Source organism: Aythya marila, assembly GCF_965140915.1.
Source record: "Aythya marila genome assembly, contig: HAP1_HAP1_SCAFFOLD_424, whole genome shotgun sequence".
Taxonomy (NCBI): Eukaryota; Metazoa; Chordata; class Aves; order Anseriformes; family Anatidae; genus Aythya; species Aythya marila.
Genome location: NW_028137262.1, coordinates 8,574 through 80,494, shown reverse-complemented (window position 1 = coordinate 80,494; position 71,921 = coordinate 8,574). Strand labels below are relative to the sequence as shown.

Sequence of the window (71,921 nt, the reverse complement as noted above, 5' to 3'; positions counted from 1 at the left end):
GAAAGTCACTTGCTTGACTCAGAAAAAACCTTAAGCAGATGCTTTCACAGTATTCTTTTTCTCTAAGCAAATTTTAAGTGATTTGTTAGGGTGCCTGAGTAATAACAGCATGCATTTAAGAAAGCACAGCATTTTGATGCTGAAAGCATTCATAAATTACAAGACACTGAAGAAATAGTAAGGAAAGTATTGACAAATACCTCTTCTGGGAGATCTGAGTGACGTACATCAGACGGAGCAAGCAGCAAAACTGGCAAAAATGCTGGAATGTTACGTAGTAGAGTTAGAAAAGTAAGTTTCAAGGCAGGTCCAGCGTTGTCCCACCATAAATTGATATCTGGGACATAAATTGTGCTTGGTGCTGTCTTCTGAGCATTTCGGATCAGCTAGTGAAAAGGAAAGCTTGGGTAAGAAAACTAAAACACGTACAAGAACCTCTTAATTCATAGCTACATAGCCATCTGACTGCCCCATGAAATGAAACTACGTGAACAGAGTGGCAAGCATCCTTTCACATAAGGAATTTCTCTGTGCACCCTTTCAGATTATCAGTATTCGGAGAACTCTAGTCAGAAGATGGGAAGGATATATTCAGGCAGTGGCTAGACACCGTAGCTATATGGCCACAACCACAATCATCGCATAACAAAGAAAGGAAATGTCCCTCTTAAGGGACACATCAGTATTCAGTCGTGAAACATGTCTGTCCTTACTTGTATGGCTCTCAAACGTTTCCACTAAAGGTAAAAATATTTTAAGGTAGTGATGCCAAACAAGAAAATGGATTTCCTGCCTAAAAGTAAAAACACCAAATCTGTTCATTTTTTCTAGTTAAAACCACATCACCGTGCAAATGAAGTGTTTTCTGAATGTTAATGCTTTTATTGCACATACTGCAACAGCACAAGTTGTGTATGTCCGTGCGAAAACAAAATAAACAGAAGCCCCAAACCTTGGTTGCCTTACTAATATAATTTAGAAGAAGGCTACAAAAAGTAGCCGACATGCAGTCTGATACAGAGCCATCTACTGGGAGCACAAAGTCCTAGGAGGCAATGAGAACTACTTTCTGGATCCCAGTGACATGAGCAGCATTTCTTTCCACAAAGAGATGTTTATTAGCAACACCGCCCAGCTTCCTGAGCTGCTAGCAACAGCCTCACTGTAAAATTGGGTATGGAAAATGTGGACATGTACAACATCCAGATTGTTCGTGGTGCTGTCTAAAAGAAAAGGGAATTTTCAGACAGAAGCAAGCATCCCAGCACATTAAAACAAGGCCACCTCCATTACCAATGAATTTTGCTCACTTTATTTGCAACTCCATTGATCCTTTACATACAGTCAGTGAATCTGATGAGAAGAAAAAGAAAAAAAGGTACCTGTCCGCAGATTTCTTCTGGCGATGCAACGTTTGTAAGCAGAACAGAAAGGTCCAGGGTGTGAACGGGAAACTTCTCCAAAGCGTGCAACACCGCGGGTGCCACGTAAGAAACCTGGCCGTACCCTTCTTTTCCTACTATTAGCAGACGGGGCTGGCATGATGTTGGTTCGCAGAAAGCACTCCTAGAACAAGAGTTAAGAAAACAAGCTTATAAATGAGGTGCTGAATAGACACACAGATGTTCCAAGTAATTTTCCTATAGACTTTCTTTTCCCTCCCCAAATAATCCAAATGGCAGCGGTACATTAAATACATGTAAGATTTCCAGTTAAGTTATTCACTCATTCCAATTGGATGAATCCAATCATCTTCTTCCCTTGTGTTTCCTATTCTTTACTAAACCAAGACTGCAAATTAATATCCCTGCAATCTTGCTTTACTACTAGGAAATAAATTGGTGAGGAGCATTTGTTTCCCCACTACAATCAGGCTGTACCTCTGCTGGCTTAAATCAAAGATGCTAGAGACTTAGCCTTGCTCTACAGGACAGAAAATCTTCTGGACAGCACAGCAATAGAAACTGAGAAAAATAACTGATCCAGCTGTGACAACATGATCTAACTTTCCAACTGTGGGCTTGCATGACTTCCATACTAAAATATCACAAGATTAACACAACTTGGTGGCTTAACAAATAAAGACACCATTCACATTTTTCTCAAGGTGTTTTAACAAGCCATTTCTCAGTTTTCTTTCTGCTACATAATTCACTACTGGTTTAACAATCCTGGAAAACAGAAGGGCAAAAGGTGGCAACACAAACCCACAAAGTTGGGGTATTTTTAGCTAAAAGGACAGACAGCACATTTATGTGGTCTTGAGTCTTTCAAAGAATGCCATGGATTAAGTCAACCTGTTCTGGTAGTCTACGGATCACTTTGGCTTACGAAGAGAAGCCTGGGCTTTTCAATTTGGTCATTCAGAGCAACTTCATTACAACTTTAGTCCCTCCACCCTTTCTTCTTGTGAATACCAAGCACCCCTTCAACACACAAACTTGATGTTGCCCCTTCGTCTACCACCCCTCGCACTTTTAACAGCTGGAATTGTTTACAAAGACTCAGCAGACCTGAGAATTTAAACATAACAGGGATCTATCTTTCTTTACCTGCTGAAACAGAGGCATTTTTTCTCTGGTCCGTTAGGCATTCCATCTTTTAATTCATCTCCAGAAACCAAGGATGCATCGTCATCACTGTCAAACATATCATCTTGTAAAATAGGATTGAAATGCTCTGAAAGGCAAAAGAGGTTTGTTAACTTTCCTGAATAGCCTTTGTCTCTTTCTCTTCCGTTAATACAGCTTCTAAATCAGTGCCAAAACCCTTTCTTCATTTGAGAGCACACACTGAAAGCTATTTCCTAGAGTTCAGCCCACCACAGATCTAAGGAGATGGCACAAGGCCCTACAAAGCTCTACTAAGTCCCACTGATGTGTATGTATAAGGTATGCTACTCTTGGTGATTTTTTTCTCCCCCTTAGAATAAAGGAGATTACGAACAATTTCTGCAGTTGCTAAATACCTAAAAAAAAAAAAAAAAAACAAACAAACAAGACCATTTCTTTCTGGGGGAGGTTCCCACAATGAAAGCACGGGGATAAAGGATGTGATGGCCACAGAATTCCATTCATCTAGTAAGTATCAATGCTAATTGATCTCACGTGTATAGTACGATCCACAAACATTTAAATTAGGAGACTGGTTAAAAATGATGATAGCTAAAACAATATTTAGCTTAGACCAGTTATACTTGTATCCTGGTCCTGACATTCTTCAGAAAGGAATTAGAAACATTGACCTAGAAATGCTTCCCCTCCAAAGATCTGAGTTTTGATTTTTTAAAGAAAAATAGGTGCCCTATACTTCAAACCTCAAATCAACCTCTACAAATGCTAATTATCTTAGCTGCCATCAGAAGCAGGATGCTTCAGCAGAGAACACATCGTCCTTTACTGTGTATTGAATCATTCAGAGCTTCCATTTGGCATTTCAGTTTCAAATCCACAATAAAACCTATGCGTTGTATTCCAGACTTACCCAAAAAAAAGACATGCACATGCAAATAATAAAATTCTACCACCATTATGTCTGAAAGGTATAAGTTGATTGCACAAACCACAAGTTTTTGCTTTAGCAGAATTATAAAGAAGTGGATACTGTGGTTATACCTTGCTGTCGGTCCTCCTTTAGTGCAAGCTGTGCATGCGGGAAGATCTTCTGCACAACTTGTAAAATATTCTCTACTGATCTTTGAAAAAGTGGCTTGAAAATGGGTGATAGTGCTTGTACAGGTGAAGCCTTGATCCGGTTTGAAGCTGGAACAACCTTCTTCATAGCCATGAAAAAGTCCTTTGCTTTTATTTTAATAGAATTAACGTCTAGTAGCAACTTCTCCCTACTTGCATAAATCTGAGGATAGCATCGGCGTAGAGAGCACAGCGCAGCTTCAGTACATAAAGATTTGATATCTGCACCACAGTCTCCTAACAAACAAAAATCAAACGTTACATCAGTCAAGGCCCAGGTTTACAACATGCAACATTTAAAGAATTTGTAATGCCAAAACCAAACAGCATAACAGGGAATTCAAAGTGCTACCGCTCTGCAAGGATGTTTCATGTTGCTCACTGCCTGATATCCTGCACTTACGCAGCTGAAGCAGACTCCTCATCAAAAACTATACTCTTGAGGAAGATGCCCCAGAACCATTTAATGTTCTCAGACAACAAGAGGAACGACAACAAAGAGTAAATAGATGAAAGGATCTCACACAGATTGCTATGAAGGCGTGCCAGCTGCCTCGTTGACTAGTTGTGCAACAAGGCACAAGAGCATGGGTACTGCCTGGTACAAGCTAAGGTTCTTTACAACTTGGTCACAAGCAAGAATCCGTTTCTGTTTCAGTCTTACCAATGCATTTCTCAGCTAGTTCATCAAGCAACATGTCCGGTGGCTGAGGGGTCCAGTCACGAGTATGAATCTTGACAATTTCTTTTCTAGCCTGGAAGCAAAATCATTGCATTTTAGCTTGTCCCAAGTTTTCCTTAAAAATACCAACAAGAAACAAACAAACCAAAAGGCAAACAAACAAACAACAAAAAACAAAACAGTCCTCCCTCAAAACCCCTCATCTACTAATACACTTTTCTTACTTGCTCAACTTTCAAGTATTTTACAGTTATTTAATATACACTCTGCATTGTCAACCAGGAAATTGAATATTTCTTATTTGTTATACTGAACTTTTTCTAGGAACCTACAGTGAAAGAAAAGGCATTTATAGCTTCAATAACAAGTTTCCAAACTACGAGACCTAAGGATCCAGAGGAAAATACTGTAATGAAAAATTTATCCAGAAACATTTCTTTGCTGTCCAAAAAACTTCTCTAAAACTTAGCAAGCTTTCATTGGGACAGTCTCATTACTTCATCACATTTGCTTTCCAGTCAGTAAATTCACAGAAAGCACTTCTGGCACAATGCTTCCAATTGCTACAATTACTATAAAGAAGAAAAGAATTATGACTCAAACTACTACCACCGAGCAGGGGCACAATCAAATGCAAACACGTCCCCTATTCATTCATAAGTGAAGGATTGAGACCAAAAACACAACTTCATGATGAAAACACCCAAGTGGACTAAATAATTAAGCAAACAGGTACAACTTTGGGAATGAAAGGTTTGATTATAGAACTAACTACTTGGTGGTATCATCCTGACCATATATATCCAGTACCAGATTTGCCCTCCATGGAACAACGCAGTGTCTCCACGTATCACTCTTTTGTTCAAGTTGTCAATTTTTTTTTTTCCTATAAAGTTGGACTTTGCCATGGTAGCACTAACGTTGAATTTAAGTTCTCACCTCTTTATCTGGCAAGTTGAAGAGGAAGTGTCTGCCAAAGCGTCCTGGTCTTCGTAAAGCAGGATCTATAGAATCCAGTCTGTTAGTAGCTCCGATTACCACGATCTCCCCTCTGTTATCTATGCCGTCCAGAAGGGTCAGAAGAGTTGAAACAATGGAACAAATAGAAAAATATAAGTTTTACTTACTGGTTCAGTAAATTTTGTTACATTCCACATGACTTTCTTGATGCCGGAATAACCTTCTTCCTAGTGGTCATTCAAAACTGGGAAAAAAATAGTCTACCAAGTCCGGGTTTTTTTGATTTGATAATAAATCTGCAGACTGTTAAGTCATCAAGCACTTCAAGACTGTTTGAAATAATCTCTACGTTAATATAAAAGGAGTACCGCACACTTCTGCTCAGGAAGAAAATCACGGAAAATGTCAACTTTGATTTTAGATGTTGAATTTGTTGCAGTGAGATCTTCCTCATCGCACGATTCTATTTGGATTTAAACCATATTATCTATGGAGAGACCAAGATTAGGACAAGAACAGCACAGAGTTCAGCATGAAGCCAATCAGGAGCTCAAGTTTGTATTCTTTGTATTCCACTTTATCCTTCTCTTGCTGGAAGGACCTGCTTTTTGACTCTCCTTCTCTTCACTAGGAGCATGTTCCCTCTTGCTTTGGTAATGCTCTTTCTCAGTGGTTTTAGTCTTGTCCTTTGTATCTTGGCATCTCTCTGTAACAGCTGAGGAGGAAAGGTTTTTAGAGCTACATTCAGTGTCAGACTCGAGAGAGGAAGTATGCCGCAATTTCTCACCAGGCTCACAAGACTCTTTGCCGTACAAAACGGTTTCTTTTGAAATGAGGTCACGTTCTTTTGATCTTCTTGCTTTCTCCTTGTCTCCACCGTCATCACATTGGTACTGGGCGAGGTATTCATCGTTCCCAGGAGATTTCGGAGGGTCCACGACACTGCACAAAATAAAATCACATTTCTCACTTCTGCTGAAGGACGTGAATATTAAGAGTAAAACCTTCCAACGTCAAACAAACAAACAAAAACCTCCGGACTACAGGAACCCTCACAAAGATATGACATTTAGAAACCTCTCCTGTGATTAGGACACCTTCTTCAGCTCCCAGAGAAAGTGCTTTTTCCCCTCTTGCTTCTGAAGCCATTGCACTAAAAAAGCAAACGCATCTGTCTCCCTCCACATGCTGCTCTGATTAAGAGCCAGAATATTCAAAGCCACTCTATTTGTTCTCCCCACATAGCCGAAAAAACACCAGTTGAAAGAGTTTTCTACCTCTCTCCACGAATTTACATTCACATATCCTATGACTGCAAAAATAGAAGGTGGGGCTCAGGAGGAACAGCCAGTGCTGGAAATGAAAAAAAGCAGCCTGTTTCTTCAGAGTCTTAAGCCTATGCTACTAGGAACAAAACAAAACAAAACAAGAGGAGAGGAGAACAACAGCGGGAAATTTACCTATTCTCCAGGTGTTCAATTGCAAAGCCTCCTCTGGAGGATCAACAGTTGTGAATTCAGTGTGCTTAGGAGAAATCAGATCTACATCTGAACCACAACTATTTCAGTAGTATCACGAACTTCTGTTACTCTGAAGAAGCAGTCAGCACCGTTTCTATGTTAGGAAAGAGCTGAACAGAGTCTGTTATTCACATCAAGTAGGCAGGTTTCTTTAGGAAGGCTGGGTTTCACTAGAACATTACTAGCCTGTAAGCCTCATGGCATCACCTTCCATCTTGACTGCTGAACCTCCTTGCTCCCTACTATCTTCTTTGCCAAGATACAGCTGTCCACATTTACTTTTCCTACTTGGCTGGACTGAATTTAAGAAGATCTTGCATCTAAGAAAGGGAACAAAAGCTGCTGCCCAGCAGCGTCTGGCTCAGGGAGGAGTGAGAAAGCTCTGTGCAGCCCCCAAGGTCCGTGCAGCAGGAGGCTGGAGGTGCTCCAGGCTCACAGCAGCAGTTCCCCTGCGGCCTGTGCAGGGAGAGGCCCCTGGTGGAGCAGGCTGTCCCCCTGCAGCCCATGGGTCCCCCGTGGAGCAGATCTCCACGCTGCAGCCCCCCTGCGGGTGGAGGAGCCCCCGGTGGAGCAGGTGGCTGTGGCCTGGAGGAGGCCGCGGCCTGTGGAGAGCCCCCGCAGGAGCAGGCCCCGGGCTGGACTGGAACAGGCTGTGCTGAGCCTGCTTTGCCCGTGACGCTCCTTGTGGAGTGATCTCCCTGTCCTTCTGGCAGCCCTTGAGCCCTTGCCAGCCTCTTTTCTCCCCTTGGCGTTGGAGGAGGGGCAGGGAGAGAGCGCTTGTGCTGGAGCTCAGCTGCCCAGCTGAGGAAAACCACCACAGCTCTGTCTTGCCGCTGCTGCAGCACGCTGGTAGCAGCCAGCACCGTCTGTTCTTCGAGCCTCAGCAAGCCCACAGCATCTTCCCAGAAGGGATCCCTTTCCTTCACGCCTGACAGGCGCCGCCTCCAGAGGCTGAGGGCTTGTGCCCTGTTTGCAAGCTCTTTCTCAGTGCCCCCTTCCCCAGAGAAGGATCCCAGCTGCTTGGCTTCCCTGCCCTCTGCTGCCAGGCTCCCGCAGCTATCCCAGCAGCGCAGCAGCCAGCTGACAATGTGCTCGCCTGGAGGACAGCTGCAATCTTGTCCCATGGCTCGCAGCTCGCCCAGGGATGGGGATCACCTGCTTCCTGCTGCTTTTCTCTCTGCTCTCCTTTCCAACAGCCTCCTGTGCCCTGGGATGGCCTTACCTTGGGGTAGGCTGCCTCGCCTTCCTCTTGCTCCTTCCTCTTCTTGGGAGGACTTTCTGCCCTTCCGAAATGAGATGACTTCTGCATGCATTCCTTCCCCTTGTGTGTATTGGTGCCTGAGACAGCAACGGGGTCGTCCCCGGAGCCAGCTGTAGGGCCTGTGCCAGGCTTGGAGGGGCTGCAGGGAACATGCCAGGGGCTGGAGGGGCTGCAGGGAACATGCCAGGGGCTCGAGGGGCTGCAGGGTGTGTGACAAGGCTTTGAGGGGCCTCAGGTCCTGCCGCAGTGGTTGAAGTCGATGCAGGGAACATCAGAGTTGTTGGAGGGGCTGCAGGTAAAATGCCAGGGCTTGCAGCAGCTGCAGGCTGCGTCACAGCTTTGCATCAGGTCAAGACACATTTTCCTAGAACCATACATTTCCTCCTGAAGGGGCTGAAGAGCATGGAATGGTCTTCAAAATGCACAGAGCAGACCCCAGCAAATGTAGAGCTGCTGCTAGCAAGTAGGTAACTTTATTGTTCCTGTTGTTAATTTTGTTTCACAACAACAGATGCAAAGATGTATCTTGAATGAGGGCAAAGGTGACCTTGGATCTGAAGCACACAGGCGTTCGCTAGTGTCCCCCCATCCGGAGTGAATCCAGAATGACTCGGAAGGAAAAATAAAGTCCAAACCAGTGCGTTGTGATAAAGAGAGTTTAATAGGGTAGAAAAGGAATAAAACCCAACAAAATAATAAATAATGATACTTATAGTTTATAAGATATTAATATATAAAAATATTTAATACTATTAAATACTTATAATTTTATAATAATAAAACAATGCCATACTGTACAACACAGTCAATAAAGTGGATTTAATTAAATAAATAAGAAAACCAATAAATTAAATGAAAATTAAAAAATTTAAATTTAATACAAATAAAACCCATTTTTCCCATTCCAATGAATTGCTATCCCCATCATCACTTCCCATCCCACTGATCATTTGCTATCCCAAAGACCTCCCAGTTCTTATCCCCTTGGCATGCCAGTGCAAGAAGAGCTGCAGGCAGAGGCCTTGCTGAGTGACCACCTAAGGAGAGGAATTTGATCCAGAAGGCAGGAAAGAAGAGCAATGCCCCGAAAGAAGAAGCAAGTCTTGTCTCTCAGCCCTTTGGTGTCCCAAGTAGCAGTTGCCATGGCCAAGCTTTCCCAGCCCAGCTGCTGCCAGCATCTCCCCAGCTTGCCATTGCCACCTTCCTGGGTGAGGCGCGCGCGCATTTGCCATTGGCGCTGTTGCCATCCCTGTGAGTGGCAAGCCCATCCCCTAGCTCCAGCACGAGAGAGGGGAGAGGGCAAGCGAGAGGGGCAAGGGCTGAGGAGCGTGGCTGAAGCTGGAGCAGGTGCCTGCAGAGGTCTCTGTGCCTGCCTGGGTGCTGCGGGGGCCGTCAAGGAGAAGCCCGAGGTCGGTCACGGGTAGCCGTAATAGTAGGCTATGGCGTGGTCCTTCTGCCGCTGCACGAAGAATTGCATGGGGCCGATCTTGGTCTGGTGGGCCGCCCGCTGCCGCTCCTCCTGGGCCAGCTTCTTCAGGCGCTCCCGCTCGGGACGCTGCTGCGGCGTGATGGGCACCGACTCCTCCTGCTCCTCCAGCGGCGTGGGCGCTGCGTCGCGGCCCGCCCAGGGCCCCACGCAGGGCACGTAGTCCACGCGGGGCTGCGCCGGACGCTGCAGCGTGCGCGGCTGCGTGGGCAGAGCCGGACGCTGCGCTTGGCCCCCCGCGGCGGACAGGCCCAGCGCTCTGGGCGCCGGCTCTATGGCAGCGTCCCCTGTTCATGCTGTGCTGCCTGGTGGTGCTGGCACCTCCTTTTCCTTGCCGTCAGCTGGGGGCCGGGGGGCAGCGGGCACAGCGCTGGAGCCTGGCACTGTCGGCGGGGCACTGGGCATGCTGCTGGGGCTGCTGGAGGTGGGCTGCGGCTGCACACAGGCCAGCTGGCACGCTGGCCCCAGCGCCTTGGCCCTGGCCCCCAGTGGCTGCAAAGTCTCGCTGGGGGTCTTTGTCCCCAGCTGCTGGCGCTGCAGCGTCCTGGCCCCGCTGGCCTGGGGACAGAGCCTGTCCTGGGGCCGCACGGCACGGGGCTCCCCACTCGGAGTCTCCGGCAGCAGCCGCGCTCTGCGGGGAGGTGGCGCCGCTGCTCCTTGCCCCCCTGCAGCCCCCGGGCTTTGCGCTCTCTTGCTGGGTGCCGTGGTGCTGTTGATCGCCAGCTGCTGCCCGCTGCTGCCTGCTTCCCTGCTGCTGCCAGCCACCGTGCTGCTGCCAGCCGTCTTCCCCTGGCACGGTCTCTTGCGGCCTTGGCCAGCCTGGCCCAGCAGCATCTTCCTCTCCTTGCCGGGGGGGTTCTCTGTCGTCGGCCTCCTGTGCTGGCAGCTCTGCGCTGTCCCGGGGGTGCTGCTGGGCGCAGGGCGCTTGGCCCCCCGCTTGGTGCCGGTGGACGCAGGGGCAGGCGGGGGGCTCTTGAGGGGACCCAGGGGGCGTTTGGGCAGGGGTCTCCTATGGTCAATGCGGCCCTTGGGGTTGGGGCATTTCTTGGGGGAACTCGGGGGGGATTTGGGCTGGGGTCTACTAAGGGCACTGCGGCCCTTGGGGTTGGGGCGGGTCTTGAGGGAACGCTGGGGGGGTTGGGGCAGGGGTCTACTAAGGGCACTGAGGAGCTGGGTGTCAGGGAGGCTCCTGGGGGGACTCAAGGGTGGACTGGGTAGGGGGCTCCTAAGCGCACTGGGCAGGGGACTGGCTGCAGGGCTGAGCGGGGCGCTCACTGCTGGCACGACGGGGGACTGCAGCGACAGCCCACCCTCAAGCTTCTCGGGGCGCAGCCCAGGGGCTGAGGGGACCTCACCGAGGGCTCCTGTGGCTTCCAGTCCCTGCGTGCTCGGCTCCTCGATGTCCTCGCAGAGGTCGGGCAGCTGCGAGAGGAAGCGGCTGAGGGCAGGACTGCTGGGCAAATCGGGGAAGGCGTCCTGGGGCTCCACGGCATCGAGCCAGCTGAGCAGCTCCTCCATGCCGGGGATGGGGATGTCCAGGTCGGCCAGGAGCTCGTCCTGCATGTGCTGCAGCTGCTGGCTGTCCCCTGACAGCTCTGGAAAGGCCTCGGCAAAGGCATCAGGGCCCAGCTCGGGCAGCTGCGGGGGCTCCTCAGGCACCTGCAGGGCTGTCGCCGCTGAGGACGAAGCAAGAAAATCCCCCAAGACGGGCGATGTCAGCTTTCCCATGGCCCCTGGGTGTGGGGCGCCCAGCGGCCGGCTGTGCCAGCCCCAAACTCACCGTCAGGCGTCGCCGTCTGGGTGCTGGCGGTCCTTGGAGCCTGGGCAGGCTTGGGGGCAGTGGGGCCGGGCAGCGGGGGCCCCTGGTCCTCGCTGAGCCCCACGGCGTGCAAGCAGGGCTCCGGCAGCTGCCCCCGGCTGCTGCTCAGGGTGCGGGGCGTGGGGAGCGCCTGCCCCCGCAGCGGAGGTCCCGGGACGAGGGGTGGCGGGGGGTTGCGCTGGGCGGGGGCCTGCAACAGGCAGGTGCCTGCGGGGTGCAGGAGCTCCCCATGGAGCACGGCCCTGGGCCCCAGCCCCAGCGCATGGTGGGGTACCAGTGTCCCCGTCACCATGGGCTGTCCCCACTGATGGACAGGGGCACAGGGAGGAGCGGTGTGGGGGAGCTGCCCCCCGGCGGGGAGCTGCACCAGCTGCAGCTGGTGCCCCATGGTTGGGAGCTGCACCAGCTGCAGGTTTTGCTCCACAGCGGGGAGCTGCACCAGCTGCAGGTTTTGCCCCACAGCGGGGAGCTGCACCAGCTGCAGCTGGTGCCCCACGGCGGGGAGCTGCCCCACAGCAGGGAGCTGCCCCCCGGCGGGGAGCTGCCCAAGCTGCAGGTGGTGCCCCTGGGCTGGGAGGTGCCCCCCAGGTGGCAGCTGCACCCCGGCGGGGAGCTGCAGCACCTGCCCCTGGACCCCCGGCACCACGTGCCAGACGGTGGCCTGGGGCAGCGCGGAGGGGAGGGTGGGTACCTGCGGGGGCTGCAAGGGCAGCGCCGTCGCTCCAGGGAGGGAGGGCAGCAGCCAGGCAGCCACCGTTGGCGGCACGGCTGGGACGACGAAGGGGGAGTTTTGCGTCTGCGCAAGCCGCGGAAGCCGTCTGGGGAAACCCTCTGTGGGAAAAAGGGCGCTGGGCTGAGCTCTGGGGCGCTGGGCTCGCCAGCAGGGCCGCAGCCCCGGGAGGAGCGGGAGCCGGCTGCTGGACCTGCCATGGTGGCTGGAGAGTGGGGCGGTTGCTTGGGGAACCCGGGCAACGGGGGTTCCGTCCCAACGGCTCACCAGCCCCTCGCCGACATCTTGGGGAGGACTGCAGGCTTTGGACCCAAGCAGGCTGCCCAGCGCAAGACTTGGCCATGTTCATTAGAACATTACTAGCCTCTAAGCCTCATGGCATCACCTTCCATCTTGACTGCTAAACCTCCTTGCTCCCTACTATCTTCTTTGCCAAGATACAGCTGTCCACATTTACTTTTCCTACTTGGCTGGACTGAATTTAAGAAGGGAGCTTGCAACTCTTCCTCTTGTTTGCCACTTCATCATCAAACCAAATGAAAACCATTTGCCTTTAACCTCTTTATTTCAGGCCTTCTTTCCTAGTGGCCATTCAAAACTGGGAAAAAAATAGTCTACCAAGTGGGGTTTTTTTTTGATTTGATAATAAATCTGCAGACTGTTAAGTCATCAAGCACTTCAAGACTGTTTGAAATAATCTCGAGATTAATATAAAAGGAATTCCTCACACACGCTGCGGCCGCTTACCTTTAGTATAGTCGTTGGATGCGATGGAGCAGTATTTCTTGCTTTCGCCTGCACTGGAAGTCTTCCCTTCCTTGTAAGGTTGTTTACTGCTCTCACTTCTGCATTACTCACATGAAGAGCCATCTGGAGGATGGGATTCTTCCTTCTTCTCCCGCGTTATCTTCTGGAAACGAGGATCTAAGTGTTCCAAGGAGCCTTTCGCTTTCCTGGTGTTTCTCCTTTTTCTTCTTTTTCTTCTCCTTTTTCTTCTTTTTCTTACGCTTGCGATTGGCATTGTCAAAGCGGAGCGCACAGAAACACAAATCATGAAGTCTGAAAGAAACATGCAAGTTAAAAAGGGAAAAAAAGATGTGGCACTTGTTGCCTATATGAAACTTGATTTATTTTACCACAGGTGATGATTTGCAGCATGTCAGCTATTTTGTGGTGCTTTGTGCACACGCAACTTACTTTAGATGCAGCAAACTTAAGCCGTCAGATTGAAGGACCATAGGTCCTGGTTTGTACACAGATCATTAACAACGGCTAGCTCTGGAATACGTGCAAGCAGAAAAAATCTTTTAACCTAATCTGGAATGGTGTACGGATGTGATTCGAACTATGTGGTCCAAAGCTAGTGCTCTGACACAATTCGGCAAGAGCTTTCCTGTCTTCACTGATCAACCTAACAACATGATCCCCAGCCAGCTGGTGCTATCTAAATAACTTAGAAACTACCAGAAAAAAAAAAAAAAAGGAAGACATGAGAAGCACCCAGAAAAGAATTAGGATAAAAAATGAGGAGTATGCTGGAATCCTTGCTTACTTGGAATCCTTCTCTCCATCTTTATCCTTAGACTTCTTTTTCTTCCAGAACTTGTGATATTTTTGCATTTTTTTCACCACCTACAAGCTCCTTTTCTATCTTTCTGTCTTTCCTTTCTATTTCACTTTCACTACCTTCTGCACGGGTATATTTTCTTTTTCTGTTTCCTTCTGTTTCATTTTTCTGGCGACAGTTCTCCAAATGAGCTGACACAGGTGGAAGCGCATGTCTTTCACGAGAATGTCTTCCGGAATGTTGCTGAGGTACCGAGCAACGATGCAAGTCTGCTCGGGGTGTGCTAAAGCGACGTACATCTTCCTCTCTCAAGAGGGAACCGTGAGGCCATCTGCTTTTGTAATGATAATGCTTATGTGACCTGCTGTAGTAAGTTGCAGTCGATCTGTCAAAGGCTGAATCGCCGTGAGAGAACTTTCTCTCTCTACTGTCTCCTGTCGCATGAGGTGAATAGTAATCCTTGTAATAGCCACATCTTTCCCATCTCCGTGCTTCGTCTCGATAGTATCTTTCTCTGCTCCAACTTCTTTCCCCTTTGGATCGGTAGTACCTATTGCTACCTTGTTCTGATCTTCCTCCGCTGCCAGATCTGTACTTTGAATATTTGACTGCTCTTCTGCCATTCTCAGGGCTGTTTCTTTCACGAGGGAAAGATCTGTACCTGCTTCCCTCCCAGTACTCCTGCTTGTGACTCTTTTGCTCAACAAATTCCACGCTCTGAGAACACCTCCTCTTGCTGGAAGGACCTGCTTTTTGACTCTCCTTCTCTTCACTAGGAGCATGTTCCCTCTTGCTTCGGTAATGCTCTTTCTCAGTGGTTTTAGTCTTGTCCTTTGTATCTTGGCGTCTATCTGCAATAGCTAAGGAAGAAAGATTGTTAGAGCTACATTCAGTGTCAGACTTGAGAGAGGAAGTTTGCCGCAATTTCTCACCAGGCTCACAAGACTCTTTGCCGGACAAAACGGTTTCTTTTGAAATGAGGTCACGTTCTTTTGATCTTCTTGCTTTCTCCTTGTCTCCACGGTCATCACATTGGTACTGGGCGAGGTATTCATCATTCCCAGGAGATTTCGGAGGTTCCGCAACACTGCATAAAATAAAAACCCATTTCTCACTTCTGCTGAAGGACGTGAATATTAAGAGTAAAACCTTCCAACGTCAAACAAACAAACAAAAACCTCCGGACTACAGGAACCCTCGCAAAGATATGCCATTTAGAAACCTCTCCTGTGATTAGGACACCTTCTTCAGCTCCCAGAGAAAGTGCTTTTTCCCCTCTTGCTTCTGAAGCCATTGCACTAAAAAAGCAAACGCATCTGTCTCCTTCCACCTGCTGCTCTGAGAAAAAAGGCATAGGGGCGAGCGGGGAACAGCCAGTGTTTCTCCAGACAGTGGAGAAAAATGGAAAAACATTCTATAAAGGAACACAAGTTCTCCTTGAGGCACCAACCTGCATCAGAGTGATATGCTCAGTGCTGATCATTAGTTCTGTTCGTGACACTGGACACACAGTATGGAATTGTAGTAATTTAAATCCTTCCATTAAATACTATTAGTAGACAGATAAAACTGTAACGAACTTCCATAAAGTCTTGTCTTAATCAGACTGTGCTCATTTTACCTCATTTCCTCTGACAAGCTGTTCAGCTGGCTGGCTGTGAAGGACTCCGTGATGACTTCTCGATTGACTGAAGGCATAGCTCCAGGCATCTGCAATTAAAACGCACAAGTCAGCAGACAAAAAAATACTATTTGTAGTAGTACTGAGGACTAGTCTTGTCAGAATGTCTCCATTAAATGGTAAGCAAGACCGCTGTGAGTTGTATGCATTATCTACACTTCAAAGATAACCCCAACTCACCCCCCAAAATCTACTTTATGAAACTTAGGAATTTTTATCTCAGCTGAGCTTAAGTTGACAAGTTCTAATGTAAGCTCAGGTCTGCAAATTCTAAGGGGATAATACCACAAAGTCTTACGATCACATGTGTGCTGTGTTTTCTCAGTATTTCACCTGAATTAGGAACACAATAAACACTCCCGAATACATCGTAGGTGAGAAATTCTCGATGGAGCAAATCTATGTTTCAAGCGATCCATTTGTTTTAGAAAAGAACATCTCAGAAGGTTTAACAGGTTCAACTCGGCAAGTGGAATCATCAAGTTTCAGTCCGTTTTCTTTAGATTCAGTAACTAACCTAATAGCACCATTTAGTGAATCTGGTTTTGGCAGCTCATGCTGGGATCTTCCTTTGTCAGCATTCTGACAGGAAGAATTGGAATGCTGCAATGTACGGACTACCTTTCCAACCAAAATTCCATTAGAGGACATTGCATTGCATTTCAAATTCCTTTGAAATAAGCCCTTTGACTCCTCCTCAGATTTTCCTGAAGATTCTGCACCATAAGGGACTGTGTTATCAGAGCTGAGTTTAGGATTTTCATTCACTGTTGGCTCCACAAAAATTTCATCAGAAACTTTTTTGTTTGTTTGCATTTGCTTCATTTGCATTACCAAATTTGTAATTGTGGATGAAGGAACAGCCTGGTAGAGATCTTCATCCTCCACAGCACTGCTAAGAAAGTCAGGCTGTGACACAGTCTGACGAGCAGGCAATTTATTGTGAATACTGATGGTGATCTTCTGTTTTCTTGACGTATCAGTCATTGAAGGCCTGGTAATTGCCTGGTTTTGAACACAGGCCATTGGTGGTGCTGAAGATGGCCTTTTTAGGGTGACACCAGTGGTCTTTGCGTCCTCTTTTATGGATCCATTTCCATTTAAACGGCTTGAATTCTGTATTTAAAAAGAAGAAATTGCAAGATGGATTAACGCAAACATTGCATGTAACATTTTGAAACACAAAACTCTCCTACTGAGTGTTTCTACAAATGGTCTTAACACCTAAAAAGAAAAACACACTGCCCTTTAAGGATAAATGCAAGTCCAATAAGCGTATTCAATTCCTGCTTTTGGTTTACTGCAGATTGGTATCAAATTAACATCATCTTTGAAAACCAGCCAAGCAACTTAACATTACCTGCTGCTATTCCCAAATATATTTATTTTCCCCTTTAAACATACCCTGAAAAGCCTGAAGTAATCGTTCTGGTGCTCAGGAATAAGACATTTAGTTTTCCCTGTCTTAGCTAAAGTGACGAGGATAGGAAAAACAAGTCCTCTTTTAAATGATTTGAGGATTAGTACACTCTGCTTAAATAGTCAAAGAGCGTAGCTCTCTGTGCTTTAGAAAGCTGTCTTGGAGGTATAAAGTAATGGAGTCGCATGGCTGCACAATTTAGCAGTAACCACTGTTTGAATGACTCTGGCTGTAGCATGAGGGCTGTGAAGAAAGCTGCAGCGTGGGAAGGAAAACAAAACTAAGATGCCGAAAACCAAACAAAAAACCCCACACCAAACCCCAAACCCACTAGCAGTTTGGTGCCGTTATCTGCCCTCCCGCTTCCCTGAATTACCTTAATCATATGAGGAAGAAGTCGTGGTCCCATAAATCCAGCCTGCTTACTATTAGCCCCCTGCTGACCAGGAGGGAATGAACAGGGATAAGATGGTGCTGGCAAGTAAAACGCACGTTCTCCAAGTGTCAAATCATAGCGCCTTCAGAAAAGAGCAGTGATCGTAGTTTAGTTTTTCTTTCAGCCTACTCTTGGATTAAATCCCATCCTATCATTTTAGAGGAACAGCTCATACGATATGGAAGCCTTCTCTACAGAAGGCTTCGCCAAGACTACAAACTGAAAAGTAGAGAACAGTCTTCCTACTAAGACTATCACTTGCACAGCAATAATTCATTCTTACACCACAGATGACCTTCATTTCTCTCCTTCTCTAAATTAGCCAGCTACAGATAACACATAGATAGCAATTTACACAAGCGCTGCAGTTTAAGGCCAAGCAACAAAAGATAATAAACGACACAGAGAATTTCAGGTTAGACAGAACTGAATTAGACAAATAATAATCTTCTCCCGGGATAGCAAGAAAAACACTTGCAAAACAGAAAAATATCAATAACAGGAAAGTAAATCTCTTCTGAACACATTTTAAGATTTGTTATTACCTGATATAAAAAAGTATGTAAGCTTGCTGACCAAGAACTCTTTTAATGTCAGTACGCACTACTTTAGCATCATTCATCTGATACCAAAGTCCATTACCAGCCTGCAAATAAAGACAACGATTTCTTTAGGTGAATTGCACGTTTTCCAATTGAAATCACGGATAGGAACAAAATACACACACGTCAAATAAAAATATAATGAAATCTTTTTCCCTAGAAACAGTAGCTGCTAGTCATGCTTTAATTGGTTTGCCAGCACAACCTTTACCCTGTTAGAAATGCTGTTGACTTCTACCTTTACATAGCATATATAGTGTCCTGAGTGACAGCTGACACCGTGATGTACCAGCACCGCGTATAAGGCATAGAGCAGTGGTTCTCCCATTGACTGCGACATGTAGGCTCTCAGGTCCAAATACTCCGGATATTTCACCTCCTAAAGAGACATCAAGAAGATAGAAAAATTATCCCAGAGTACTTCGTGGACTAGCCAGAGAAAAACACTTCCAAAAAACACAGACTAGAATTTATTTCTAGAATATATTTCTCGAATATATTTCTTGATTCACTACAAATAAGTCTTCCCATAAACAACGGTTAAGACTAGAAGTTGCAGAGAACTGTTTCCTGATGAATCAGCCTTCTCAGAGGAAAGCATATGCTTCTTGTCAAGCGGGAACTTTATTGATATTAAGAGAAAGAATAAGCCATAGTCGTTAATCTACAATTATTGTCTGAAAATATTAACAACTTTCAGCTTTGGGGGATGTCCCATTACACAATGATATAGTTGCATTACAGTGGTAAATATACCTTGTTGATCTTTCCACCTGTGAAATCTGCAAATCTTTTCAGTGATATTGTGAGAACCTGGGAAGAACGGTGTATGGTAAATCTCTTGGACGCAGGAACCATCTTTTTACACCTTAAAAACAAGCAGAGATAAGTGTTTGAAGGCATCTTCTTTTTTCGCCCCCAAAACAAACTCCTTTTAATGTCTCACGCATGCCTATGCTATTTGAATGATATTTACTTGCATAATAGGTTGGTCTTTTTTCTTTTCATAAACCCATGCACTGCGTGTCAGGTTTGTTAATACAGAGAAGAAGGTAAATTTTCCCAACAACTCAGAGCATAGTGGGAACAGGAATCTCTCACGAAAGGGTATTACCAGGTTGGATGGCAAGGTACCATTTCTTGGTCTACAAAAGTGGCTATTTGAACTCCAATCCTGGAAACATTCTTTCAGCTTTCAAGGGAAATACAAATACTGAAAGCGGAACGAGAGAGACTTGGTCCCCAGGACTAGAAATTGCAAATAATCTCCGACATAGGTCGACTATCAACATCAAAAATACAACAGAAGCACATGGTCATTCTACAGGAGGGAGACATTTAACAGTAGGAAGTCTTCATGTACTGAGCTTGTCTGGAAAGACACTGAAACCATCTGCCATCCTTTGAAACAAAATAGTTCAGTTTGACACATTGCCCGCTCCAAGGTAGGACCTACGGCGTAAGCAGTGAAAATTAGCCACTAGCCCAGAGAACAACGGAAACTGGGCAGTTTACATCAAGAAAAGTACTGTCGAGAGCTAATAAATAGAAAGAACAAAAGTAGCTCTTTTTGAATTCTGATGGCAAAATACAAGCCAGAGAATTGCAAACCCATAGGGAATGCCTATGAACAAGACTTCCCCCCTCCAAAGAAACAAAAATCCAAGTCTTTTATAAACTTCCACAAAACTTGTAAGTAGATCCAAAGTTTAGAGGTAGTCCAACAGAGTCATGCAACATAGAAAACTGACATCTAGGATTAAGACCTAATCCGTCAAAATCTTACTCGCTACATTTATAGCAATTCTCTCCATCCAGCTCTTCAGGTTTCACAAAGAGTTCCAGAGCTCTGCTAACAGACGAAACCGCCTAGAGCAGCGAGAAAGAAGAGCGTAAAGTCACCGTAATTCAAAATTCCAGAGACATACTAGTAGTTTATAAGAGAATCTTACTAACATACTCAAGCGATCTACTAGGAGCACTGTGAAGAAGGAGGCAGAAAGAGCATGCTCAGCATTGACCTCACCTGGAAGGCATTTGACTTTGGAACAAATACTTTTCCAGTAGCCTAGACAGCATCTATAGTGTGCTTTGTCATCAATACTGGGGACAAATTCATCAGTCTAACAATTAGATGTATATTGAGGTAGAACAACAAAGAAGTATGACAGCATTATCATTTTTGCAGAAAGAGAATTCCTTCCCCTTAAACCCAATGCAAATGTGGAGACTATTTACATGGGTTCCACGGAAGGACAAAGTCCAATCCACTTCCTTAGCACCACCAAGCTCTTATGTTTTAACATTATATGTGGTTTGGTTTTTTAAGTTAAACAAGTTTAATTTAGAAAGTTATGCATGTACTTAAACATCATGAATTATATTTAGAAAACATCTTACCTTTATATCCAAAGTGATATCAAGAAATGCCTCATACGTATCCGAAACTGCTTTGCAATTCAAGCACTTCACTGGAAGCAAAATATAAATGCTTAACATTATGTGAAGGAGACTAACTGTCCAAATTCAAGTTGTTGACAGATACTACTTTAGACAAACTACAGACTGCTTTACTACCGACAAAAGACACAGATCAGTTCTAAGGACAGGAATATTTTTTCAAGTACCTCTCGATCTTAGAAATCCTCCAAATATTTGATGAATGATGGTGGTAGCTTGAGAAGATCTGTCCAATCTGGAAATAAATTATAATCAGACCTCAGAAGATTTAAGGCACAGAGTTAACTCTTCAAAGAGTTTGATGAAAACCAAGGATGATGTAGACTTTCGTTGCTGATAGTAAATAAGGCACTAAAAAGTGCTAGAGATCATTTCTGAGAGTAAATAAAGGACTAGAAGGTGCTAGAGAATGTATGAAAGTGAACTTGTTTATGCTTACTCGGTGCTTCCGTTCAAGCACGCTTCCTGCATAGCATCAACAGTATAGCGCAAGAACTCGTGTGCGTCTTCTTGACTGCCAAAATGGAAATGTTGTCCTATTCCTAAATAAGATGATAGTATTGACCCCATTTAAAAATGAAATCAATCTTGTATTTCTAAAATCTCTCTTCATTTGAGTGTTAAAACCACTTATACACATCAAATAATTATTTGAAGATTACAAGCTATCGAAAAGAAACACATCTGAAGCCACTTACGACTGAGATTACTGATAACATGCGTAGGCTTGATGGCATCAACAGTGCAACGCAGGGCCTGGTTAATGTGAGTCTCCATCGTGCACATCATGCAAAAATCTTGTTCACGACCTCAAGAGTGAAAGAACAAAGCATCCCAGTCCAGCGAAATATCCATAACTACAAACATCTAAGTACAATTTAAACTACAGATACAATATCCACTCTCCTTGCTACATTCTATTCTCCCAAGATGCCAATGTCCCAACAGTCTTGTAACATTTCATTTCACACAACTTGACAGAAGAAAAATATCCACTAAGCCTGTATTCAAATGCATTTTGTGATGAGAAATCTAAAAGACTACTGCAAAGTCGCAGTTGTAAAGGCTGACAGGAATGTGAACTCCACAGGCTGCAAAATGTATTACTCTCCAAAATTACTACTAAATGCATTACTGTCCAATGCACTTCATTATTCCCATGAAGCAATAAATGATCCTTTAATAAACAAACAAACAAACAAACAAACAAATAACTAAATAAATAAAACATGGTGCATTAATTGCACTCCATATGCTATTCGGAGCCCACTGCTAATACGGTGCTCAAAGCCAGCTTCTACAGGTAAAATCAGGCAAATAAGCTTATCTCACAGAATCACTGCTGTTCTTTCACCTTCAGAGCTATCCAACAGATTCAAAATACTGTTCGAAAGTACTCACATGACTGGCTGTGCTCAAGAGAAAGCATGTAATTGGCAAGTGGGGGTGTGTAGGTCAAACACTGTAGAGTAGCATTAAGAAAACATGTGTTGCCAAGATTGTACAGGCCAACTCCAACACTTTGTGTTTCTCGCCAATCCATACAAATCTTCTCAGGTGGAAAAAGAATGCTCTGTGGCGGAGCAATTCCATCATTAACGACTGCAAGAAAGTTAAATTTAAAAAGAGATCTTGTTTGTTTGTTTCTAAGAAAGGTATTTAAAAAAATACTATTCTGCAGGAGCACCTAGAGGAGCTAGCTACAATCCAAACCAGAAAAACTTATTGCAGACAGCTTTAATACCACCAAATTCAAATTGGCTGGTCAACACAATGTTTTGGGGAAAAAAAAACAAACAACTTTAGTCAACCATTTTAATTTTTCTAAGGCAAGGCTAACTGCCATTCTGTTTGTAGCACCTAATGCCAAGTTCCTCTCCATCTATAATCTTTAACCTGATTAACTCAACTACTGTTTTTTTCCTTATTATAACTTAAACCACAAACTTAGACTTGAAATTATACGGTAAACACGTAAAAACTAGGAACTAGGAATGACGGTACCCCTACAGATACCAGATTTTTTCCTGAGCAATGTTATCATTCAAAAAACCTGTGAAGAATGGAAGCTGTGAATAGCAACCATCAAACACTTTTCTTTGCAAAACAGAAATGACATGGAGGAATCTGTGCATTACAAAAAGCTCCCCATATTTCTCTGTTGACTGTAAATATATCAAAATTAATTTCTGTAACATCAGTCACTTCAGTTGCCTTAGGGGATTCGCTTTTCAAGTCTTTGTTCACAGTAGTCCCCTTCTCTATCAGTGCAACAAGTAAGAACTGCATTTTCTACTTTTGCTTTGAAGAAAATGGAGGCAGGATAAAACGCACACTTACTTAGATCTCTTGGGGCAAAAGCCTTAGATTTTTCAGATGATCTACAGTAAATAGCACCTCCACGTCCTTGGGCCACAGAGACTTGGCTTGAATCTTCTGCAGGCACTATCCGGCCCCAGTTTGCGGTGCGTGACATCAGTATTTTAGTACTTGGTTTCTTGGATTTGCCAGACCGCCTTGAAGAGGGCTTTTTAGGCTTTGAAGATTTGGGCTTCTTAGCTACGGTCATTGTTCACATCTGCGACAGAGACAGAAGTTCTGGTTGACGTAAGAATATCAAGAAGCATTCCAAGAAGAAAAGAGTAGCAGAAGTCCTGTCACTTAATCTCAAAGAAACAGCCTTAAGAACTAAATCGCTGGTATGAATGATTTAAAAAGAATCCCCAAACTAAACACACAAAGTGAAAATTTCCATCTAAACTCTATCAGTATTACTTCTAGCTTCTGCAGAACTAGTGGCTGATGCCATTTCTTTCCCTTCCGTAGGATTTTAATCCATTACAACTCTGGAGTCTTTTTAATATAAAAATGTAGAAGACATTCTCTGAGGGGAATCAGTTATTTATTGATTTCCGGAGTTGCGCAATTATCTGTTAATTAGTACCTATGATCTAATAGATAATTGTTGCAATTATCTATTGCTGACATGAGCAACGGAACACTATTACTTCACTGCCTGCGTTTTTCTGTTTCGTCTGCACAAAGGTACCCAGAACTCACTGCTACTTTTCTTCTGTCTTTCCAGGGCTCGCCCTCTACCTCACTGTCTACTGCACTAGTCATGAGGGGTTTGTTGTGATTCTATAATGAGCCTAGCTTTTAAATACACCTTTCATGGGCGTCACTTGGTGATAGCAAGTTAATTTCTGAGGGCTCCTCAGTCTACATCATGTGGTCGCTTTTTCCAGGTGAAAAAGCGGAGCCGTAAGTGGCAGTACACTAAAGCCCTGGCATGCTGAGATCCAAGAGGAGAGATGTTTGGCCCTCCTTTTCACTCCTGGGAACCATATACCTCAAAACCCACAGAGGATGGGCTATATCTCAGAGAAATCTTGGGAAAGGAGAGCATGAAGAGCATGTTTGCAAATTTATTTCTCCCTGGGCTTCTTCTGCTTCTCCAAGAAAGACGAGTTTGAATATAACTTTGGCAGCAGTACTTCTGGTGTTTTACTCCTACCACATTTAAAACTCCTACAACAAACTGAAAAGTTAGACTAAAAAGCAGCTCTTTCCGTTCTACTTTGTAAAGCTGCACGTTTTCCTCATGCAAAACAACGGGGGAATGTAAGCTAGAAACGGAAATGCTGAATGTAAAACAAAACAAAACAAACCTCAGCCCTCCAGGACAAAAGCCAATAACTGCTACAAAGTCCTTTTTAAAATGCTGATTAGGTTTCAAGGTGATACCGCTTTAAATAAGCGTAGTTGTGTGTCCATAGGCAGAAGCTGAATAATGACAGGATGAACTTCTATACTTCATGTTTTGTTACTGTCTTACTGTAGCACACAGGGACTTGTTACCTTTAGGGAAACCACTAACCTCATGGAGGGTTTAAAACATAAGCTAGTTTGTTATACCAAAACGACGGAGAGAACAAAGCATAAAGTGCTTTCAGATTTCTAGCACGCCTTGATTGCTATCCATTAAACTTCAGACACGTTAAACAAAACACAGTAAATAAGAAAACTCCTAGTCCCACAGCTGGCAAATTGTGTGCAGAGGTTGTAATTAGAACTTTTTTTGCCATGACGTTTTACATTTAAAATTGATTTTAAATCCATTCTATACACACTTTCCATTCCTGAAAAAACAATACGCAAACCTGACAAATGCATTTACATGAGAAATGAAGTCGTCCTTGTCCGATTGGAAGACTAAGGTGACAGCGCCTGGGCTCAGGGATAAGCTCTGATCTTCACCAGTGACAGCTCCTTTTTTAGGATTGAAAGGGAAAATGTTTCAGCAACACATTGGAAACATACTTAAGGGACAAGAAACAAAATCAAGACTGCAGTGAGAAGGAGAACAGAAAAACAATACTGGGGGGAAAGGAAAGGAAAGGAAAGGAAAGGAAAGGAAAGGAAAGGAAAGGAAAGGAAAGGAAAGGAAAGGAAAGGAAAGGAAAGGAAAGGAAAGGAAAGGAAAGGAAAGGAAAGGAAAGGAAAGGAAAGGAAAGGAAAGGAAAGGAAAGGAAAGGAAAGGAAAGGAAAGGAGAAAAAAAGGGAAGGGAAGGGAAGGGAAGGGAAGGGAAGGGAAGGGAAGGGAAGGGAAGGGAAGGGAAGGGAAGGGAAGGGAAGGGAAGGGAAGGGAAGGGAAGGGAAGGGAAGGGAAGGGAAGGGAAGGGAAGGGAAGGGAAGGGAAGGGAAGGGAAGGGAAGACCTTGATCTTTATGCTGACCAATGAGATAAGCCTTACACATTTTTAAGTTTATTTTTGACAACTGATTGAGGTGTTACCGGGTATTAAGTACGATTCAAGAGCAAATATTAACACTAGAAAGAAGAAATCCGATCCACCACCACTGTTTCAAAATACATCCATTTCTCATTTGGAGATGACGTCTCTCTGACAAGGTAGTAGAAAAACTGTAAATACCGATAGAGCTTCCTCTCCCGATGTTCCATATGCATACCGATGCTGTTCCTACACCTACGCTCTGAGCATAAATTTATGTTGACATGAGTGACAAGAGAGGGTGTTACTCCTCTCTTTGTTTGCCTTGAGAGACACACCTCTTGTCCATTGAAAAGTAAATTCAAGATTCCAGATCAGTTAAGACAGTTGCTATCCCCCCATTCAGAGTTCTGCAGCAGCACTCTTCAGATGTGTTTAGCAGTCTCTTTAGAAAATGTTATCACTTAGGACCTGCTTCTCAGTAGGTCCACGTTTGGCCTCCGCTTAGCAGAGAGTCAATCCCAGCTTAAGCTTTCGTACAAGAGCCCCTTCACGAAACGGAGTTGAACCCTGACATAACTGAGTTGAACCTTTAACCTTGAAGCTTCCTTAAAGAAGAAAGCAGCACCCAGGCCAGGAAATAGAAATTAATCGTCACTTTACCCTGAAACGCAGTGGGCTATTCTGTGCTGGCAGGATTGCTGCCGGGCTGGCCGACGAGGCGGCGGGCAGCTCCCCGGGGCCACAGGGCCTGGCACAGGGAGCCGCCGGGGGTCTCCAAGGTCCGGGAACAGCGGCAACAGCGGCAACAGCAGGGACAGAGGGGACAGCAGCGACAGCAGCAGCCACCTCAGCCGGGGCCGTCTCCACAACCGCCACAACGGCCTCGGAACGCCGCCGAACTCGGAGCTCCAGCGTGACGCCTTTTGAACCTGGCCGCGCTGCTCATGGCTAAAACCAGAGCGTTTCCTCCGGCGTGTGTTTACTGTCGGTGCCGGATCGGCCCTCACCCCGAGCTCTCCCTGCCGGGAGGGCTTTGGGGTTGGGGTTTCCCTCCCGCCGCCGCCGCGGGCAGGCCCCGCGCGCAAGGGGTCCGCGCTGGGGAGCAGCATCTCACCCACGGCGAGAGACCGAGGGCACGACATGAAAAAGCCCCGACACGAAAAAGCCCCGACACGAAAAAGCCACGACATGCGGCCGAGGCGGCGGGGAGACGGCTCTGAGGGATCTGCCACTTCGCCCCGCCGTCCTCCCCTCCCGGGCCGCCCCGCCGAGCCCCGTGCGCCTCAGGTGCTGCGCTGAGGGGGTGGCTGGCTACTGAGACAGCTGCCCAGGGCACTGCTCATGGCACCGAGCCTGACGGAGGTCAACAAGTGTTGAACAATGCTCTCAGACATCGGGTCTCACTTTGGGGTGGTCCTGTGTGGAGCCACGAGTTGGACTTGGTGATTATTGGGAGTCCTTTCCACCTTGGGATGTTCTCTGATTCTAGGTCAGCAATCCAGTAGCTGATGAGAAGTGTGGAGTCATTCAAAGGGAAGAGAGAACACAACACTTCTCGTTTGCAGAAGCGGCTATTTGGTAACCAAACCGACGATTCCTTTGCTTCTAGAGCAACTAACAGCAGGGATCCGCTTTACAATAGAGGGAAAAGAGTCGTTGGCATGTCATGTGAAGTAAGCTTCAAATCCCAGAGGATGATTTTGTTGGAACTTTATTCAGCTGAAAACACAGAAGCCTTGCTTTTGCTTGTGTTAGTTACAGCTCCAGTTTACTTTGGTTGGGAGGGAAGGCATTCCAGGCTAATGTGCTGTACCTGTTCCTTCAGCTCATTGTCCATAAACGGAGGAGCAAACGAAATCAGTTTAATCTCCATTAAATGCAGCAGACAAAGCGGAGTAGAGGGTGATCTAGCACTTAATTTTTCCTGTAAGCAGGAAACCCAGAACTCAACAACAGTTTTCAAATCTTGTCCTGCAGTAAATGACCAGGTGAGTGAAGCTTGCATTTAGAGGATGTGCTCCTACAGTAGATGGAAATAGCTTTTCCTCTTCACAAGTGCAACTGAGTGGTGGACTGGCAGCTACGTGGTTAACTAGTTGTGCCAAAGGGGTTGTGTTGAATGCACAGAAAAATATGCAGGTCCCAACAGTAAAGGGTTGTCTGTAGGCATGACACTGAGTACAGATGTTGTCCGCAGGTTCGTGCAGAGTGCACCACGCCAATAAGCACCCAGAGTCGGAATGCACACGAAGGTCTTTTAATTATATAATTACTTATAGAACTCTGCAGAGTCAGGTACTTGGCCATCTTTCGCAAAGCAAGCACACCTCTGACTCAAATCGCCGTCATTTATACACAGGAAACTTGTGAAAACTCTCTCTTTGGCTCCTTTGGATTGGTTATTACAGCTCATCTAACTTATCTCGACTGAGCTTGTGCATTACAGAGGAATACCGGGGGGGAGGGGGAACAGGAGAGGGGGGACACACAACGAATCCCACATTAGCATAGATTAGCATTTTGACAGGTGTGATTTTTAATGTGCTAATGACCCTTAATGAGAAAAAGGTTACTATAGGTCAGTCTGGAGCTCGTGTTCTCCTTCCTGTTTTTTCCCTTTTAGCCCTTCTCTTCCTTGCTTCTGCTAGCTCAAGGCTACCTGTCTCTCTCCTTCTTTATTTTCTCAGCTAAAAGACTGCACAAGCTACAGGCCTCCCTATTTGCTTCAACATTTCCTTGTTTTTGTTTTTTTTTTTTTTTCCCAGCTCTGGGACGACACAGGTGTGGTTTGATATTTGCCAGTATAGCTAAAACTCACGCCAGTCTGCTCACGCACAATAAGTAGTAAGATTTAAGGACTGGTTTCATCGGCTTCTTCCATACTAACATCCTTCTTATGTTTTAGATATGCTGTAGTTAAATCAACACGAAGTTACTACTTGTGGAGTAATCGCCTTAAGCGACTAGGCATCATAAGCACACCTCCATCCCAAAAGCTACCCGCCTCCAAGGTGCAACCACCCCTCACTGAGCACGCCCTCGGAATTTCTCAGAGCCTGTACCTTTAAACGCAAGTGAGATCATTTCTACCAAGCACAACCAAGATACGCATGACTAGAGTCACTCAAGCTCCACCTTAAAGATAGAAAATAATATCAATTGCTTTAAGAGAAAGGGGATGTTAGGGAAGATACTATCAGGAAGGATTCCTTCTGACATCACTCGACAGGCTGAGCCTCTCACTCCCCCACCCCCACTCCATTGGGACGCCGTGGGGTAAGATCTGAACGCTTGCTTATACCAGGCGTCTCTGTGGAATCTTAGAAATCTGTAGAGTTTTGATGCTTTTTAATGTCTTAATACCTAGGCTGTGTGCCTGTGCATTTCATGCATGCTAGCTTGCTTTTGCAGACAGTGAATTTATCACTGACAATCCAAAGAACCTGTGTACCTGTCGCCGTAAGAAATTGCACTTAATTGCATTCTTCCTAGCTGTGAGAGTTCTCCTTGAACGCGACTAGAGCGAGGCCGTACTGCGTTGTTGGTGAGTCCGTGACCGTGATAGTTCAGCACCCTGAATCCGACGGGACCCGTGACGGTCAATCGGCTACACCCCTTAACGCGACACTACTAGAGGAAGAAGATGACAGGGCTTGCATGCACTGCATTAGGCTTTGCATGTGAAAACACCCCGAAATAATTTCACGTGCATTTAACGTTTTTAAAGTGAAAAAAACAGGAAGGTGTAGTCTCTCTGTAAGCTACAGCCCTACATAGTTAAGGCATCAGCATTCATTCCTTTGCTTGATAGCAAAGTATGAACATACAGAAGAGTTAAATATTTTCTTTGCATTCTTAAAGGCGATTTTTCAGACTTGGGCTTCAGTTGTTGGAGTTGAAGAGATCAGTAGACATCCTTACTTTTACGTTAAGACCAAAATCTTTATCTAAGATTGTGTTATCTAACGCAACTAAACTCCCACCCCCATATGTTTTTTTTGTAACTTCGGAACGATCTTGCTGCAGTCCTACTCCGATGGTCTTTCAGTAACATGCAGACTGCCGTGGCAGATTCTGTTACAGTGCTTTTCTATTGACAGTGTGCATAACACTCAAGGTAAAGCCCCTTAAGTGTTTCTTTGGACCCTGCTGCTTCTGTTAGTACTCTTTTTTTCACAAACTTGTTGAACCTGAGCCGTGCCTACTGAGCCAACGAATGCTTTGATGACACAGTATTTGTTCAAAGCAGTTTTGCTTCTTGGAGCTACAGAAGCAGCTCTGGCTACGTGATAGGGAATTGTGCTGCATTGGCAAAACCAGACTTAGCTACAGACTTACAACACTTGCTAACTCGATCTATTTCAAATCTCATTTTAACTTTAAAGGTCAATCAGTTTTGTGGCTCCTGTCTTACTAATTTGCCTTGTTTTGCATGGAAGGGCAGCCTGTGAATGTTTTGCTTTATTGCATGCTTCAAAAAAAAAGGCTGAGGAAGAGACTGGAGGAACCTTTTCTATTCTATGGACTTTCCCCCGAGAGGGTGGAATTGCAGGCTACTTGGATGAATGTTCGAATATGAGTAAGGGAGCAGACCTCAGCCAAAGGAGGTGGAATCCTTGCTTAATAGTAAGTATCAGTGTGGGGACATCTTTGCTTAACGGGAGCCATTTAAACTCTTCATAGAAACAAAATAAGCTGGACATCTTATGCTTGGAAAGCAGTATGGTTACACAGCTGCTAACATAATGACTTGAGTCTTCTGCTCTGCAACTTCAGGTTTTGTTTTCAAGCAGTGCATACATCAGTTTAAGCTTTGGACAAGGATATTTGCAATGCAAATAGTGATAAACCAGAATCAGTGGCGCTGACGAGTGTAATGGTGAAATGCAGCAAATCAAGTATTCCTGGAGAAATGTGAGATTACAAAACTAGTAAGCCATGAAGCACTTTTGTTGTTGTTGTTGTTGTTGTTTTTTAAATCAATTCTTATATGCTGAAATAGCACCTTCAAGAAAATCTGTTTATCTAGCCAGGTAACGGTGTCTCCCTGTGAACATGAAGGAAATGCCAGGAGCAGCCATAACTCTTTGCTGTCAAAATAAAGAGCAAGTCGAGGCCAACATCATGCCATAGTGCAAAGGCTTGCGAAGAAAGATCATTCTAAGAGGTCTGCAAGAAAAGATGACTTACTTTGTCATAAGTTTGTCAAATAGAATGGACGAGTTAGTAGTCGAGTACCGACTGTGTCCGACTCTACAGCTGCGGCGCAGCTCCAAGTCCCTGTTTTCTCCGTGGACTCGTCTCACAGTTTTTGCACCAGCTCTACTCCTCAATGTTCTGCTGACTGAAACGCAGAAACAAAGTATTTTGAAACAGTGAAGATGGGATTCTCCTTATTTCACCGTTGCTCTTGTAAAATGTAAACAGACAAACAAAAAAGGCACCCTGAAGTGGATTGATTTTTCTTTACATTTCAGATCAGAAGTTGTTGTCACAACCACTGCATTCCACTTCTTTATCGCTCTGCACGTTTAAACTGTCTACTTAAAACTGGGACCTGTAGGGAAATTTTTAAAGAGACTGAAAGCTAGCCAGACAAAAACAAACGTGCAACTTTTGTTCCATGCAGGAGGGAAATCTACTCCAGTTATTTCTGTCTTGGAAAAGTGAGAACAATCAACACCTTTCTCTAAGGTGTTTTCACTCCATTCATGTCAAACTGTATCTAACAGTGCTCAAAACAAACACTATGACATTGCAAGCCTCTTCCTAAGAGGTGTATGTTTGATTACTCTGTTTATGCATGCAGCACTTCCATTTCCTGCATTATGATCTAACAGCTCAAGGAGGTAAGAATCGTTTCAAGAGAAACACCCAAACACCACATAACTCAAACTCGTGCTTTTTAGAAAAAAGCCTGCCCATTGTTTACCATACAGCACCCTTTGGCACAGGTTTGTTGCTTGCACTGTCATTAAAAGAGACAAGAGGACAAGGGGAAGGGAAGAGCTACACCACTGTGCTGGTAGGATCACAGCTAAGGTTTACTTTTGTGGTTGCCAGCTATAAAACTAAGTTTGAACTTATCAAGTATCGATTTACTTTGCACAATTAGAACAGTTTGCTTTGTGCCTACCAAGCTGCAATTCACACTGCTCCCTCCCCAAGGAATTCATAAAATCTCCTATTTGCACCTACCTCTCTTCACAGAAAAGTCACTGAGGAGTGAATTCAGCTGACTACAGAAGGCTTTGGGGCCAAATGAAAGCGATGGAGTGACCAAGTGCCATCCTCTTCAGTAACCAGCGTAAATAGGTATCCCGGGGACTTACAGCCACTTACCTGTGTTATATTCTTTTTTTCGTTCCAATTTTGGCTTTCTCAACTGCCTACATTAAGAAAGAGGACAGGGCAGAGAAGGGAGAAAAGACTTGTTGTATTAGACCCATCAAGGATGGGAAATTTCACCATGTTTACAAGCCAGTGCTCTATGGTATACAAAGAGAAGCCTGTAGGCCTCACGCAGGATCCAGATCCCAAGTCTGTTGCGTGCCATATACACGCGGTTCTGTATGTACCCACATTTCCTAGCTTGCTCATGTTGAATTCTCAAAATTATGAGCAATAGCACCCAAGTGGAAAAGATACATGTCCTGGTTTCAATTAGGACAGAGTTAGTTCTCCTCCTAGTAGTGGGTAGGTTGCTATGTTTTGGCTTAGAATGTGTGAAAGGATGTTTAGAAGAGTGCTGATACCACCCCGATGTTTCAATTGCTGCAGAGCAGTACTTACAACAAGCCAAGGACCTTTCGGTGTCTCACTGTCCTACTGGCGATCAGAATCGGCGCACAGCAACAGCTGCGAGGGGACAGACTCAGGATGGCCGACCCCAACTGGCCAAAGAATTCTATGCCTTATGGCAACACGCTGCACCATGGATAGGGCGGGGCAGCCGGGCTGCTAGGGGGTACGCTGGGCACTGGTCAGCGGGTAGTGAGCAACTGCATTGTACATCACTTGTTTTGTACACATTACTAGTAGCAGTACTATCATCAGCAGCATCATTATTATTTTCCTGTCTTAATAAACTGTCTTTATCTCAACTCGTGGGCTTCACTTTCCCATTTCTCTCCCCCATTCCAGAGAGGGAGGTGGGAGGGTTGCAGAAGGGCTGTGTGATGTTTAGCTGCCGGCCGGGTTAAACCACAAGAACACCTCAAAGGGGTTGGGAAAAAAAAACAGTTTTTTTTAGAAAAGCGGGAGACTTTCACTGAGAAGAGGGACTCTAGTTTTAAGGTACTGGTACACCATCAGCATGCTCATAGGCCTCTGCTGATTTTAGCCGGAGGTTTATCAGGCCACAACTCACTGCACATGCTTTCTCTCTTGCTTTTCAATCTACAAATCGAACAGAGATTGAACATATAGAAATACAGTACCTTGAAAAGCATCTCCTCTTGACATTTCCCCTCAGTATCGCCATACTTTCTTCAAAGCTGGAGACTGAACACCGCAGGATGCTTTTGCTCATTGATCTTAAACGGTGTCCGTTGAAACATTCAATACTGGGAGAAGAATAATCCTAGGGAAAGAAGGAAACAAGAATATATTTATGTGAACCACGTAGATTCAGATAAAGAAATTCTGCCTCACGCAAGTTTAATTGACCCTCCTGACTTGGTAGTGGGGCAACTAATGGCAGGCAGACACTGAAACGCTGCTGTGCTCAAGAAAAACCTGGAGAGAAAAAAAAAAAAAAAAAAAAGCTTTCAAAACTAAAGCTTCCCTCTCCCCACCATTTTCTTGTGGATAACTTAAGCTTAATATCCTTGGCAAAAAGATATTGCAGCAAAACCTTTCACATAAACTTAGTGTTTCGTGAAAAACAACAACAAAAACTTTAAATTCAATTGGAATTTTTTTCAATAAATTCAATTGGAATTTAAATTCAAAACTTTAAATTCAATTGAATTTAAATTAAAAAAACTAAACTAATTAATTTAAATTAAAAAAAATTAAATTCAATTGACTGTTCAGAGGAACAGTCAAGCTTGACATTATACATCCTAGAATTAAAATCTAGTTTGAGTTTTTCTCCCATCTCCAGACCTTGCTAAAGATGCTTATTAGGAGCTCTGTCAAAAAAAGTGTAAGGCTTGTTATATCAAAGCTTTGAACCCTTCTTACTGCCCTTGACCTTCTTCACATTGCTGCTCCTACAAGGGTGAGTACTATCATTTTTAGTATGGGAGGGAAGCTGTGATATTCTTGAGTGGGGGGTCGTTCTGTTTACAAAATGAAGTTCCAGTAAGAGTACATCAAATGAACCAACTTTCTTTGAACTTTAATTCATCGCTATATTGAATGAATGACCTCTGGATTTCTCTCTCCCATTTGGAAGTCAATTTGAAAACAAACTACCTCTGCCATAAAGAGCCAGGCATCAGAGACACCTGTTGCGCCTCAAGAACAGAGAAGGTATTAACGACAAGAGCAGCTGAATAAAATGCAACTTGCCATTAGAAATGGGTGTACTGGCATCTACAGGTGCCGCTGGCATCTCCTCATTTTCATTACTCTCTTCATCTGGTTTCTCGTCTTCAGTAGCAGGGTTCTGCTGTGGTGACTTGGAGCTGTCGCATGGAGCACACGCTGCAGAGGTGCGACCTTGCAAGAAAGAATAGATACCAAAGATCTTCGTCGTGCATTTTCAGTTACAAATGCAGAGACAAGTCTTCAAATCCTTAGCGTTAAACCACGTACCTCTTTTCTCACGAGATTCTTTAATTTGTTCACAAAGTCGTCCAAACTCTGTATCCGTTTCGTTCCTCACCATTGAATATGCAGTGTCTTGCAAAACATAGGCGCTGTGACGATCTGAAATTTTACAGACTTTAACTGAATGTTGTCTACCAACCAATGAAACTGTTTTGATCACAGAAAAAAATTGCTTTCTTCATAGGTTGGTTCCGAAAGGTTCTCTCAGTGAATATTTTCAGCATAACAACATCGAAGTTAATTAAAACAAAAGCACTAGTTCCTTGGGAACACTTATATCACAATTCCATGCCCAAGTAGCAAAATGATAAAATATTTACAGTCTGGACGTCCAAAATCATCTAATCCATCCGAAGTCTATTGTCCGCACACAGCATTTCTCCATCTATACATTTGACAGATTTTTTAAACTAGGGCTAAAAAGCACATCCTCACCTGTAGATCTTTGATCCGGGTAGTACTCTAAGGCATTGTTACAGATTAGATCGATGTCCTTCAGCTAGTCTCCTGCAGCAAGGTACTGGCACGAGTCAGTTTGAGTCAGAACTGTTGAAAGATCCATCGGCTCTTTAATCCTTGTGGCATAGTCAGGTACCTGCAGATCAAATACAAGCATTCAGAGGTTTTCATAACCTTGCACACTGTCTACCAAAATTATTCTGAAAACTTTAAATAAACGACTTCCTAAAAACCCTGAACATTTGCGATGCATCAGAAGTTGCTGAAATTAATCAGTTTGCTTCTCAAAAATGGAAGGGCTCTTTCATTTTTCATTAGAGCGGCTAGGAGAGGACAACAAGAAGTAGGGAGGTCAGAAGCACATGCATGGTAGAGAAGAAACACTGAGGGTGGGAGATTCATTTCACTTTGCTTCAGAAAATCACAACAGTGAAAGCTGAGCAAGCCATCCGGCATTCTCTTCGTTGTCGACATTGAGGAAAAGGTGCATGAATTGCACCTGTGAAGTACCTATTGCAGGCATCTACTTTAGAATGAGATAACTGGGCCCTGAGGTGCTCATTTCTTCCCTCAGACCAGAAGAGGAGACTAATGACCAGTTCAGATGAGGACATATGTATCTGTCTAGATTTTTCACAGCTCAAGAACCTAGGAGAAAAGGGGAAGAAAAGCCAGTGAATGCCCACAAGAAGAGGACTTTGCTGATCCGCAGGTATATTCAAGTTACATCTGTCTTTGAAATATACGCCCCTAGTTTAGGCTTATCTCATAAATTAAGGAGAAAAAGGCATCTAAGCAGCCAATTGGAGGAAAAAGAAAACACACTGCACTTATGGTTGATTCCTATTGAGGAGTTCCAGATGAAACAGAGAACAGGATCTCAAAACTTATTTTTACAAACTGCTGCTCTTATTCCTGTTCCCACAGGAACTGACAGTCCAATAAAGGGCTTCAGACTTCATTAAAGTAGTCCTGTAAATACTGTTTGTAATTATAAGGAAAGATCTCTGTGCTTTTCAGTGCTGTGACACGCCTACATATCAAAGCCTTTTCACGAGCAAACTGTGTTGGCATTTGGACTGGCTTTTTAGAATGAAACCAGGGCTTTCAGCGAATAATCCCATAAGAGACATTTGAGAGTCAGCAGAAGTAAAAGCACTGCCTCTGCTTCTTGCAAAATCCTTACAGTGCAGCCCTAAAAACAAAGTTGAACCTCACCCAAAACGCTGAGAAATACGAACACTGAGAAGTTACAGACACACACAGATCAGCACTACTTTACCTTCTGTGGGTCAACGGGCTTTGCAAATTCCCTGAAACGTCTGTCAGTGGCAAGTCTGTGAGTAACGTCCCTCAAGAAAATTCTAAGGTCACGCAAGGTATCCTCCTCTTCCTCCTCCAGCATCCCTACTTTTGTGGGGATCACTCTTGTGGCTTCTGAGGCTCAGCTGGTGGTGCTACAGGCACGACTTCCAATGTCCAATCAACTTCAATTCAACAGGAAAAATTAGCCAATTTACAGTACTCAAATACAAGCATATGACAAATTACTGACAGAAAATGACCACCAAAGCAAAGCCCAACGAGCTAGTAACTTCGATAGGAAAGTTTTAGATGTACTTCTCATATCCTCCTCACCTCTTTTCTTTACAGGAGGCTTAGCCACTTCATTTAGAATTAGGTCCTCAAAAAAAGATGCTCTCTCTGCCCTACCAGGCAACTCAATATTGCACACTTCTCCAAATTCCTTATTAAATAATTTTTGGATCTAAAGCAGAAGGACGAGAGACATTTCAGATTTAAGGCCACAAAAAACTCATCTTCTATTCCAAAAAGACGAGTACCTTTTCAAATTAATAATAACCTGAAGAACACAAACTGAAAAAAGTTATCTTCCTGGCCTTAAAAGGCTACATTTTCACAGGCTGGCACAGCAAATTCAAATATCACCTTTAAGAATCACCTATAGAATTAATGCTCGGTGAAGGGATTGTACGCTACACTGGTAAAGTAATGGCTTTCACCACATCCAACAGCGCCTCCTTTGTATTTACTTGCCTTGCTGCAGCCTTTACTTAGAACCTTTATGGCTATAGAGGGAAGAGAAAGGCTTCAGCAGACAAGTGAGGGCTTTTTGCTGAGTTTTTATTTCTCTCCCAAAAGGTGTCTGAAGTAGCTAGTACCTCTACGTCTTCCTCCATTTTCAAGTTCTAGTATTAAAAGGTAGGTAAGGAATTTCACTACTTATTTTAGAAGGAATTTACAGCCTGTACAAAAACTTCTGTGGGAACTCAAGCACTTTCAAAGCAGTTGATAATAAACACGTCTAGGTAAGACCCGTTCTCTTCCCCCAATGACTGAGACCAAATCATCAGAATGACAACAGCGTGGTCCTGTTTTGGGCACCTTCCCTTAATGTAAACTCTCAGAAGTCAATGAAGTTCTGCACGTACTTTTACTACAGTTTATTTAGGAATACAACTAGAATTCGATTCCAAAGTTACTTTAGCAGAAATTGGAACTCAGCTTTCCAGCTTGGAAAGCTTTGGCCTATATGAAGAAAGAAACTGATTCATTTATTTATTTTTTTAATCAAAGTGTTTCAATTCTCTACTAAATTGCATTATTAGCAGTTTACCCAACATAGCATGGAATGGCAGACTGTCAGAAGAAATCTCTTCAGTAAGAACATCCTCTTGTCATTTCAAGCACTTCATATTCTTGACTGAACCACTTTGTAGCCACCAGAATTATTGTATTAATTTATTATTTGCATGTGTGAGAAGGGGGTGAAAGTCACTTGCTTGACTCAGAAAAAACCTGAAGCAGATGCTTTCACAGTATTCTTTTTCTCTAAGCAAATTTTAAGTGATTTGTTAGGGTGCCTGAGTAATAACAGCATGCATTTAAGAAAGCACAGCATTTTGATGCTGAAAGCATATATAAATTACAAGACACTGAAGAAATAGTAAGAAAAGTATTGACAAATACCTCTTCTGGGAGATCTGAGTGACGTACATCAGACGTAGCAAGCAGCAAAACTGGCGAAAATGCTGGAATGTTACGTAGTAGAGTTAGAAAAGTAAGTTTCAAGGCAGGTCCAGCGTTGTCCCACCATAAATGGATATCTGGGACATAAATTGTGCTTGGTGCTGTCTTCTGAGCATTTCGGATCAGCTAGTGAAAAGGAAAGCTTGGGTAAGAAAACTAAAACACATAGAATAACCTGTTAATACATAGCTACATAGCCATCTGACTGCCCCATGAAATGAAACTGCATGAACAGAGTGGCAAGCATCCTTTCACATAAGGAATTTCTCTGTGCACCCTTTCAGATTATCAGTATTCGGAGAACTCTAGTCAGAAGATGGGAAGGATATATTCAGGCAGTGGCTAGACACCGTAGCTATATGGCCACAGCCACAATCATCGCATAACAAAGAAAGGAAATGTCCCTCTTAAGGGACACATCAGTATTCAGTCGTGTAACATGTCTGTCCTTACTTGTATGGCTCTCAAATGTTTCCACTAAAGGTAAAAATATTTTAAGGTAGTGATGCCAAACAAGAAAATGGATTTCCTGCCTAAAAGTAAAAACACCAAATCTGTTCATTTTTTCTAGTTAAAACCACATCACCGTGCAAATGAAGTGTTTTCTGAATGTTAATGCTTTTATTGCACATACTGCAACAGCACAAGTTGTGTACGTCCGTGCGAAAACAAAATAAACAGAAGCCCCAAACCTTGGTTGCCTTACTAATATAATTTAGAAGAAGGCTACAAAAAGTAGCCGACATGCAGTCTGATACAGAGCCATCTACTGGGAGCACACAGTCTTAGGAGGCAATGAGAACTACTTTCTGGATCCCAGTGACATGAGCAGCATTTCTTTCCACAAAGAGATGTTCATTAGCAACACCGCCCAGCTTCCTGAGCTGCTAGCAACAGCCTCACTGTAAAACTGGGTATGGAAAATGTCGACATGTACAACATCCAGATTGTTTGTGGTGCTGTCTAAAACAAAAGGGGATTTTCAGACAGAAGCAAACATCCCAGCACATTAAAACAAGGCCACCTCCATTACCAATGAATTTTGTTCACCTTACTTGCAACTCCATTGATCCTTTACATATAGTCAGTGAATCCGATGAGAAGAAAAAGAAAAAAAGGTACCTGTCCGCAGATTTCTTCTGGCGATGCAACGTTTGTAAGCAGAACAGAAAGGTCCAGGGTGTGAACGGGAAACTTCTCCAAAGCGTGCAACACCGCGGGTGCCACGTAAGAAACCTGGCCGTACCCCTCTTTTCCTACTATTAGCAGACGGGGCTGGCATGATGTTGGTTCACAGAAAGCACTCCTAGAACAGGAGTTAAGAAAACAAGTTTATAAATGAGGTGCTGAATAGACACACAGATGTTCCAAGTAATTTTCCTATAGACTTTCTTTTCCCTCCCCAAATAATCCAAATGGCAGCGGTACATTAAATACATGTAAGATTTCCAGTTAAGTTATTCAGTCATTCCAATTGTTTCACCTTCTTCCCTTGTGTTTCCTATTCTTTACTAAACCAAGACTGCAAATTAATATCCCTGCAATCTTGCTTTACTTTATTATAAATTTATTATTTATTATATATTTATTATTTACTTTATTATAAATTTATTTTTATTTAAAAATAAATTGGTGAGGAGCATTTGTTTCCCCACTACAATCAGGCTGTACCTCTGCTGGCTTAAATCAAAGATGCTAGAGACTTAGCCTTGCTCTAAAGCACAGAAAATCTTCTGGACAGCACAGCAATAGAAACTGAGAAAAATAACTGATCCAGCTGTGACAACATGATCTAACTTTCCAACTGTGGGCTTGCATGACTTCCATACTAAAATATCACAAGATTAACACAACTTGGTGGCTTAACAAATAAAGACACCATTCAATTTTTTCTCAAGGTGTTTTAACAAGCCCTTTCTCGGTTTTCTTTCTGCTACATAATTCACTACTGGTTTAACAATCCTGGAAAACAGAAGGGCAAAAGGTGGCAACACAAACCCATAAAGCTGGGGTATTTTTAGCTAAAAGGACAGACAGCACATTTATGTGGTCTTGAGTCTTTCAAAGAATGCCATGGATTAAGTCAACGTGTTCTGGTAGTCTACGGATCACTTTGGCTTACGAAGAGAAGCCTGGGCTTTTCAATTTGGTCATTCAGAGCAACTTCATTACAACTTTAGTCCCTCCACCCTTTCTTCTTGTGAATACCAAGCACCCCTTCAACACACAAACTTGATGTTGCCCCTTCGTCTACCACCCCTCGCACTTTTAACAGCTGGAACTGTTTACAAAGACTCAGCAGACCTGAGAATTTAAACGTAACAGGGATCTATCTTTCTTTACCTGCTGAAACAGAGGCATTTTTTCTCTGGTCCGTTAGGCATTCCATCTTTTAATTCATCTCCAGAAACCAAGGATGCAACGTCATCACTGCCAAACATATCATCTTGTAAAATAGGATTGAAATGCTCTGAAAGGCAAAAGAGGTTTGTTAACTTTCCTGAATAGCCTTTGTCTCTTTCTCTTCCATTAATACAGCTTCTAAATCAGTGCCAAAACCCTTTCTTCATTTGAGAGCACACACTGAAAGCTATTTCCTAGAGTTCAGCCCACCACAGATCTAAGGAGATGGCACAAGGCCCTACAAAGCTGTACTAAGTCCCACTGATGTGTACGTGTAAGGTACGCTACTCTTGGTGATTTTTTTCTCCCCCTTAGAATAAAGAAGATTACGAACAATTTCTGCAGTTGCTAAATAGCTAAAATAAAACAAAAACAAACAAGACCATTTCTTTCTGGAAGAGGTTCCCACAATGAAAGCACGGGGATAAAGGATGTGATGGCCACAGAATTCCATTCATCTAGTAAATATCAATGCTAATTGATCTCACGTGTATAGTACGATCCACAAACATTTAAATTAGGAGACTGGTTAAAAATGATGGTAGCTAAAACAATATTTAGCTTAGACCAGTTATACTTGTATCCTGGTCCTGACATTCTTCAGAAAGGAATTAGAAACATTGACCTAGAAATGCTTCCCCTCCAAAGATCTGAGTTTTGATTTTTTAAAGAAAAATAGGTGCCTTATACTTCAAACCTCAAGTCAACCTCTACAAATGCTAATTATCTTAGCTGCCGTCAGAAGCAGGATGCTTCAGTAGAGAACGCATCGTCCTTTACTGTGTTTTGAGTCATTCAGAGCTTCCATTTGGCATTTCAGTTTCGAATCCACAATAAAGCCTATGTGTTGTATTCCAGACTTGCCCAAAAAAAAGACATGCACATGCAAATAATAAAATTCTACCACCATTATGTCTGAAAGCTATAAGTTGATTGCACAAACCGCAAGTTTTTGCTTTAGCAGAATTATAAAGAAGTGGATGCTGTGGTTATACCTTGCTGTCGGTCCTCCTTTAGTGCAAGCTGTGCATGCGGGAAGATCTTCTGCACAACTTGTAAAATATTCTCTACTGATCTTTGAAAAAGTGGCTTGAAAATGGGTGATAGTGCTTGTACGGGTGAAGCCTTGATCCGGTTTGAAGCTGGAACAACCTTCTTCATAGCCATGAAAAAGTCCTTTGCTTTTATTTTAATAGAATTAACGTCTAGTAGCAACTTCTCCCTACTTGCATAAATCTGAGGATAGCATCGGCGTAGAGAGCACAGCGCAGCTTCAGTACATAAAGATTTGATATCTGCACCACAGTCTCCTAACAAACAAAAATCAAACGTTACATTGGTCAAGGCCCAGGTTTACAACATGCAACATTTAAAGAATTTGTAATGCCAAAACCAAACAGCTTAACAGGGAATTCAAAGTGCTACCGCTCTGCAGGGAAGTTTCATGTTGCTCACTGCCTGATATCCTGCGCTTATGCAGCTGAAGCAGACTCCTCATCAAAAACTATACTCTTGAGGAAGATGCCCCAGAACCATTTAATGTTCTCAGACAACAAGAGGAACGATAACAAAGAGTAAATAGATGAAAGGATCTCACACAGATTGCTATGAAGGCGTGCCAGCTGCCTCGTTGACTAGTTGTGCAGCAAGGCACAAGAGCATGGGTACTGCCTGGTACAAGCTAAGGTTCTTTACAACTTGGTCACAGGCAAGAATCCGTTTCTGTTTCAGTCTTACCAATGCATTTCTCAGCTAGTTCATCAAGCAACATGTCCGGTGGCTGAGGGGTCCAGTCACAAGTATGAATCCTGAAAATTTCTTTTCCAACCCTGAAGCAAAATCATTGCATTTTAGCTTGTCCCAAGTTTTCCTTAAAAATACCAACAAGAAACAAACAAACCAAAAGGCAAACAAACAGACAAAAGAAACAGTCCTCCCTCAAAACCCCTCATCTATTAATACACTTTTCTTACTTGCTCAACTTTCAAGTATTTTACAGTTATTTAATATACACTCTGCATTGTCAACCAGGAAATTGAATATTTCTTATTTGTTATACTGAACTTTTTCTAGGAACCTACAGTGAAAGAAAAGGCATTTATAGCTTCAATAACAAGTTTCCAAACTACGAGACCTAAGGACCCAGAGGAAAATACTGTAATGAAAAATTTATCCAGAAACATTTCTTTGCTGTCCAAAAAACTTCTCTAAAACTTAGCAAGCTTTCATTGGGACAGTCTCATTACTTCATCACATTTGCTTTCCAGTCAGTAAATTCACAGAAAGCACTTCTGGCACAATGCTTCCAATTGCTACAATTACTATAAAGAAGAAAAGAATTATGACTCAAGCTACTACCACTGATCCGGGGCACAATCAAATGCAAACACGTCCCCTATTCATTCATAAGCGAAGGATTGAGACCAAAAACACAACTTCATGATGAAAACACCCAAGTGGACTAAATAATTAAGCAAACAGGTACAACTTTGGGAATGAAAGGTTTGATTATAGAACTAACTACTTGGTGGTATCATCCTGACCATATATATCCAGTACCAGATTTGCCCTCCATGGAACAACGCAGTGTCTCCACGTGCCACTCTTTTGTTCAAGTTGTCAATTATTTTTTTTTCCTATAAAGTTGGACTTTGCCATGGTAGCACTAACGTTGAATTTAAGTTCTCACCTCTTAATTTGGCAAGTTGAAGAGGAAGTGTCTGCCAAAGCGTCCTGGTCTTCGTAAAGCAGGATCTATAGAATCCAGTCTGTTGGTAGCTCCGATTACCACGATCTCCCCTCTGTTATCTATGCCATCCATAAGCGTCTGAAGAGTTGAAACAATGGAACTAATAGAAAAATATAATTTTTACTTACTGGTTCAGTAAATTTTGATACATTCCACATGACTTTTTTGATGCTGGAATAACCTTCTTCCTAGTGGTCATTCAAAACTGGGAAAAAAATAGTCTACCAAGTCGGGGTTTTTTTGAATCTGCAGACTGTTAAGTCATCAAGCACTTCAAGACTGTTTGAAATAATCTCTACGTTAATATAAAAGGAGTACTGCACACTTCTGCTCAGGAAGAAAATCACGGAAAATGTCAACTTTGATTTTAGATGTTGAATTTGTTGCAGTGAGATCTTCCTCATCGCACGATTCTATTTGGATTTAAACCATATTATCTATGGAGAGACCAAGATTAGGACAAGAACAGCACAGAGTTCAGCATGAAGCCAATCAGGAGCTCAAGTTTGTATTCTTTGTATTCAACTTTACCCTTCTCTTGCTGGAAGGACCTGCTTTTTGACTCTCCTTCTCTTCACTAGGAGCATGCTCCCTCTTGCATTCGTAATGCTCTTTCTCAGTGGTTTTAGTCTTGTCCTTTGTATCTTGGCATCTCTCTGTAACAGCTGAGGAGGAAAGGTTTTTAGAGCTACATTCAGTGTCAGACTTGAGAGAGGAAGTATGCCGCAATTTCTCACCAGGCTCACAAGACTCTTTGCCGTACAAAACGGTTTCTTTTGAAATGAGGTCACGTTCTTTTGATCTTCTTGCTTTCTCCTTGTCTCCACCGTCATCACATTGGTACTGGGCGAGGTATTCATCGTTCCCAGGAGATTTCGGAGGGTCCACGACACTGCACAAAATAAAATCACATTTCTCACTTCTGCTGAAGGACGTGAATATTAAGAGTAAAACCTTCCAACGTCAAACAAACAAACAAAAACCTCCGGACTACAGGAACCCTCGCAAAGATATGCCATTTAGAAACCTCTCCTGTGATTAGGACACCTTCTTCAGCTCCCAGAGAAAGTGCTTTTTCCCCTCTTGCTTCTGAAGCCATTGCACTAAAAAAGCAAACGCATCTGTCTCCCTCCACATGCTGCTCTGATTAAGAGCCAGAATATTCAAAGCCACTCTATTTGTTCTCCCCACATAGCCGAAAAAACACCAGTTGAAAGAGTTTTCTACCTCTCTCCACGAATTTACATTCACATATCCTATGACTGCAAAAATAGAAGGCGGGGCTCAGGAGGAACAGCCAGTGCTGGAAATGAAAAAAAGCAGCCTGTTTCTTCAGAGTCTTAAGCCTATGCTACTAGGAACAAAACAAAACAAAACAAAACAAGAGGAGAGGAGAACAACAGCGGGAAATTTACCTATTCTCCAGGTGTTCAATTGCAAAGCCTCCTCTGGAGGATCAACAGTTGTGAATTCAGTGTGCTTAGGAGAAATCAGATCTACATCTGAACCACAACTATTTCAGTAGTATCACGAACTTCTGTTACTCTGAAGAAGCAGTCAGCACCATTTCTATGTTAGGAAAGAGCTGAACAGAGTCTGTTATTCACATCAAGTAGGCAGGTTTCTTTAGGAAGGCTGGGTTTCACTAGAACATTACTAGCCTGTAAGCCTCATGGCATCACCTTCCATCTTGACTGCTGAACCTCCTTGCTCCCTACTATCTTCTTTGCCAAGATACAGCTGTCCACATTTACTTTTCCTACTTGGCTGGACTGAATTTAAGAAGATCTTGCATCTAAGAAAGGGAACAAAAGCTGCTGCCCAGCAGCGTCTGGCTCAGGGAGGAGTGAGAAAGCTCTGTGCAGCCCCCAAGGTCCGTGCAGCAGGAGGCAGGAGGTGCTCCAAGCTCACAGCAGCAGTTCCCCTGCGGCCTGTGCAGGGAGAGGCCCCTGGTGGAGCAGGCTGTGCCCCTGGTGGAGCAGGCTGTCCCCCTGCAGCCCATGGGTCCCCCGTGGAGCAGATCTCCACGCTGCGGCCCCCCTGCGGGTGGAGGAGCCCCCGGTGGAGCAGGTGGCTGTGGCCTAGAGGAGGCCGCGGCCTGTGGAGAGCCCCCTCAGGAGCAGGCCCCGGGCTGGACTGGAACAGGCTGTGCTGAGCCTGCTTTGCCCGTGACGCTCCTTGTGGAGTGATCTCCCTGTCCTTCTGGCAGCCCTTGAGCCCTTGCCAGCCTCTTTTCTCCCCTTGGCGTTGGAGGAGGGGCAGGGAGAGAGCGCTTGTGCTGGAGCTCAGCTGCCCAGCTGAGGAAAACCACCACGGCTCTGTCTTGCCGCTGCTGCAGCACGCTGGTAGCAGCCAGCACCGTCTGTTCTTCGAGCCTCAGCAAGCCCACAGCATCTTCCCAGAAGGGATCCCTTTCCTTCACGCCTGACAGGCGCCGCCTCCAGAGGCTGAGGGCTTGTGCCCTGTTTGCAAGCTCTTTCTCAGTGCCCCCTTCCCCAGAGAAGGATCCCAGCTGCTTGGCTTCACTGCCCTCTGCTGCCAGGCTCCCGCAGCTGCTATCCCAGCAGCGCAGCGAACATGCGGATAGAAGGCTGCATCATCGTGAGTATCCGCACGTTCCCATGTTACATCTTTCATTTTCCCTCATTCACAATCGTGTTTTTTGGTCAAGAAAAGTTATCACAAGGAAAAAAAGAATTGTACTTCTCTAATAAGTAGTCTTTGTTGTCCGGCCAGTATCAGTAAAAATCCCTGCTCGCCGGTAACTAGAGCCCTACATAGACCAGCGGGGGGCAGGGGAAAGGCCTCCTGCCCGGCCGGGCTCCCCTCTGCTGCCCTGAGGGGGAGCAGGCCGTGTTGCGGGCCCTGTGGGTCGGGGTGCCCTTAGGGGAGGGGGGGGGGTGAAGGGCGCAGGGCCTGGAGGCAGGGCTGGGGGCTGGGGTGTTCCCTCCCCCTGTATCAGCCCCTTCTGGGCCCTGTGAGACGCGGAGCTGCTGCCCGTGGTTAGGCCCAAGGTCTCCTGTCAGGCCCGGGGCCGCCCTTCCCCTCGCCCTGCCCTTCCCTCCCGCTCCTGAACCCTTCGTCAGGCCTTGCTGGGCCCTCTGTCCGGCAGTCTGTCTGTCCGTGCATCTGACCCTCTGGCCATCTGTCCCACCACCCTGCCCCGTCCCTGCCCTCTCCCTAAGGAAGCAAAGAGTCCCCGGGCTGCCTTCATGGGGGGGGTAGGGGGGAGAGGGGAGGTTCTGCTGAGAAAAAAATGAAAGATTTCCCCCTTAACGGGCGCCTTGCAAGTTCTTTCGAGTTCCAACCTTCTGCCTTCCTTCCGTAGCAGTGCCTCTAAGGGGTGCGCTGTAAGGCAGCCCTCATCTGGCGCGTTGCTCCTCCGTTCCCCCAAGGAACTGCCTTCAGGATCTGACTAACTCTGGATGCACCCGGTTGTCGCCTTAATTTCTCCTTTAGCTTGCTGAAAACAAGCTGGTTGGGTGACCTTTTGCGTTTCTCGCTTAAAATTTGGATCGAGGAGGTCTGTGTTTCCTTACGCTGATGTCCACGCTGAAGGTGCAGAAGGGTTCCGTGCTGTTGCTTGGGTCAGCCTTGTTGCCAGGTTTGGAATGTTTAGCCTACCGGTGCTTCGGTGCTGTTGGGCTGCACTCAGAGTGTGAGCTCTGGGCGTTATTTCTCAAATACTGCGTTATTTGAGCGTACAGACCCGAGATATTCTGCGGAGAGGTGATTTAAGGCACATCAGAACCACCGCTGCGGCGTGTGCCAGCGTCGGACGCCCGTTCGAGTGATCGGGCGGAGCAGGTGAGTTGAATTTGGTGCTGGGTGGCGAGGTGGTGTTGGGGGAAGAGCTAGGCTAAGGAGAGCTTCCTCTTGCTCTGCCCCTTCCCATCTCAAATGGCCGCTTCCTGGGGAGATGGGTTCGTTGGGAGGTTAACTACAACGTTACAGCGAGGATGAGGAATCAACTTTAGTCCGTAGGTATTTGCTGCCAGGCCGCAGCGTTGATTTCAGAAATTGTATTTAAAAAAGGGAAAAGAAAGGAAAGATGAATTCTTTAACATACTCTCTTTTCTCGGAGAGTAGATGGAGGAGCTTCAGCAGTGCCCTTCCTCCGGAAACAATTCCCAGTGTCTGCTCAGACACTGAGGAGGAAAATGGAGGAGAGCCACCCGATAGAAATAAAGGAAAGAAGGGGTCATGGATTAAGGGAAAAGCACTACTTAAAAAATTGGTGCTCTCTAAAAACGGGTTAAGGGTTTGGGACCTGCAGGTGCTGCCTACACCTGTGTGCGTTGCAGTCGTGCCTGTTGCCACTGAGCAAAACAGGGAGAGCTGCTTTGTCGAACGCGGCGTGTTCAAGCACGTGCCACTGCCTGGAAGAAAAGCACGGACTTCCCTCGTGTGGGCCTTCTTCCCTAGCGATCTGTGGTTTACCTGATGGTTTCCCATAAGCTGAGAATGTTTAAAAGAAAAAAAAAAAAAAAAAATCAAAAACCAACACCAACGTTGAGAGTGGTGAAGCAGATCCTCACGTGGGGACTCAGAATCAGCGGTGACATCACCATGCGAAGCATTGTGTGTGCTTCGGGTTGGGGCTGCTGCGAGCCTCGCAGCGGGGAGGGAGAGCGGATCCGGGGTGCCTCTGTGTCAGCCCTCTGCCCTGGTGGCTTTGTGAGCACTGAGAGTTTGACTCCTGTGTTCCCAGCTTTCGCTTCCGCACCTGCGGTGTGGCAGAGCCAGCGAGCTGCTTGCTCAGCTGGAGGAGGAAGAGGAGTGACCTCAACATTGCCGAGGTAAAGCACAATTATTGAAAAGATTTGGCAAAGATGTGGGTTGTACCAGCGCGGCTGCTGCAGCTGCAGCAGATCCTGGAGCATTGGAGAAGATAGAGAGGGTTTTCTTCATGAAAAGAATGCTGTTAAAAGTGTTTTCATGCCAGAAATTAGGATAAACGCCTCTGTTGTTTGACATCCTCTATTGAGCTGGCACATTGGCATTACAGCGTACCTGGCACGCTGTTTGTATTAAAAAAAAAAAAGGTATTTTATTCAGGGCAGGCCAGAAACCTGCCTTGGCACTTGCACATCGCAGCAATGCTTACAGACCCTGCATCCTGGCTGCCAGGCCAGGATCTAAATCCGATGGTGCTGTTGGTAAACTGAAGCTCAGGAAGCGCTTCTGGGTTTTTTTGTCCTTCCATGTGAATTTTTACCCTGTGAAGATGGTGTATTAAGCTATTTTCGTAACAACAAATAGGTTTAAAAGCAGTTTCAGTTTAACATCTACACACTTGGGTGTTATTAACAGAGCTTTGTATACTGGGCTGGTGCTTGGTAGGAGAGAAAACATCAATCTTACCTGGGAAACCTGGACCCCCTCAGCTACATACTGCTATGGGGAAACTCAGATGTAAGAACACACTTAAATAACACCTCACCAGAGCTGTTGTGCTCCTGACCACCAAAGGCACCTTTTTCCAACACCGTCGTACTGGAAGTTGATGCAGCTGGTTCCATCCGTAACGTGTGACTGTACAGTGCTGTAAAAGAACTATTTTTTCACAGCTTTGGAGAAAGTGAAGCAGAGAAAACCACGCATAACCACTGATACCTGGACCCCAAACTGCCACAGACTGACGGTGATGCCCACTGGATATCTCCTGATACCCTGCTGCCTTCTGACTGCTCCAGCAGAAGTCCTGTTTTAATTAGCCAGCAGGTCCCTCTGAGGGAGGGACTTTGCTAAAACTCCTGCCGTAGGAAGTATCCTACGGGAGCCAAGTTGCTAAACTGATGTGTGGTTTTCCCTTAACCCCCTCACCCCTGACTTTCCAGCTCCTGACAGCACTGCCAACGTGTGCAGTGTCACCGTGTGCCAACTAGGTGCCAGCTGCCATGGTTTATATATTGTAAAATTAGTGATTTGGGACTCGTGAGCACTGAGGAGAGGCTAGCAATTGCTTAAGAGCTTTCCTTGTGTCGCTCTGGGGCAGGGAGATGGGTGAAACATCTTAGGCTTGAAAGTGATTCCCTGCAGAGTGACGTGCTCAGATCTGCACAACAGATCTGTCGTTTTGGTCACCTTATTAGATCCCTGCTTGAGAGGTTGCTTGCAAGAATCGATTCCTCTTCACCTTGATGTGTCAAGCTAAAGACAAATCTGTGCCGAAGCACTGTTTGATCAGACGAGTGCCTCAGTTCAGGATTGTTCTTTGACAGCTACAGAAACAGCAGGACGATCAGCGCCTTCAGGAACAGATGAATTTGATCTTGAGGCTGTCGTAAAACAGGTCCCTGAAGTCTGAAGACTCTTCAAATAGTTTGGGCCAGCAAGGAGCAGCTGTACATGGCGGCTGCGGTAACTCGGTGCTCCGAGTCTCAGAGAGCGTGTTGACAGGTGACCCCCAGCTGGCTGCTGGAGGAAGCTGAGGCAGCATTCATCTCTAACCTTTGCCTTCTTGGCTGGCATCTTTGCACTCCTGCTGTCAGTGGGTGTTGAGTGTCCTTCCCGGCAGCCTCAGAACGTGTCCTCAGATGTAGGCAGCGTTTAGCAGCTAGAATTCCCTCAAATAGAAAGAGTACAAATGATGCGTTTTCTGCTTTTGCTTTGGAACTCTTAGCTTGAGGTTTTCCTGCAGGCCATGAGGTTTCTTGCAGCAGCAGGGATGAGTTGTGTTAGCAAGAGGCTGTTCTGTGCTTCGACTGTGGGAAGATGAATGGTTACGTGTGCACCGTTAAATATAACTTGACACCTAGCACACCGCACTTGCAGCCTGTGGGGTGCTTTAACAAGCAGGTAAATCAGCAGAGGCTGTTTTGCAGCCGGGGTGATGCTGGGTGATTAAAAAGCAGGGGCAGAACAAGGAGTTTCTAGTGTTTGTTCTTGCTTGTCATCCGACTCTCCACTTCCACTGTTCTTTAAAAAAAAACAAAAACAAACAAACAAACAAACAAACAAACAAAAAAAAAAAACAAGCAAGGGGTAAGCATCTTAATATCTTTATTATAAATGGAAGGCACAAAAGAGGCCAGCAACAGAGACTGTCCAAGAGAAATGCTTTGTGCTTTATAAACAAACAAGGAAGTACCCTTAGGTGGGTGTGATAATCCTCCTCTAATGCGTTTTTGGGGTGCAAAAATAGATTTGTTCCTTTCTTGCTCTTCTCTGCAGGACAAAGGCAGAATAGGCACTGCAAAGTTAGACCAGGGAGGTCAGTTTGTTCCGTACTGAGAAAGACAAGCCTGTAAAACAAACTAGACAGATTTTCTTTGTGCTATTCATCTTCCTTCAGCAAAGGCAAAGCTTATGACACTTGTTGGTGTGTATTTCCAGACCCCCAGCTACTGGCACTGTAGCGCATCTCTAATTCTTTGGTACAAAAGGTTCAAAATCTCTTAATGCAAAAATTTTACCAGCACCCTGGAGCAAAAAAAAAGAAATCTAAAACCCTTACCAACTTCTATTACAGACCTGCTGAGTGCACCAGAGTTACTCATTTTTATTCAGGCTTTCAGGGGCAACTTCAGTTGGTTTAGCGCTTGGATTGCTCTGTTAGCAGATGTCAGTTTAAAAAAAAAAAAGCTTTTGAGGTCCTTTTTAAAATGAGACTGCGTTTTTGGAATTTAATCCTTGGTTTTGCTTTCTTCCCATTCCTTAGACCAGATCCATTCAGATTCTGAACAGCGTTCCCGGTGTGTTCAGGAAAATGGAAGGCAACAAGCAAAATGATGAGCTCCTTGGGCAGTCAAAAGAGCTAAATCTGGAGAGTGTTTTGAGTCAAACTTCCATGCTAAGGAGCACCAGTAATTGTTAGAAGTAGCTGCAGAGGAACCTGCATGGCACTGGGTGTGTTTCTGAAGGTGCTAAAGGTCCGAAGTGACGATTCCTATCCATACTAAAGAAGAGAAGGAAACCTTGCACTTAACTACTGTTTTTATTCCCTTTGTCCAGCAGTCAAAAGCAGTAACTAATATGAGAACCCAACTTTTCCTCTCTTTATTTTAGATTTGGGAAAATTCCCTGCCAAAACAATATTTCCTGGAAAATTCACTAGTGTTTGTGTGAGTAAAAGCTTCCAACCTTTTATTATTAATTTGTAAGAACTATTTCATCCACTTTTGTCCAGAAGAGTCAGAAATAATTTACACAGAAATGTGCAGCGTTTTAATGAAAGGATTCAGAATCACTCTAAGTTGAACTGGTTGCAGGTTTTGTGACATTTGGTGTCTTTAAAAAAAAAAAAAATCAAAATTTCTGACTTCATATCAGAAAAAAAGAAAAAAAAATGCTTGTGGCGAAATAAAATCTGTTGCAGCTCTGCTCATCGAAAACTCATTGGCTGTTAAATTGGACCTAAGTCGTCTTCTCTAACCTTTCATGATCCTGCAGCAATGGATGATGATGGATATATGGATTAGGGAACAGCACGTGATGGCAAACCTGTGGTATTTGCTACTGTACTGGGTCTGGCTGGAATGTTTACTTTCCCTGCAGCAGCCCATACAGTGCCGTACTCTGTACTTGTAGCTGGAACAGCAGTGTTATCACACCAGTGTTGTGTCTACTGCTGAGCAGCAGTGGCACAGCATTGGGCCTTTCTCTAACCCTCCTAGGGGGTGGGCAAAAAGGTGAGGAGAGAAACATCACTAGGGCAGCTGACCTAAACCAATCAAAGGGATATTCCATACCATGTGATGTCCCACTCAGCAATAAAAGGTGGAAACAGGAAGAAGAGGGGAGGGGTGGGCTCTCGTTGGGAAAACGTCGGTCCTCCTCTCGAACACCGGCTGCGTGCGTTGAGGCCTTGCTTCAAGGACGTGGTCAATCATGGCTCATTTGTGGGAAGTAGAGAGTAATTTCTTTCCTCTGCACTTCCATATAGCCTTCATTTATTTTGTTTGTTTGTTTTCCTCCCTTCTTTTTATTTTTCCTTTTCCCCTCCCTTTTCCCCTTTCCCTTTTTATTTCCCCTTAGTTAAATTGTTTAGTTCATGGTAGTCTTTATTTAATTATTATAATTTTTTCCCTTTCATTAAATTATCCTTATCTCAACCCGTGAGTTGTTCTTTGCTTTACTTCTCCCCCTCCTCATCTAAAGGAGGGGGAGTGAGAGAGCGGTTGTGGGGTTTAGCTGCCCAGCACGGTAAAACCACCACAGCTACAGCGCAGAAAGAAAAACCAAATTGCTTCCAAAAAATCAAAGTAATTCAAAATCCTTGGTATCATGCAGCCGTGCCACTGGCAAAGTGAGCATTCCCCTGCCTCTCAAAGCTTGCTGTACCCTTGATCTGCTGTCTTGCTGCTGTTAATTGATTGCAACTCTACATGTCTGATCAGGGCTACGAGTTGTTCTCGATATGGAGATCATACAACATCTACTGTGCACGCTTGTGTGTATAGATATGTTTATCCTGTATGCATGTACATCCGTATGCATATTTGTGTGCTGGCCCCCAGATCCCTCATGTTACAAAGCATCGGCCTCGAAGGCATACTCATCAAAATCTTTTGTAGAGCCTCCATTTTTTTCTAGTTCCCTCAAAATGAGAGAATTTTTACGCGCTCTCTATGTCGAAAAGGCAAAAATTCTGATTTTCACTGTCGCTCTCGCTAACTTTCTCTCACTCCCTCCTCGTGTGTGTATAAACACAGATGTGTGTATGCGTATGCACATCTGTGGATTTAGATGCACTGGTATGTTTTTTGCTGTACAGGTAATAAAGACGGGGAAAGGTTTTTGTGTTTTCTTAATAGGTGAAGAAATCTTGAAGACCAGAGATTGGAACATGCTGAATTTTAAATTAAAAAAAAAAAAAAAAAAAAAAAAAGTTAAATTGTCCGGCTGTGGAAGATGGAGCCTCATTTTTGCAGCCACTTTGAATCACGAGTTCATCTCTAAATGCGCTGGTTTTTTTTGTTTTTGTTTTGTTTTGGTTTTTGTTTTTTATTTTTTTGAAGAGCTAACTAACCGTGGCTGCATCCAGTCTGAGAGAGCATTCAAATGGACTTGCTTCCTCTCTTAGTTATAAGCTGTTTAAAAGCGCATCCTATGTTTGAATTGTGGATGAGAGGTTCCCTTGGCAAAGTGAGGAGGAAAATTCTTCCTACCCCTTTATTATTAATTCACGGATTCAGTCTTGGTTCGGCCTACAGGAGCAGTTAACTGGAAGCCTTTGAAGATCGATAACTTTGCTGAGGTTTTCCAGGTAGGTGAAATCGAAGACCCACAGGGCCTGGAACGTGCTGTTTAATGCGTCCTAACTGTGTTCTAGAGAAGTTATTTGTAGCCATAGTTGATTACTGACTTGCATGTATCATCAGGTGGTTTTTTAAGGAGTGACTCCGTTTTCAGGCTTCCAGATGTGCTCCAGGTCATATTATTGAGGATGTGGAAGAGAACGCTTGCTGACAAAGCTCCTGGCAGCTTTACAGAACTTTAATATTTAGTTAGTTCATGTAACAGCTGATTTCAAGGCTTTGCTCTCTTTGAGAGACTGATAACTTGATTTGATTAACTGAAGAAAGCTGGAAAAATGTTCGTTCCTCATTATTTTTCACTTGTTACTTTCTTTCGGGTTACTTTTAAAAAGAAGATTTCACTGATCACAAGCCAGTAGAAGACTTTCAGCCCAAGCAAGGGTGAAGACAGCTCTCTCCAAGAGCAGAGGAAGTCCCTGTGGAGAGAACCCGAGCTTGTTAGCAGAACTCGTCGGCATGTCTAAACAAGGAGACGATTGCTACTTCTATTTCTATTCTACCTGTAGCAAGGTATGGCTGGCATTCCTTTGCTTTGCTTTTTTTCCCCCTTTTTTTCAGGAAGGAGTAGATTAGGAGGAGGAAGCACACTGGTCTTTGGTTAACTTGAGAACCAGATAGATTGTGAATTCAGTTGTAGCACCATTAGGCAGCAGCATGGCCATTTTTGAGGCTGTACTCTATTTTCCTTGTTGGTTTCCTTTTGGTTCCAGGGAGACAAATGTGCCTACCGCCACTGCAAAGCTGCTCTGGGCAATGAGACGGTCTGCAAGCTGTGGCAGGAGGGTCGTTGTTTCAGGAATGTCTGCCGATTAAGACACATGGAAATTGACGTGAGTGCCTAACAATGTGTTCTCAAAATAAATCCACAAAAGCATTTTTCAGTGCCGTAGGTGTACTGATTGTGCTTTTGCAGGATAGATTTGTTTGCTTCAAAATCATACTGGTTTCTGTTACCAAGAGAGGGGGTGGGAGGAAGCAGAGGGAAATAAAATCAATGCCTTAGGTATGTCTTAGCAAGATATTTGTTTATTTTTTTTTATTAGATGCTGACAGTTTTCTCAAGAGATGCAGAATAGCTGTTAAATAGACTGCTAAAACCTGCTGGAGCAGGGGGGTAATAAACAGGCTGTTCTATCCTCATGGGAGCAGGCTTGATAATGAACTATCAGGTGTCTTCTGACCCACAGTCCTTCAGATAACGCTGTTGTAGCTGCCTGGGGTAGGAAGTGGGGAAAGTTAAAGGTGCAGCAGAACTAAGTCTCCAAGAAGTAGTTCTAGACAGGGTTAACCTAGGCAATTTCAGATGTTCTTTTTCCCTCTGAATAATCCTAGTATAATCCTAGGTGTATTAGTTTAAGCCACCCTCAACTGATGTCTGAGAGTGCCTGTCTTCTCAAACTGAGTGATGACCAAACTAAATGTGCATAGTGGTTACAGCTTATGCAAACTTTGTGAATATGCCCAGAAATACTACACTTAACTGAGAAACTGACCTTTGGAATGATGTTTCAGCACTGTGTTGTGACAGCTGTCACGATCTGGAGCTGTGCATCTCTTTGCAAGCCTCAGGTGCATGTTATCACGAGCTTTTCTTTCTTTCTGTCTTCAGAAAAAGCGCAGTGAGATTCCTTGCTACTGGGAGAACCAGCCGGGAGGCTGTCAGAAAGCCAACTGTGCTTTTCATCATGCAAAGGGACGTTACATCGATGGACAATTCTTACCACCAAGCAAGAGTGAGTTTAGGTCCTTTTTCTTTAAGCGCTGAAGAATTAATTTTGAGTATTACTTAGTGGGTGCCAATCCTGTAGGGGGCGTCAGGTAACTGTTCATTTGTGAGGGCAGGAAAAGGTCTGCAGTCATAGGTGTACTGCACCGAGTGTACTGCTGGTGTTTGTTTTCTGCTTTCGTGCTCAGCTTCTCTTTGCTTTGTGTGATGTTTGCCTTGCAGTTTGCTTCCTGTTGTTTCCTCTTTTGCTGGGTGGTAGGGAGATGTGTTGTTGTTGGAAGGGAAATCATTGTTCACGGTGTAAGCAGTGATGGGATGGGCAAAAGGAGATGCTGAATTCGTTGTCTGTGCGGGTTATCTGCCTTTGCTACCATCTCTTTGCATTGTGGTCAAAGTTTTAAACTGCCATATTACCGATGATCCTCCTCTTCCTCTAGCTACACTGCCAAGTCCGCCTGAGTGCGCGGACGATGATCTGAAAGTGGCTCAGATGTCACTGCAGCAAAACAAACTTTCTGTCCAGTCAAATCCCTCTCCACAGCTAAGGGGGTGACGAAAGTGGAAAACTCTGAAAATGTCCCAAGCCCTACACACCCTCCAGTTGTAATCAATGCTGCAGATGATGATGAAGATGATGATGGTGAGCATGTTTTGGTTCTTGGAAGGAATTTGTGCTGTAAATGAATGTGTAAATCTTTGGTTCTTGGAAGGAATTTGTGCTGTAAATGAATGTGTTAAATCTTTGGTTCTTGAAGGAATTTGTGCTGTAAATGAATGTGTTAAATCTTTGGTTCTTGAAGGAATTTGTGCTGTAAATGAATGTGTTAAATCTTTGGTTCTTGGAAGGAATCTTTGCTGTAAATGAATGTATAAATCACAGATGACCTGAGGTCTGACTAGCGATAGGGCAGGCAGTCTGGCCAGGTCACTGGTGGCTTTGTCTGGCAGTCAGTGGACAGAAGCTGAAACGTTGGAGGAAAGCTTAGAACCACTCCTGGCTTTAGCTGGTCTTTTGTGTAAAGTTCTATGTGAAACTAGGAAGGAAATTTCTTTTTTCTGTCTGAAGAGCAATGTGTTGTGTAGTAGTTAAAGCTGCAAAGAGAATCTAGAGTCCTAGATGTTTTGTCCTAGTGTATTCTACTTAGGAGTTCATCAGGTCAGTGTAGCTGTTTAAAAACAAACAAACAAACAAACAACAAAAAAAAAAACAAAACAGCAACAAAGTTTTTTATATGAACCATGGGCTGAAGTGTCACTGCATGAGCTACGTAATCATGACCAACCTGGTCTATGCATAACTGAATCGATTTTTCCCCTTCAGACCAACTTTCTGAGGAAGGAGAAGAAACTAAAACTCCCGTCCAGCATCCAGCTGCGGAAGGCAAAAATGGATTACGGGTGATTTCCACTCGGAAAGGCAGTTCTATTACTACTAAACAAGGTATGCCAGCACCTTAGTAGGATAAATCAGAAGAACTTGACAGTTAAGTCAAAAGCAGCGTGGTGTAAAAACACAACAAAATGTAGGGGTGCTGAATGGAGTCGGTTATTTCCATGATCTCATTTCTGCCATTAATACCATCATGTGCCCATTGGGTCAGAAAGGTGAACTCCTTTTCTTTACTTTTGGAGAACAAAACAGGGCCACAGCATGGAGTTTAAATGGCTGCACGTGCAGCCTTGCAACCACTGTTGATAAGCCATATCTAACGATAGAGGGATCTAATATCGTGTAAATGGATTAAAATATGGATCTAATATTGTGTAAATGGATTAAAATTAAAACTACATTTTGAACCCTGAAGGATGAAAGGAGGGGCAAAATGCCATTGGTTCTATGGCTCTTTCACTTGTGAGGAGTGTTGACAGGCTTTATTTGAAATACTTCAGAAAGTTCCTGAGCGCTAAGAAGCCTGAGGACCTGTGGTCCTCAGTGAGTGCCTCTAAGCCTGTCTCATGAACTGTTTCCTGTTTTGAGAGGGCAATCTGAATTTTGGAATAAAAACACTTGAGGAAATCAAATGGCAGAAGATGAAGGAAAAAAATAAGAGACACGGTGGTGAGTTAATATTGCCTACTTTCTTATCCTGTTCACGGCAGGTGATGGTGACTGGGAGCTGCTTGAGGGACAGACTTCCATTTTTAGCTGGGGGCATAAAGCAACCTGATTCTCAGCCAGCTGGTATTCTAAATGGGAGTTCAAAGGGCAATCAGAGGCAAATTAGTCACCTCTCTTCTTTACATGCTCTGCCTGCTGTATTTTTGACAGTAACAAATCATTTAAAGTTTTTTGTTCTTTGTGATAGTTTTTTATGTTGGGTAAACTTCCTTACGTTTTGGTTGCTCTGAACAGAAGGTTCTTCAAGATCTTCTCTTCGTCCCGTTGATTCTATGATTTTTCCTGCTCCAGAAGAGGAAAATGTCCGGACAGTGGTGAGAACTGTGACAGTGTCTTCCAAGAAAGGTAATAATGAATGCTTTTGTTTTGATTTCATTACTCCTAAACTGGAGGGTTAAGCAATAATTAAAACAATTCACCCATGTTAGCCTTCTGGTGCTGCCTTCTGTTCAAAACGTGCTTTTATGCTTAAAGTCCCTGGTTGTACTGGAAAGATTTGGTGCTCAGGTTAAGTGCAGTGGCAGGAGAAAAAAAAAAGTGTCAGTATGCCAATAGGGGGGTAACTGAAAAACAGAAGAGTAACGAGAAGAGCGAGCTGTAGGAGCCAGTGCTATATAAGAAGCAATTTCTGAAGCATTAAAGAGGCGTACAGTGGCAGGTGTAGACACAGTATGACAGGAGTTTGTGTATAAATTGTTTAGAGCTGTGCAAATGCCTTTTAAAGGGAAAAAAGTGTGGAAGTACTTTTACTCGTAGACATTCACCTTAGAAAGGAATATTTCTCAGCATTTGCACCTAAGAATATTCTGCTTGCTTATGCAGCTTTGTTCTGCACAAAGTATAGGTGTCAAGCAGACTCAGATTCACTCTCTACTATCTCAGCTGGAATTTGAAGCAAGCACTGAGACTATTAATATTTTTTTTCCATGTTAATTATAGTTAAAATATGAGTTTGTGTGGTTTAGCTGTCAAAACAGTGTCTGACTAGGGTTTTTTGGACATGGGCTAACAGGATAATATTTCTGTTGGCTACTGGTTTCTGTGAAATAGAAAAAAAAATTCCCTTTTGTTTTAGGGGAGGAACCTGTGGTTCGAGTAGATCTTGCTGATAGACAAGGAAAACGGAAAGCCTCCGTGGGTGAGAACTTTTTACGAGCTGTTACATAGGTGCTGCCTTCTATATATGACTGCATTAAAGAGTATTTGTGATGTATGAAAGGAAAATACATTGCAGTGGAGATCTGTGTTGACGGCAGAAACGGAAAAAAAAAAAAAAAATCATTTAGCAGCTGAAAGGCAATTCTATGAAAATATGCTTGAAAAAGAGAAGCTTATTGTTGACTGTTCTCAAACCTTCCTGCAAAGAAAAGTTCTTACAATATTCCTTGTTTTCTCTGAAGATGATGTAGGCAGCCTTCCAGTGAAGCGCAGCCTTGCTGAAAGGCTGGGGAAGAAGGTAGAGGCTCCGGGAAATGCTGACAAAGCACCCAAGAGAGAGACAGGTACTAAACGGGCATCTGGATTGGATTCCTGGGTTTCGTATTTAGTCTTTCTGTTTGTCCTTTTCCAGTGATGTTTCTTTTTGCATGTTGGCTGAGGTCGTAATCACTGGGATTCAAAGTTACCTTTCCTGTCTTGTTTTGAAATGTGAACCTGAAGTTGACATTATGCAGCCTCCCTAATTCGTTCTTTTTCTGTTTTGCAGTTCGAGTTCCCAAGTCTCTGAAGGACAGGCTGGGATTACCTCCTAAACAGACCAGTACTGAGAGAGGTAACAGCTAGATATTAAATATGCTTTCTCCTCCTTCCTTTCCATGAACTTGGACTGCTTTCATACATCCCTACAAACTAATTTAAACGAAAACAAAGAACTGACGCCTCTTGCTTGAGTGCTGAAGCTCTTCTGACAGCCACTATCAGAACTCTGGCTCTAGGTGTGTGTTTATTTTCTACTTGTGCCTTGTCGAGGTTTTTAGCTGCTTCTGTGAACCGTTACGTACAATTAGAATAGAACCACTGCCAGGAGCAGGAATTTGAAATGCAGTCTGAAAAAGTAATAAAGTAAAGCAGCATTTCTGTGTAGCAGTTCTCTCTGGATAGGGCTGGTCTTCAAAATACAAGTGGCTCAGAGGAGGAGGAGAATGTTGTTCTAAGGATATTGTTCTAAGATGCATTATTGGGAACGCTCAAGATGAGTTTTCCTTAGTGCTCTGACAAATTTTGGAGACTTAAAATATTGCTGGACTCTCTTTAAATGTTGGTGCTTCTCCTCATTTCTTGATGATGACAGGGAAGGCTGCCAAGCCGATGGGAGAGATCCATGTGAAAACACTGGAGGAAATCCGTCGTGAGAAAGCTCTTCAGAGATGCGAAACTCAAGCCAAAGCCGAGGCTGAAGGGCACGGTAAAACTGAAGATTCCAGTGCAGGGGCAAGAGCTGCTCGTGCAGGTCGCATCCAAACTTTCTCTGAAGCCTTGTCTGAAAAAAAGAATAATCGCTTGGTAGAAGAGAAGAAAAAAGCAGGAGAATGCCATAGCAAGAGCGAAATTCAGGGTGAGTCCAAGAAGCAGCTCGCTCTGTCCGGGCCCAGCAAAGGGCAGGCGAAGGAGCCGGCAGGAAAAGTCAAGCCAGAAGGAGAAGTGCGTGTTAAAACCTTGGAAGAAATAAAGCGTGAGAAAGCTCTGCGGATGCAGCAGAGTGAAGGAGATGTGCCAGCTCCCTCAGCACAACCCGGACCTGCCCCAGCAGAGCAGAAATCTTTATGGAGCACAAAACTAACAGGTAATAAGATGCTTTAATGCCTGCCCCAGTGAGGTGCTTCCCATATTGAGCAAGTTCAGTTTGCTCAGGATCTGCTTCATGGATAAATGCTGAATGGCTTGCACATTGTAGCCTTTCTCTCTCTCTCTCCCATGGGACACAAGGAAATAAATGCACAAAGGAAACAAGTACCCAGCTTTCTTTATTTCTGCCGTTGACAACACTTTTTTTTGTCTTTTTTTAAAGCACCTGAAAAAGAAGAAAAGAAGGCAGTGGAATTGAACCGGCCTTTTCCTAAACTTTCCTCTGGACCTGATGTACAGGTGAGTCCTCTGTGAAGACACACATACATTCGTACAATTTCTGATAATTCTGACAAGTTTTGTTACTCACCGTGTGCCACCCTCTTGAGTGTGTTCTTACCCTTCAGCAGCTGGTAGGAGCTGCAGTGCAGTCTAAATCCTATCACCAGCAGCATTTCCAGACAACTCTGTAATCCTCAAACTTGGAATCAGTCTGTTTATACCACAGCAACAAAGAAACCCTGTTAGCACCAGCTGAAATCTACACAGTTAACGTGGAGGGAATTCTTTTTGTTCTTACTGACTTGATCTGTCAGACATGAAGGATTTAATACAGAAGGCCAGAGTTCTGTGTTCAAGGAAATCAATCTGTCAGTGGATACTGTATAGGGGAACTTGTATGACTTTCTGCTGCTTAAAAAGAATGTGATAAATAGATGTACAGCAGAACACCCTAGCTGTTTAAAGAAGCTTGCTATAGTGGATATTGCAGATATGTGAGACTGCGTCCATAGTAAAGCATGGCTCTTGTTACAGGCAGAATTTTATGGAAAACAAACAAACAAACAAACAAACAAAAAAAAACAACAGTAACCTGAACGAGATTAATATGCTGTTCCACATCAAGACCATTTTGGAGGGATTGCTGATCAGATTTTCTTAACGAAATCTCCACGGATTTTTTTTTTTTTTTTTTGTCCTATTCATGCACTACTTTTCTTTCCTTCTAGCCCACTCAGCAGAGTGGAACTCGTAAATGTCCAGAGAAGAGCTTTGAAGAGAGACGGTGGGAGAAGTGGCAACAGAGAGAACAACAAGAGAAGCTTTGGCAGGAGGAAGCTGCTGTCAAATCTACTGCTGGCTTCTTTAATACTGAACCAGCAGGGAAAGTGGCAGCTCAATTTCAGGGCCAGGAAGCTAAAAGTAAGTGTTGAAGGTTAAGAGTTACTTAGGTTGTCTTCTGAAATACAGACAGAAGATGACAATTCTCATGCTGTAACTCTGGCTGGGTGCATTTTGCCACGCAGTGCTACGAAGCGAAGGGTGTACTTTCTTTTTCTTAGTTTGCTTCTTTTCCTGCCAGCCAGATGTTAGGTAAGGAACGGGAGACTAGAAAATGACACTACAAATGTGGACTTTGTAGAACAACTTAACTGTGGGACATCACTGCAAGGGAGAGGAAGCTGGTACAAGAGTTGCATACACTCTTGTCCTACTATAACTGCTGCTTTTTCCTTTCCTAGTGGGAGCAGGACTTTAAATATAAAAGCTGTCTATATTTGTGAACCTAGCTTGCACTTAGGATTGCTATGTGTCTGAGGTTTCCCTTGTCCTGGATTATTATTTACTATAGCTCTTCGGTTTCTTTGTTCCTTTGTATGGATTGTTGGTAGACAGAGTTTACTATGTGGAAAAGATTCCTGAGAATCCAGGCAATGGCGGTGTAATTGTGCTGGCCAAATGCATTTAACTGTGTAGAAGGACTGTGGAAATGATTAAGAGAACCTGGATTTTTCCTGAGGCAGAGCAAGACTGTATCAGTTCTCTCTTCCTTTTACTCTAGCCAACTTTATGACATCTGCGAAGCCTTCGCGTGGGAAAGTCACTTTCCCCAAGAAGAAGGCACTGAAACGTAAGGCACCTGGGAGTTATCCCTCTGCCATAGCAGCTGTGGAACTACAGACTGCCTTTGATGCTGACATGATGGGACCTCCAGCCAGAAAAGCAGCCATGGTAAGGCCAGGGGCTAATGCAGCGATGGATCCCTTGTTAAATTTCTACCCTCCTCTATTTGAAAAGGTGGAAAACTCAAACGTTCTGCAGGCCTTCTGTTTCCTTTGAAATCCAGTAGCTGTCTCCAGGATGCTTGTAGAACCCTTCTGTATTTATGAGATGAATGGCACTCTTTAACCGGTACTCTGATGCTGTGATTTCTCTGGTGTGGGGGATTTTGTCCATTAATGCCATGTTCTTAAAAGACACCAGATCATGAGTAACCTCCAGGTGAATGTGAACTTTCTTCAGGAGCACCTTGGTTTTGTATTTTGGCCACGGCTCCGCAATGCCAGAGGAGAAGCAGTGTGGAGGAAAAAGCTATTAAGGAATCTTTTACCCATGTGTCATAAATACTGTTTTGCTGCTTTCTAGGGTGTTTCAGACGTGCCGGAGCACGTCCCAGCCATCAGACTTGAAGAAAATCCCCAAAACAGGTGACAACCCCAACTTGTTCTTTTTCTTAATCAGTGTATATCCCCAGGGAAACATAAGTTCTGTCACATGTGGGAAAAAATGAGGGTTCTGAGATAATTGAAGCCAAAATCCATCAAAGGAATAAGTCACCTGAAACCACTTTCTAGCAGCTAGCAGGATTGCTTAATTAGGCTTTCTTGAAATGCTGCAAGTCAGCACAGCTTTCCGGTGACTTCTTGGGTTGTCTGAATACCTGAACGAGGATGAGGTGAAGTTCTACTTCCTCGTGAGGTGATAGATGATGAGTAGTGTCCTCTGCCTTTTGGTCCTCAAGAATGCCACCTCAACTCCAGGTGCCCTGGCTTCACAGATAAACCCCCAGACTGAAAAATGTACCTGGTAACACATCGGGCTCTAAATGTAGCCCTGGGTTGATTGATAACAATCCCTGTGTAAGATTGAAGCGTAGGAGGGCTTGCCTACAGTTTTAAGAGCCAGTTTGCAGGAAAGGGATTTCCCGTTAAGAAATGGCATATCCTGATTGTTCTTTCTTGCTCTCCCAAGACCTGAAGTGCATCTTGGAAGCCCGGAAAGATTTGAGGAGCAGATGGAGATGGATCTCGAGACCTCGACCTCAGCTTCTTCCCAGCCAGAAGAGGCACGGACACGCCGGCTGAGTTCCACAGGGAACGCGCCCTTATCTGCGGATGAAGATTTTGAGAAGCTACTTTGGGAAATCTCAGGAGGCAGACTGGAAGCCGAAATCGACTTAGACCCAGGGAAGGACGAGGATGACCTCCTCCTTGAACTCTCCGAGATGATTGGCAGTTGAACTGCGTAGTCCTAGGGTATAATTAAAAAAAAAAATAAAAATTAAAACTGTTCTTCTTGTTGGATACCCCGAGGTGATCCTTTTTCTAACTGAGGCTTTGCAATGAGACTTAAAGCACAGTCCGAAGTGGTAGAAATTGGCAGGATCTGCGCTCAGTTGTCCTAAATTTCCCTGCTGGTCAGAGTTAAGGTCTTGTGCATGCATTCTGTAACTATAGGTGGTTACCTTCGATATCAAGAGGACAAAGCACTTCTTTTGGCACAGAAAGATCTCCATTGGCACGCCATGGTGGCTGCAAATCGATCTTCTGATGGAGCGATGCTCTGAAGGCTTAAATGTAAAGCTTCTTCCTTCCTCCGCCCTTGGCACAACTCGATGTTGGGCACATTGTGAAGCTTCGGTGTTCTGATTTCTCGGACAGTTGATAGCCAAATCCTGGAGTTACTATGTCAACTCTTGACTTTTACTCGTGTATGCCATTGTTTTGACTGTACCCGTGTCAGATGATGAAGCTGTAGGGGTGGGAGGGAGCAGAATCGTTATTCCAGTGTGTTGTGGACCAAACTTGCTGCCAGGAATGGGGGTGGGGGTCAGCCCACCCAGCCTTCCTTTCAATTATCAGGGAGGATCAAATGGTGAAAAGCAGCAGCTCTGCCATGCGGCTCCGCTACCCCCACTCCCTTCTCTTGTGCTATACCAAAGTTCCCCCAGGCTTTGGTTGGTGGTTTTTGCTGGTGTGAGGACTCCAGGGCGAGCAGTCGGGACTCTGCCGCTGTCACGGGGTCGATGAAGGGTTGTTTAAGTGCCTCTTGGTTTTAAAACTTGCTCCCCTGAGCTGCTGGCTCTGCTGCCTGCTACAGCAAATGTTCGGGTGCCATCAGCATCGCGCTTGGGCGTGGGCACTGACCCTGCGGAGGACAGAGCTGAGATTCGGGTGTATTGTGTACCCTGCCACCAGCCATCGTTTTTTTTCCCCTAGCAGATCAATTTTGAATTATTTTCCGAACTTTTCGCAGCACGGTAGGCTCTTCCCGCTATGATTTGTGAAGCTGTGGGGGCCCTCAGGCATTTGCTGCTGGCAGAGGAAAAGCGCTTGTCGAATTTGTTGTAAATACTTAATGTTTGGACAAAACCACGCGTCTGTGTGTGTGTGTGTGTGTGCTGTGACGCCCCGGCCCCACCAGGGAAAACCTCCGCCAACGAAACTGCTGCTGGAGCTCACGCAGGCCTTCATCTTGCCGAAGGACTTCACGGGGACTTCTGCCGGCTCAGAAATGGGGGAGAAAAAGCAAAATCAGGAGGAGGAGAGCTCAGAGACTGCGCCCACCTGCCCTCGCTTTCCCTTCACCCCAAGAAGCCCTGTTCTACCATCAGCCTTCGCCTCTTCTGCCTGCGGTGCTGGGAGCGGGAGCGGCGAGGCGGCAGCAGCCATGGCGTACCGCGGGCAGGGCCAGAAGGTGCAGAAGGTGATGGTGCAGCCCATCGTATCCTTCCTGTGGCTGGGGGGTGCCGTGGAGGTGGGTGGGGGGCGGCTCGGACCTCAGGGGGCTTGGATCTGGGGCCCTGGGGGCTCGACCCGGGCCTTGAGGCCTTGTTGCGGGGCCCTGAGGCCTCGCTGTGGGGTTTGGGGCCTTGTCCCGAGCCCGGAACTGTCGTCCCCGTGCTGAGCCCTTAACGCAGCGCCCCAGAACCTCATCTTCTGCTACCTTGCTCAAAATACCTTCTATTCCTACATCCAGATCGTTTATAAAAATATTGAAGAGTACCGGCCCTAAAATGGAGCCTTGAGGGACCCCACTGGTGACCGCCCGCCAGCCTGATTCAGCCCCATTTACCATAACCCTTTGGGCCCTGCGCGTTAGCCAATTGCTCACCCATCGTATGATGTTTTTATTTAGCTGTATTGTGGAAACGTCAGATTGCTCATTGAAACTGCCCCTGAGAGTTGCTCCTCAGAGCGTTTGGGAGCTGTCGTGGCTGTGGCTAGCAGGTATTTCTGAACACATGAGAGAACAAAAGTGCTCAGTGTTTGTGGCCCGACTTACTCTCCTCCTTCGTTCTGCAGAGGTCGAGGATCCAGGTGTGGCTCTATGAGCAGGTGAACATGCGGATAGAAGGCTGCATCATCGTGAGTATCCGCACGTCCCCATGTTACATCTTTCATTTTCCCTCATTCACAATCGTGTTTTTTGGTCAAGAAAAGTTATCACAAGGAAAAAAAGATTTGTACTTCTCTGCCCTTCCCCTCGCCCTGCCCTTCCCTCCCGCTCCTGAGCCCTTCGTCAGGCCTTGCTGGGCCCTCTGTCCGGCTGTCTGTCCATCCATCCGACCCTCTGGCCATCTGTCCCACCACCCTGCCCCGTCCCTGCCCTCTCCCTAAGGAAGCAATGAGTCCCCGGTCTGCCTTCATGGGGGGGGGAGAGGGGAGGTTCTGCTGAGAAAAAAATGAAAGATTTCCCCCTTAACGGGCGCCTTGCTAGTTCTTTTGAGTTCCAACCTTCTGCCTTCCTTCCGTAGCAGTGCCTCTAAGGGGTGCGCTGTAAGGCAGCCCTCATCTGGCGCATTGCTCCTCCGTTCCCCCAAGGAACTGCCTTCAGGATCTGACTAACTCTGGATGCACCCGGTTGTCGCCTTAATTTCTCCTTTAGCTTGCTGAAAACAAGCCAGTTGGGTGACCTTTTGCGTTTCTCGCTTAAAATTTGGATCTCGCTTAAAATTTGGATCTCGCTTAAAATTTGGAGGTCTGTGTTTCCTTACGCTGATGTCCACGCTGAAGGTGCAGAAGGGTTCCGTGCTGTTGCTTGGGTCAGCCTTGTTGCCAGGTTTGGAATGTTTAGCCTACCGGTGCTTCGGTGCTGTTGGGCTGCACTCAGAGTGTGAGCTCTGGGCGTTATTTCTCAAATACTGCGTTATTTGAGCGTACAGACCCGAGATATTCTGCGGAGAGGTGATTTAAGGCACGTCAGAACCACCGCTGCGGCGTGTGCCAGCGTCGGATGCCCGTTCGAGTGATCGGGCGGAGCAGGTGAGTTGAATTTGGTGCTGGGTGGCAAGGTGGTGTTGGGGGAAGAGCTAGGCTAAGGAGAGCTTCCTCTTGCTCTGCCCCTTCCCATCTCAAATGGCCGCTTCCTGGGGAGATGGATTCGTTGGGAGGTTAACTACAACGTTACAGTGAGGATGAGGAATCATCTTTAGTCCCGTAGGTATTTGCTGCCAGGCCGCAGCGTTGATTTCAGAAATTGTATTTAAAAAAGGGAAAAGAAAGGAAAGATGAATTCTTTAACATACTCTCTTTTCTTGGAGAGTAGATGGAGGAGCTTCAGCAGTGCCCTTCCTCCGGAAACGATTCCCAGTGTCTGCTCAGACACTGAGGAGGAAAATGGAGGAGAGCCACCCGATAGAAATAAAGGAAAGAAGGGGTCATGGATTAAGGGAAAAGCACTACTTAAAAAATTGGTGCTCTCTAAAAACGGGTTAAGGGTTTGGGACCTGCAGGTGCTGCCTACACCTGTGTGCGTTGCAGTCGTGCCTGTTGCCACTGAGCAAAACAGGGAGAGCTGCTTTGTCGAACGCGGCGTGTTCAAGCACGTGCCACTGCCTGGAAGAAAAGCACGGACTTCCCTCGTGTGGGCCTTCTTCCCTAGCGATCTGTGGTTTACCTGATGGTTTCCCATAAGCTGAGAATGTTTAAAAGAAAAAAAAAAAAAAAAATCAAAAACCAACACCAACGTTGAGAGTGGTGAAGCAGATCCTCACGTGGGGACTCAGAATCAGCGGTGACATCACCATGCGAAGCATTGTGTGTGCTTCGGGTTGGGGCTGCTGCGAGCCTCGCAGCGGGGAGGGAGAGCGGATCCGGGGTGCCTCTGTGTCAGCCCTCTGCCCTGGTGGCTTTGTGAGCACTGAGAGTTTGACTCCTGTGTTCCCAGCTTTCGCTTCCGCACCTGCGGTGTGGCAGAGCCAGCGAGCTGCTTGCTCAGCTGGAGGAGGAAGAGGAGTGACCTCAACATTGCCGAGGTAAAGCACAATTATTGAAAAGATTTGGCAAAGATGTGGGTTGTACCAGCGCGGCTGCTGCAGCTGCAGCAGATCCTGGAGCATTGGAGAAGATAGAGAGGGTTTTCTTCATGAAAAGAATGCTGTTAAAAGTGTTTTCATGCCAGAAATTAGGATAAACGCCTCTGTTGTTTGACATCCTCTATTGAGCTGGCACATTGGCATTACAGCGTACCTGGCACGCTGTTTGTATTAAAAAAAAAAAAGGTATTTTATTCAGGGCAGGCCAGAAACCTGCCTTGGCACTTGCACATCGCAGCAATGCTTACAGACCCTGCATCCTGGCTGCCAGGCCAGGATCTAAATCCGATGGTGCTGTTGGTAAACTGAAGCTCAGGAAGCGCTTCTGGGTTTTTTTGTCCTTCCATGTGAATTTTTACCCTGTGAAGATGGTGTATTAAGCTATTTTCGTAACAACAAATATGTTTAAAAGCAGTTTCAGTTTAACATCTACACACTTGGGTGTTATTAACAGAGCTTTGTATACTGGGCTGGTGCTTGGTAGGAGAGAAAACATCAATCTTACCTGGGAAACCTGGACCCCCTCAGCTACATACTGCTATGGGGAAACTCAGATGTAAGAACACACTTAAATAACACCTCACCAGAGCTGTTGTGCTCCTGACCACCAAAGGCACCTTTTTCCAACACCGTCGTACTGGAAGTTGATGCAGCTGGTTCCATCCGTAACGTGTGACTGTACAGTGCTGTAAAAGAACTATTTTTTCACAGCTTTGGAGAAAGTGAAGCAGAGAAAACCACGCATAACCACTGATACCTGGACCCCAAACTGCCACAGACTGACGGTGATGCCCACTGGATATCTCCTGATACCCTGCTGCCTTCTGACTGCTCCAGCAGAAGTCCTGTTTTAATTAGCCAGCAGGTCCCTCTGAGGGAGGGACTTTGCTAAAACTCCTGCCGTAGGAAGTATCCTACAGGAGCCAAGTTGCTAAACTGATGTGTGGTTTTCCCTTAACCCCCTCACCCCTGACTTTCCAGCTCCTGACAGCACTGCCAACGTGTGCAGTGTCACCGTGTGCCAACTAGGTGCCAGCTGCCATGGTTTATATATTGTAAAATTAGTGATTTGGGACTCGTGAGCACTGAGGAGAGGCTAGCAATTGCTTAAGAGCTTTCCTTGTGTCGCTCTGGGGCAGGGAGATGGGTGAAACATCTTAGGCTTGAAAGTGATTCCCTGCAGAGTGACGTGCTCAGATCTGCACAACAGATCTGTCGTTTTGGTCACCTTATTAGATCCCTGCTTGAGAGGTTGCTTGCAAGAATCAATTCCTCTTCACCTTGATGTGTCAAGCTAAAGACAAATCTGTGCCGAAGCACTGTTTGATCAGACGAGTGCCTCAGTTCAGGATTGTTCTTTGACAGCTACAGAAACAGCAGGACGATCAGCGCCTTCAGGAACAGATGAATTTGATCTTGAGGCTGTCGTAAAACAGGTCCCTGAAGTTTGAAGACTCTTCAAATAGTTTGGGCCAGCAAGGAGCAGCTGTACGTGGCGGCTGCGGTAACTCGGTGCTCCGAGTCTCAGAGAGCGTGTTGACAGGTGACCCCCAGCTGGCTGCTGGAGGAAGCTGAGGCAGCGTTCATCTCTAACCTTTGCCTTCTTGGCTGGCATCTTTGCACTCCTGCTGTCAGTGGGTGTTGAGTGTCCTTCCCGGCAGCCTCAGAACGTGCCCTCAGATGTAGGCAGCGTTTAGCAGCTAGAATTCCCTCAAATAGAAAGAGTACAAATGATGCGTTTTCTGCTTTTGCTTTGGAACTCTTAGCTTGAGGTTTTCCTGCAGGCCTTGAGGTTTCTTGCAGCAGCAGGGATGAGTTGTGTTAGCAAGAGGCTGTTCTGTGCTTCGACTGTGGGAAGATGAATGGTTACGTGTGCACCGTTAAATATAACTTGACACCTAGCACACCGCACTTGCAGCCTGTGGGGTGCTTTAACAAGCAGGTAAATCAGCAGAGGCTGTTTTGCAGCCGGGGTGATGCTGGGTGATTAAAAAGCAGGGGCAGAACAAGGAGTTTCTAGTGTTTGTTCTTGCTTGTCATCCGACTCTCCACTTCCACTGTTCTTTAAAAAAAAACAAAAACAAACAAACAAACAAACAAACAAACAAAAAAAAAAAACAAGCAAGGGGTAAGCATCTTAATATCTTTATTATAAATGGAAGGCACAAAAGAGGCCAGCAACAGAGACTGTCCAAGAGAAATGCTTTGTGCTTTATAAACAAACAAGGAAGTACCCTTAGGTGGGTGTGATAATCCTCCTCTAATGCGTTTTTGGGGTGCAAAAATAGATTTGTTCCTTTCTTGCTCTTCTCTGCAGGACAAAGGCAGAATAGTCAACTGCAAAGTTAGACCAGGGAGGTCAGTTTGTTCCATACTGAGAAAGACAAGTCTGTAAAACAAACTAGACAGACTTTCTTTGTACTATTTATCTTCCGTCAGCAAAGGCAAACCTTATGACACTTGTTGGTGTGTGTATATATATTTATCCAGTGCTCTCACAACAAAATTTTGATTTGAAGAGGGCACACAGATCTGATTTTTTTATTCTTTTCCAGTAAATAGTATAATAAGCACTGGTATATTTGTATAAAATCAGAGAAATACAAAACAAAAGACTAAATATTAAGTGGTATGCATGACATTAAAAAAAAATGGTGGTTTCAAAGCAATATGTACCCTGGTGTGTTTACCATATACTAGAGTCCAGCTTAAAGTGCACGTGATGTGTATTGCATTTTGATATTAATCTCTATGTACAATGTTTTGCATGTAAATTATATGGTTCTTGGGAGAAAAAAAAAAAAAAAAAAAAAAAAGAAAACCCCTCAAAAATATAGATCCACCTCAAAACCACCCTAAACCTACCTGATGTTCTCCAAATTCCACAATTTACCCTTTTCCATCACGATGACCACGGAAAACCCAACGAAACCCAATGGAGACCCCAAAACACGTCAAAAACACCCCTAAGAAAAACGACATCACCCCCAAAACTGGAAGAAAATCCCCAAAAAGCACGGATCCAATCCGAAAACCAACCTAAACTTACGTGATGTTCTCCAAATCCCAAAGTCCACTCCCAACCACCATAAAATCCATTAGGATCTCAACGAAACACAACGGAAACCCCAAAACACGTCAAAAACACCCCAAAAGTAAACTGGATCAGAAGAAAAAACGTGATTTAACCCCCCAAAACCCTTAAACCTACCTGATGTTCTCCTAAATGTACAATCCACTCCCAACCACCAGAAAATCCAATGGAAACCCAACAAAACCCAACGGAGACCCCAAAACACGTCAATAGCAGCACAAAAATAAACAGGATCACACCAAAAAGGAAACAAAACCACAAAACCCATAGATCCACCCCAAAAGGCCCCCTAAGCTACCTGATGTTCTCCAAAACCCACAGTTTACCGTTTTTCAACATGATGACCAACAAGAACCACACTAAAACCCAACGGAGACGCCAAAACACGTCAAAAACACACCAAACAAGAACGGGATCACCACCAAAAATGAAAGAAAACCCCCAAAACCATAGATCAACCCCAAAACCACTCTAAACCTACCTGATCTTCTGCAAAACCCACAATTTAAACTTTTCCACCATGATGACCATGGAAAACCCAACGAAACCCAACAGAGACCCCAAAACACATCAAAAACACCCCAAACAAGAACAGGATCACAAGCAAAAATGAAAGAAAACCCCCAAAACCATAGATCCACCTCAAAACCACACTAAACCTACCTGATGTTCTCCAAAACCCACAATTTACACTTTTCCACCATGATGACCACGGAAAACCCAACGAAACACAACAAAGACCCCAAAACACATCAAAAACACCCCAAAAAAGAACGGGATCAGAAGAAAAAACACCAAAAACTATGAATTTCCCCCCAAAACCACCCTAAACTCACCTGATCATTTCTAAAACCCACAATCTACTCCCATTTACATTAACGACAAACGAGAACCCAACGAAACCCAACGGAGACTCCAAAACACGTCAAAACCACCCTAAACAAGAACAGGATCATCCCAAAAAACAGAATAAAGGCCCAAATTCCATAGATCCACCCCAAAACCACCCCAAACCTACCTGATGTTCTCCAAAACCCACAATTGACCCTTTTCCACCATGATGACCAAGGAAAACCCAACGAAACACAACAGAGACCACAAAACAAGTCAAAAACACCCCAAAAAAGAACGGGATCAGAAGAAAAAACACCAAAAACTATGAATTTCCCCCCAAAACCACACTAAACTCACATGATCTTCTCCAAAACCCACAATCCGCTCCCATTTACCTTAACGTCAAACAAGAACCCAATGAAACCCAACAAAGACCGCAAAACACGTCAAAAACACCCCAAAAAAGAAAAGGATCACCCCAAAAAAACAGAAGAAAACCCCAAATAGCAAGAATCCACTCCCAAAGTACCCCAAACCTACCTGATGTTCTCCAAAACCCGCAACTTACCCTTTTCCACCATGATGACCACGGAAAACCAAAAGAAACCCAACGGAGAACTCAAAACATGTCAAAACCACCGCAAACACGAACAGGATCCCCCAAAAACTGGAAGAAAACCCCCAAAACCATAGATCCACCCCAAAAACACCATAAGCCTACCTGATCTTCTCCAAAACCCACAATTTACACTTTTCCACCATGATGACCATGGAAAACCCAACAAAACCCAACGGAGACCCCAAAACACGTCAAAAACACCCCAAACAAGAACGGGATCACCCCCAAAACTGGAAGAAAATCCCCAAAAAGCACGGATCCAACCCCCAAACCACCCTAAACTCATCTGATCTTCTGCAAAACCCACCATCCACTCCCATTTAACTTAACGACCAACGAGAACCCAACGAAACCCAACAAAGACCCCAAAACACGTCAAAAACACCCTAAACAAGAACAGGATCATCCCAAAAAACAGAATAAAGGCCCAAATTCCATAGATCCACCCCAAAACCACCCTAAAGCACCCTGATCTTCTCCAAAACCCACAATTGACCCTTTTCCAACATGATGGCCAAGGAAAACCCAACGAAACCCAACGGAGACCCCAAAACACGTCAAAACCACCCCAGAAAGGAACAGGATCACCCCCAAAAATGAAAGAAAACCCC

The 71,921-nt window shown here is 44.7% G+C and overlaps 1 protein-coding gene across 1 annotated transcript; it reads right to left on the bottom strand.

The window, feature by feature from the left end:
• Window positions 1–15,797: 15,797 nt before the first annotated feature.
• Window positions 15,798–31,425, bottom strand: LOC309890962 (ubiquitin carboxyl-terminal hydrolase 42-like; the record flags this gene model as incomplete). The annotated part of the gene is made up of 15 exons (XM_082785362.1): window positions 31,397–31,425; window positions 30,245–30,398; window positions 24,497–24,588; window positions 22,657–22,894; window positions 21,718–21,918; window positions 21,015–21,125; window positions 20,756–20,858; window positions 20,484–20,551; window positions 20,257–20,327; window positions 19,643–19,725; window positions 18,613–18,724; window positions 18,095–18,235; window positions 17,800–17,900; window positions 17,195–17,336; window positions 15,798–16,514 (listed from the first exon to the last, which is right to left on the bottom strand). Exons 4-15 carry the CDS (start codon window positions 22,883–22,885, stop codon window positions 15,798–15,800), a joined length of 2,079 nt encoding a protein of 692 aa, XP_082641488.1. The 5' UTR covers window positions 22,886–22,894; window positions 24,497–24,588; window positions 30,245–30,398; window positions 31,397–31,425.
• Window positions 31,426–71,921: the final 40,496 nt, after the last annotated feature.